The sequence below is a fragment of the Cucumis sativus genome, chromosome 1 (assembly GCF_000004075.3).
Source record: "Cucumis sativus cultivar 9930 chromosome 1, Cucumber_9930_V3, whole genome shotgun sequence".
In the NCBI taxonomy this organism is placed as follows: Eukaryota; Viridiplantae; Streptophyta; class Magnoliopsida; order Cucurbitales; family Cucurbitaceae; genus Cucumis; species Cucumis sativus.
In genome coordinates this window covers 32,150,393-32,208,368 of record NC_026655.2, presented here as the reverse complement: position 1 = coordinate 32,208,368, position 57,976 = coordinate 32,150,393, and the positions used below count along the sequence as shown (strand labels likewise).

The 57,976-nt window shown below is 31.0% G+C and overlaps 3 protein-coding genes, 3 long non-coding RNA genes and 1 other non-coding gene across 26 annotated transcripts; 5 read left to right on the top strand and 2 right to left on the bottom strand.

Annotated features, from left to right (window-relative positions):
- Positions 1–3,344: 3,344 nt before the first annotated feature.
- On the top strand, positions 3,345–4,916 carry LOC105436362. Its single transcript, XR_970244.2, has 2 exons — positions 3,345–3,763; positions 4,418–4,916. It is a non-coding gene; the product is annotated as an uncharacterized LOC105436362 (long non-coding RNA).
- Positions 4,917–10,800: 5,884 nt separating this feature from the next.
- Positions 10,801–10,874, bottom strand: TRNAI-UAU. Its single transcript has one exon. It is a non-coding gene; the product is annotated as a tRNA-Ile (tRNA).
- Positions 10,875–16,128: 5,254 nt separating this feature from the next.
- LOC105434530 (helicase sen1) lies at positions 16,129–21,791 on the top strand. 19 transcript variants are annotated; one of them, XR_004214112.1, is made up of 10 exons: positions 16,129–16,342; positions 16,961–17,130; positions 17,341–17,579; positions 18,154–18,406; positions 18,665–18,922; positions 19,020–19,067; positions 19,415–19,539; positions 19,984–20,093; positions 20,547–20,597; positions 21,544–21,791. XR_004214112.1 is itself a non-coding variant. In XM_031880246.1 (9 exons), exons 2-6 carry the CDS (start codon positions 17,096–17,098, stop codon positions 19,431–19,433), a joined length of 804 nt encoding a protein of 267 aa, XP_031736106.1. In that variant the 5' UTR covers positions 16,129–16,342; positions 16,961–17,095; the 3' UTR covers positions 19,434–19,539; positions 19,984–20,093; positions 20,547–20,597; positions 21,544–21,791. The 19 variants fall into 19 exon arrangements, 7 of the variants coding, with proteins under 7 accessions (XP_031736106.1, XP_031736105.1, XP_031736103.1 ...); XR_004214107.1 differs by having other exon boundaries at positions 18,154–18,272; positions 18,346–18,406; positions 18,665–19,539; XR_004214108.1 differs by having other exon boundaries at positions 18,154–18,272; positions 18,346–18,406; positions 18,660–19,539.
- A 3,176-nt stretch (positions 21,792–24,967) lies between these two features.
- On the top strand, positions 24,968–32,057 carry LOC101219898 (lecithin-cholesterol acyltransferase-like 4). 2 transcript variants are annotated; one of them, XM_004145399.3, is made up of 11 exons: positions 24,968–25,622; positions 26,550–26,641; positions 27,051–27,169; positions 27,364–27,499; positions 27,912–27,963; positions 28,204–28,304; positions 28,940–29,122; positions 29,840–29,997; positions 30,141–30,195; positions 30,391–30,444; positions 31,435–32,057. In XM_004145399.3, the coding sequence occupies exons 1-11, from the start codon at positions 25,382–25,384 to the stop codon at positions 31,855–31,857; spliced, it is 1,614 nt and encodes a 537-aa protein (XP_004145447.1). In that variant the 5' UTR covers positions 24,968–25,381; the 3' UTR covers positions 31,858–32,057. The 2 variants fall into 2 exon arrangements, with proteins under 2 accessions (XP_004145447.1, XP_031743836.1); XM_031887976.1 differs by lacking the exon at positions 27,051–27,169.
- Positions 32,058–34,975: 2,918 nt separating this feature from the next.
- Positions 34,976–37,537, top strand: LOC101219658 (DNA-directed RNA polymerases II and IV subunit 5A). The gene is made up of 5 exons (XM_004145398.3): positions 34,976–35,278; positions 35,651–35,861; positions 36,282–36,458; positions 36,731–36,844; positions 37,145–37,537. The coding sequence occupies exons 2-5, from the start codon at positions 35,661–35,663 to the stop codon at positions 37,268–37,270; spliced, it is 618 nt and encodes a 205-aa protein (XP_004145446.1). The 5' UTR covers positions 34,976–35,278; positions 35,651–35,660; the 3' UTR covers positions 37,271–37,537.
- A 357-nt stretch (positions 37,538–37,894) lies between these two features.
- Positions 37,895–38,503, bottom strand: LOC116403189. Its single transcript, XR_004215814.1, has 2 exons — positions 38,386–38,503; positions 37,895–38,301 (listed from the first exon to the last, which is right to left on the bottom strand). It is a non-coding gene; the product is annotated as an uncharacterized LOC116403189 (long non-coding RNA).
- Positions 38,504–52,236: 13,733 nt separating this feature from the next.
- On the top strand, positions 52,237–54,162 carry LOC105436361. The gene is made up of 2 exons (XR_970243.2): positions 52,237–52,954; positions 53,793–54,162. It is a non-coding gene; the product is annotated as an uncharacterized LOC105436361 (long non-coding RNA).
- Positions 54,163–57,976: the final 3,814 nt, after the last annotated feature.

Sequence of the window (57,976 nt, the reverse complement as noted above, 5' to 3'; positions counted from 1 at the left end):
TCGCTCACTAAGTCTTTTGACTTGCTCTTTCAAATGTTTTCTCTCTTATTAAGTACAAATTGTGACTCTCCTAGTGTTGGACTTACTATTGCTAGACCAATTAGTTTACGATAATGAAAAGAAATTGCCACATTAAAATATGTTATCATGTTAAATTCATAATGAGTTGTGAAAACTTATAATCCTTATGATTTATATGTTTTCCTCTAAAACATTATATTTATAAAAATTCATTTTCGAAAGTGGCCTACACCTCGGTTTTGTCTTCTATAAGTATAAAGACTTCCACTTGCAAATTGTTTTAAGATTTGAGGTTAAGAGTTCAACTAGTATTATTTCAAAGGAGAATGATTTCAGTTGACATTCCGCCACCTTTCGAAACTAGAGAAAGTGATATGGGAGGAGATGTGACAATATATAAACATGCTAAAAAATAAACAATAATATATGTGATAACAATTTCAACCACTAACGTGGTTGATGATGCATTGAGTAAAGTTCTTGGCCCTGATCGTGGTCATGTTAGAGGATTTGGTTTTGGTGTGACTCGTTCAAGACTAACTCTTTTGTCTCAACAAGATCACAAGTACAAGGTTTTGGAAAAAGAATATTTGAAGATGAAGGAATCACTACGACAAAAATTGAATTACTTGACGTTAATAAAGTGTCATGTAAATCTATATTTGACGTTTTAAAAAGCGTCAAGTAATAGACTGTCAAGTATAGTTCTATTACTTGACACTAAAAAAACGTCAAGTACTCTATTGCTTGACATCATTTTTGTGTCAAGTAAGATAGTATATTTGACGTTGTTTACGTGCCAAGAAAGAGAATGTGTTTGACGGTTTTTTAACGTCAAGTTAGATAATATACTTGACAATATTTACACGTCGAGTAAAATATATACTTGACTCTATTTACCTGTCAAGTGAGATAATATACTTGATACTATTTACAAGTCGAGTAAGATATATATTTGACTCTATTTACCTGTCAAGTGAGATAGTATATTTGACATTATGTATATGTCAAGTGACATTTTATAGTTGACACTATATATCCATCAAGCAAATTGGTATATTTGACTCAAATAAGATAGTATATGTGACTGTTATGTATACCATTTATTAATATATTAAATATACTAAATTTTTCTTTTTTCATTTTTCATTTCCTGCATTACATATATTTGTTTCAATAAGACATATCCACAAACAAAACAAATTCTCCAACGAACAATTACACAACAAAAAAAAAGGACAAAAAGTTTAGTATAATATGTAAACCAACAATAATTGTTCGTTGAAACAAATGAAAGCAATGAAAGCAATGAAAGAGAAAATGATAGAAATCAAAGCACTTATGTCATCTTATTTAAAGAAACAAGTTTTTTTTTTTTTACTTAGATTCTTTTTTTTCCTATTAGTAGTTAACTATATTTTTGGTTTCATATGGGATTATTGTAGGCAGAACCAAGTGAGGAACTTTCAAATGCTACTGCAAGTGTGCTAATTAAGCGAATAAATATTCCTCTAACTTGTCCAATGTCTTCTCCATCAGTAAATTTATTTGTAATATTTCTCAAAAGTATTATGATGTCATTATTTTCTTATTCTAGTATCTCATATTTATCTTCTGACAGAGTATCAATAACAAACACTCAAATTAAGTGCAAGTTATTGGATTGGTATGGCTCAGAAGAGATTGTTGGAGAAGAAAGATGGTCTTCTAATGATCAAACTGCTCTGGTTAACCATGTTCCTATTGGTCCACATGCAGGTAGAGTATGGGTTGATGTAGCAAAGAAACCAAATGCATATTTATGGAGGCCAACGTCAGAAATGACATGTATTGAAGAAGCTTTAGAAAGTACAGTTGCATGGCCATATGATAAAGTGACTATTGGTATATTATCTATTTCTAATATTTTTTGTGTACACATTTGTTAAAGATTTTCTATAATTATTTAATTAATATTCACTATTCTTAGTGTCTACATAATCATACATTGATATATGTTTTTATAAATTTATGTAGGTGAATGAAATGGTGTCTTAACCAAAGGACTAAAAAACCAACGATGACAGTTAGTTCATACCTACAATATAACTGTGAACACTTATATTGAATTTTGTTTGTATTAATTTTGTGGGTTAATTTGTGTTGGTATCTTTACAAAATACTTTATTTACCTTCGTGTATCATTTTAAACACAACTTTAGTTAAGAATATTATTAAATACTTTATTTTGTAATTTTATGTGTGTAGATTTAACTAAATTTGATCCTTGAACTAAAATTTATCAAAAGCTAATTAATTGAAAATTTATTTTTGAGAAAAAAATTATCACTCTCGTACCCATAAGTTAAAGTTATAGAAAGATTTATATAGCTAAAAATGAAATGCTATCATAAGGTTATTATAATTATTAAAATAATTGAAAACGATTAAATAGCATTATTATAGCTTGATATTACATCTGCAAGTACTATGTTATAGCTTAATATTACAGTTGTAAATACTATATTATAGCTTAATATTAAAGCTATAAATACTATATTATCGCGTCGAAAACATGCTATTATATGTCAAAGATAGCACATTATTTAAGCTACATAAACTTATTATAACTCTAATAAAAAACGCTATCAAATATTTTTGTAGCAACACATATAAGCTATATCTTCATAATCTACGATAGCACTCGTTATAGCTTCGAAAAAACGCTATAAAAAGTTGTAGACTTTTAATAACATGACTGCCAAGACTTTTAAAAAAGGCTATAAAAAGTCTATTATAGCTTTTTTCGTTAGCTATGATATGTGTTATATACTTTTATAAGTGTATTGTCAGTATATTTGACATATAGTTGACATTTAAGTGGAGAGATAGATTTTTAGCTAGAAAAATTAAATAAATTAATGTAAACAAAATTTCCTAGAACAGAGGAAACATTAACTGGAATATCGTGCACTAAATGAATATCAACTAAAATAAATAATTAACACAAAACAAAGTCAAAATTTCAAAAATAAAGTTGATAAGGAAAGAACTAAATATTTTTATAATTTGTAGAGGAGAGATAATATAATTAATGATATTAAAAAAATATTCCATAATCCATAATAAATTAATAAGTGGTATATTTTTTAAAATTTTAAAATATTCTATGAAATTAAAAGATAAGATAGAATATCAAAAGGTAAAAAGATAAGTCAAAATGTTCCTAAAATCTAATAATAGAATATTGCTAAATGTTAGAATAATTGTGATGTTACATTCCAAAATTTCAAGTAATTTTTGTTTAATTATCTTCGAATTATTTGAATTCAATTTAAAAGTTAAAGAGATTTTATTTTGGATTAATTTTGGATTAATTTGGGAGGATGTAGGTTATCAAAAGGGTGATTTATTTGGTTAAATTAGAAGATAGTGTGGGTGTGTTATTAAGGTTGTATTGGAAAGGAAGAAAAAGAAAAATTACTCTTATTCTTTTTCTCCTTTTTGGCAGTTGCCGCAAGCCCTCCACCTTCAACCAGTCACCCACCGTCGGCTAAAAGTTCTATCCACGCTTCAACTTTGTTCACGTCTGTCGAGTTCAACCATGTGAGTTCTTCAAGTCCCACTTCAGCCGTCGAGTGTCAACCTTGTTTTGGCGCACCGCTCATGTCTGCTGTTTGAACTTTGTGCCCCTCACCGCCACTGATGGTGGCTCTTTAATGTCCTATGTTATTGCGAGCCATCGCGAAAACTGTAATTTGTGGTTAGTTGATACTTTCTGATTAGTTTTATGGCTTCTCTTGGAAGAATTTTATTGCACATCGAGTTTTTATTTCAAATTATTAATACCCATTATGTTGTGGTGTTATATTGAAGGATAGAAGTGTCATGTGTAGTCATTGTGCAGTGAGCCTTTAACGCTTTAAATTGATGTTGTTTATGTTTATATTAGAGGCAAGTTTCATAAGTTGGTTAATTTAAGAGGAGGACCTAGGTCCTTGCTACTTGGACTTATTAGTTGAAGCAAGTAACTCTTACTGTTGAAACCCCAACCCTATCCTTGTTGAAGGAAGACTAAGTTAGAAAGGAAGCTAAGTTTTTAGTAGTAAAGTTTAAGATTGATGCTAAAAGAAAAGTTGATGGAAATTTGCCTAAGTGGTTAGAACTTGGTGTTGGCGGCCATAGAGATGAAAGAAGATGACAATTTATAGAAATACAAGTTATTGTGAGATGAAAGAAGATGACAATTTATAGAAATACAAGTTATTGTGATCCTTTAGGTAAAACAGTGGAGTCAAAAAGTGAGATAAATGATCAAAATGCATAAATTTTAGTGCAAATTTATAATATTAAGATAATGCATCTTACATAAGTCATTACATCAATTAACTATGTTTTTAAGCATTTTTATATGCAGGATGACGAAAAAGAAGAAATGCAGCGAAGATAATGCAAGAACTCCATGATAAGAAGTTGTCTAGTGATTCGTAAGGCAAGATGCGATCAATCATTATGGAAGATAATTCGCTTAAAGACAAGAGTTGTAGTTGAAGAAGTCGATGTGACAAATAACAGCTACTTTATGCGCTAATATTTGTAGGCAAGGACGAATGTGCAAGCAAAGGAAGAATGAATATTCATCATAGTGTAATTAATTTACCGCCTAATTATGTCTATAAGTACCTCCAACAGTACCATGAACAAGTATTAAGAAGAGGTCATCCCTAAAAAAGCTCAGTGAAAGGACAAGTTTTAAATTCCTTCACCATTTGTAGTAGTAGTTCTTCCTCCACCTCTTCTTCGATCAACATCTGAGGGAGAGTTTAGAGAGATTAGAAATACAAGTTATTGTGGTATTTTGAAGGAAAAAAAGTCATTGATAGTGAAAGATTTTCCAGAACCATTTCTCAATTTAATTTGAAAATCCCAAAATACCAATACATTGAAAATATTTAGAATCAAAATTCTAAATAAAAAAAATAAGCATGCTTTTAAACTAAAAGATACAGAGAACTTACTATTGTTGACATCTCTGAATCTACAATCCATCGAATTGGTGACACCACCCGTCAAAGACCTTCCTATCCTCTGAGATGAGATTGGTTTGCGGAAACCAATTGGAATGAAAAATTTGTAGAGAGAAACTATTTTGCATAAAAGTAAAATCATTAATTCAAAAAAAAAAATTGTTTTCTTTGCGTATTTATAACTTTCCACCTTTGCGAATTTAAAGGACAACTCTAACTATCATGATAGTTAGTAGGTCATTGCATACAAACTACTCCTTATGTACCTCTTCATTGCACAATAGCTAAGTACTTGTTGAGTACAAGTTTTTTCTAATGTTTGCCCAAGTATAAGCAAAATCGTAGGTTTTTCTAAGTAATCCAAAGTCGAACACAAGAAATTGATATCAAAGTTTAGTTCTAGGGTATACTCTTAATAAAGTATAAACTTGAATTATTTCTACTTATTTACACTAGAGAATTTGTAAATGTGGTTTGGATTGGATGAAGTGAAGGCATGAACTAACTTGTATATAAGAAAGGGGTAAAGGAAGGTTTTTGCATTATTAGGTGATTAAGCTATACGATATAGCTTACTTAACTAGCTCGTGATTAAGAAGAGCTCATATCAAAGCCTTTAAATGTCACAGTAGCTCTCTTCCTAGGATCCAAATGACTAAGCTTATTTAAACAGGGTATATCTAGAAGTGTTTACTTACAAGACTTATAGAGCTTCACATTTAAGGGTGGCAACCTTTCGGTTCCTAGCATCCACACTTGTTCTCCTTTCAGTACATAAATTATGGAAGTTATCTTGTCAAGGTGGAGTTTATCTCCAAACTCCTCCTTGCGTGTGTCAGCCATATCCTTGCTACTTGCCCTCTCAAGTAGTTGGCAATATACATTGGCTAAGTGATGAAAATAGTTCAGCCAACGCCATAAGAATTATAAGCTAATCTGCTTATCAAGAACTTATCACAAACCTAAACCATGAATAACACATTGATAGATGAAAAGTAAAAGTTGTGATGGATTTAAAAGGTGTAAACATGTAATATATATTAAAGAATGTAGACTTTCAGCCATTGTTTAATATGAACAACATATATTACACAAAAGTACAAAAATGGAAAGAAAGGAGAATGGAAAAGATTACAAGTTAGGGGGAAAGTGGAACATGGACTCTTCTTTATTCTAACTCTAAGCTCTCACTTAAAGTCTAACCGAAGAAGAAGAGCTTTACAGATGGTGGAAAGGCTAATCCATTCCACCTTTCTCTAGGGTTTGACTTATTCAGGCTAGTCATTCTAAATGGTGTAGAAGGAGGCTTTTGATACACAACTTTTGAACGAAAAACTATTTTTTGTACCGTGTCAGTGCCAAAAGTAGCCTTTGTCATTAAGTCACATCAACTTCAACTACCACTTTTGTCTTCTAGCGAACCTCTTATTACGTTCTAATATGGTTTTCTCACCTAGTCTTCTTGCGAGTTCCTCTTCTATTTAATGGCTTCTTCTTTTGTTCATAAACCTATGTTAAGACACTAAAAACACGATAAAATAGACATGGATGCTTATGTAAAGTGTATTTAGAAATATTTATGAATTTTACAACATAAGCTACACGTTTTGACACTTTTACTATGCATTTTGGTCTTATTATTATGCCTAAAAGCCTATAATAACTTGTATTTCTACAAGTTATCAAGAGCTCCATTGGAGCCAACAGAAAGGACTAGCCTTTCCACCGTCTATAAAATTCTTTATCTTCTCCAGTCAATTGCAATTGAGAGCTTGAAGATAATCAGAGAAAGACTTCATCACCTTCTTCCCACAACTAGCTTGTAATATCTTTCACTTCTTTACTTTTCATTTTTCTATTTCGTTGTAATGTATAATATTTATTGTGAAACCCAAAAATTTCTCAATCCTTTGGAACTTGCTAAGATTAGTCAAGAACAAAAGAAAATTAATTTTTTAGAAAAAATAATAAAAGACTTGCAATTTAAGTTGAGGTTTAAGGAAAATAGAAAAATTGAAAATTTTGACTAAGTGTAAAAAGTTAAGTCATTAGGCATTTGAAGGTTGTTTGGGCGGCCCAAGAAAGGAAAGAACCTCTAAAAGAGGTCATTTGGCATTTTGGAGAGGTGTCTAAGCGTTTTGGGATGACTTGGCGAAATGGTTTTAATCATGTATTTAAAGGTTTTTGTTAGCTTGTGGCTAGGCAAGAAGAACCTTGAAGTGGGTGTCATTGAGTGAGAAGACATAGAGGTTAGTAAGGGGGGTTTCGGCATTTAAGGTTAGCAAGAAAGAAGGATCATAGAGGTTAGGCATTTTGTGTTGGTCGGCCAAGGATATGCGAGGTGGTCATGGAGGTTAACTATGTTTTTTGGACATGTATGTGGCAAGATTAAGGCAAGCGCTTTAAAGTAAATCCAAGTGAATTGACCATGTCATCATGCATTTTGTGGTCAAGGAGGATGTGAAGGAGCTGCTGAGGGTGTTAACAAGAGTTTAAGAGGTGAGTATAATCAAGGATTAAGTGTCATCTTAATCTTAATCGCATGCAAGAAACTCTATAAACAGGCCAACTTCAGTATTGAATTTCTCACAACTCACTCATGAAAAATTACTCAAATTAGTCTTAAAATTTCATAAATTTTATGAGTGATGGCTGCTGTACATTTTGGATTCAAGAAAGTTTGTGTTTTAATCAAGAGAAGGCGAGAATGTCATTTCTCGGGTGAATCTGAGCAAGGTGCATTCCAAGTGGGCTATAGGACTCATCATTTTGAATTTGATTATATGTAATTATGAGGTAACATAGTTAATTCATTTTAAAGAAACTTTGTAGAAGGAAGTTGAGTCAAAAGAGTTATGGATTGTAAGTTATGATTTTTCAAAGATGGGTCCTGATTTTGAAAGTTAAACAGTGTCTAAGTAGTGGTTGTGACTCATGCATGTATGGGTGAGATGGGCATGTGTTTTGGGTCATAGAGACTATTTTGGGTCAGGTTACCCGTACATGACACAGTCAAGAAGCAAGGCGTGCGCTCAGGCTAAAAGCATGACCCTACCATACGAGGTTAGCATGACGCATGTGTGTAGAGAGCGCCAATGCACGTGTCATGCATGTGAGGAGCACTAGGTAGGTGGCAAGCACGTGTGTGGCACCCCTTGCGAGAATAGCACGCAGTGAGCGCCCCACCTTAATGAGGTTAGCATGCGGCTGACCCAAAGTCATGCGTGCAACTAGCCCCTACACCATGTCAACAGGCTGTTTTTGAGTTGTTTTGGTTGTCTTGATATTTTTGGAATTTTTAAAGAAACTTTGAATATTTTAATGTTCAAGGAAGTAATTAAAGATAAAATATCAATTTTTGAAGACAATGATGATTAGGAGGAATTTTCGAGACCAATGTTCATCGACTATCCCGTCTTCAGACGAAAGGGTAAATATTGCACGTGGCTATAGAGGACTATCTTCAAAAAGCTATGAAAATGTTTCAAGTTTCATGTTGTGTCTATTTACGAATAAATGTCATCAAGCTCCGGTTTTATACTAAAATGTTGATAAAAATCTGTTTTATAAAATCGTTGCTCACTAAGTTTTTCAACTAACTCTTTCAAAATGTTATCTCATTTTCTAGGTACAAATTGTGGATCTCCGCGCATTGAACATACTACTGCCAGCCCAACTTAGTTTCCATTGTGCAAGGGCATTGTTTTGTTTTAAATTAATAATGTGATTATTCACATATTCATACCTTCATGTTTTGTTCATTTTACATGATAATTTTTATAAAAGATTTCAAATGGACCACACCACGCTTTAAAGTACTTCAAGTTAAAAGACTTTCATTGTTGATTATTTCACATTTCCATGACATGTGTTAGTTGAGGTTGTTCTGTAGGTGAACGACTTCGGCTAACATCATGCTACGTCTCGGGGTGAGCAAGCAAGTGTTCGGGGTGCAAGGTGTGACATTCATATCGTACAGTGGCTGAAAGTCTACATTCTTGAATAAATTGAATATTTATCCCTTTTCAATCCACCATTTCTTCACTGTTCATTTGTCAAAGTGTTATCAATAGCTTAGTCTTGTAATAAGTTCTTGATAAGAAGTCTAGCTTAGTAGGGTTATCACGTTAGTTGAGCTATACTCCATTGCTTGGCCAGTATTTGTCGCCAACTACTCGAGAAAGCAAGTAGCAAGGACATAGCTAACGTACGCATGAGAGAGTTTGGACAAACTCCATCCTGGCAATGAAACCTCCATCATTTGTGTCCCGAAAGGAGAATAAGTGTGGTGACTTGTGCTTGTAATAAATCAACTCAACAACGGCAAAAACTTGATTGAGATGTTTCTTATGTTGGTATTTAATTGTACATGATGAGTCATTGATGAAGATCATTGCATGCAAAATGCTCGCTATGTATCTCTTCATCATATAATTGCTAAGTCTTCGTTGAGTACAAGTTTTTCTATTGATTGCCTAAATGTAAGCAAAATAATAGGTTTTCCTGAATGATCTAGGGTCGTACACAGGAAATTGATATCAAATCTTAGTTCTAGGGTCTACTATTAAATTAGGTGGTATAAAAGAATAAAGTATACAATATGAAAAAGTGTAAGTTTATACTATATCTACTTATCTACACTAGAAAATCTGTAAAGGTGGAATAATGAAGGTAGTTGCGAGAATGAAATGCAAGCGCCACCTAACTTGTATTAAAGAAGAGGGTGAGGGAAAATTCATGCATTACTAGGCGATTATGTCATACGAAAGCCTTGATGCGATATAACTTAGTTAACTAGCTTATAATTAAGGCGAGCATCTCTCGGTGTCTTTAAACACCACAGTTTCTCACCTCTCAGGATCCAAATGACCAAGCCTTGTTAAGCAAGGTATATCTAGAAGGGTTAAGTTACAAGAATTATAGAGCTTCTCATTTAAGGGTGACAACCACTCGGCACCTAGTACCCACACTTGTTCTCCTTTCAGGACAAATAATGGAAGTTATCTCACCAAGGTGGAGTTTGTTTTCAAACTCCTCTTTGCGCGAGTTACCCATATTCTTGCTACCTTGCCTTCTGAGGTAGTTGGTGATATACACTAGCCAAACGATGAAAATAGCTAAGCTAACGCGATAAGAATTATAAGCTTGTCTACATATCAAGAATCTATCATAGATTTTAATCAACAAATAACATAAGGGTCGATGAACAATAAAGATGTGATGGATTGAAAATGTATAAATATACATTGTATTAAAGAATGTATTTAAAGATATGAGGTCATTATCTATGTATTCAAAGACATAACAAAGCGACAAAATACGTACACTATATAGAACATTTTCGAAAATGTTAAAAGCCACAAGTCCACAATGGAAAATACCAAAATTAACTCGTGATTAATTACACCCAGCACTCGTAATATATTTGGTAAGCGATCATTTAGATTTAGCTTTTTATTACTCCACAATTATTTAGATTTGAATAGTCAATTCTAAACGATTTTTTCAAAATCTTTTAGTACACGATCGTTTAAATTTTCAATGTCCCAACGATTTTTTTTACAATCTTTTATATTTGGTACACAATCTTAAGCAAGCAAATAAAAGTTTGAAAAAAATAAAAGAAAAATGACAGAAGAAAAATATTTAGATATAGAAGAAGAAGGGGAAAAGGCAATGGAAAGAAAAAAAATTGCATAAGAGGAAGAAAAAAAATGACAATTTATTTTGTTAAGATATTAAGCAGAAATTGAAAAATAAATTTATACTATTATGGTCCCGGCGGGGCTCGAACCCGCGACCTCCGGCTCATAAGACCAACGCTCTAACCAACTGAGCTACGGGACCTTGGATGTTATGTAATATCATATTTTCATAATTGTTTTAAGTAAATGAAAAACTTGTTTTCTTTCATTTCGTAACCTACGATCTTATTTATTATGGTTTTTGTCCTTTAATCACTATATTCTTTTTTCTTTTAAGCTTAACCAATATTTATTATCGAGTGAAATTCATTTTAGAAGTTTAACAATTATATATATATATATATATATAATAGAAAGGAAAGTCTCTTTGTCATTTTGGCTCACTACATATTTTGATAGTGTGTCCTATGAACTATGTAAAGCTGGGATTCAGAAACTAATTTGAGTAGGATGTGGATACATTAATTTACTGATTATGGCTGAAAAAAATAGTATCTTCATCAAAGTTTTTCTTAGTTTCATAAATAGAACAAACGGGCAAAATATATACGATCTGTATCACAAAATGAAAAAAGGAAAATTGCATCGGGTGACAAAAAAAATTAGAAAAAAAGAGCCTATAATACCTCTTTTTTCATATTGCAAATATGTCAAATATGACAAGTAATTAATGATATCGGACGATTATTAGACGGCTATCAAACAACTAGCTGAAGGCTATTAGAGGACTATCATAGGATTATCCGATTTTAAACTTGTTATTTTTGCAACTTAGAAAATGTAGTGATATCGGTCATATGATCATAAAGTTTTTTTTGCTATTTTTGCAAGTGGCCCTTGGAAAAACCCACAGAGTTTACCATTTTTTTTAAAAAAATTCAGGTTTGCCATTTCTTATCATCGTTTTTCTTCTTTTCTCTTATGCTATCTTTTTTCTTTTTCTCTTCTACGATATTTTTTCTTTCCATCGTCTTTTTCTCATCTTCTATAATTTTTTTTAAAATATTTACATTTGCCGCAATTCTTCGTTTACTTTCCATCGTTTTTTTCTCTTATGTAATTTTTTTCTTTTCCTTTCCATCGTCTTTTTCTTTCTTCCATTATCTTTTATATTTCATTTTAAATTATTATTTGGTTCAACATCGTGTGTCAAATATAATAGATCATAAAAAATAATCGTTGGGATATTGGACTCCCAAATGTAAATGATCGTGCTTCAAATATAAACAATTGTGTATCAAATCTAAATGGTCGTGTAAAAAAATCTTGAAAAAAAGTCGTTGAGATTTGACTACTCTAATTTTAACGATCAAATCTAAACGATCTTGTGTCAAAATTTAAACGATTGTGTGTCAAATCTAAAACGATTGTGCACCAAAAAAATCTTGAAAAAAATCATTTAGATTTGACTATCTAAATCTAAATGATTGTATAGGGAAGAATAAGCAAATCTAAACAATCTTTTTTCAAATATATTACGCACGATGGATGCCAATTAATCACAGGACATTTTGTATATTTTTTATCGTGGACCTATTGGTTTTTTTCGTTTTCAAAATTGTTTTATACGCTGTAATATTTTGCTGCTTTGTCCTATTTTTTTAAAACCCTTTTCTGAAAGCTATCTATGTATTTGTTAAGTCTTCCTTATCCACCATATCCTTATTTAGTTATTAGTTAGAGTAAAACTTAAATTATATAGACGACAATGATTAGTGAACGGTGTATTTGCATCTTTAATATATTGTAATCGGTAAAATTGGTTAAAATATTTATAAAATAGAGCAAAATTTTAGATTCTATCAATAAACACTAATATAAGTCTATTAGTGGCTATCATTAATAAAAAAAAAATTATTTGCTATATTTTGTAATTATTTTGGTTCATTTTGTTATATTTGAAAATTTTCATTTTTTAATCTAGCAAAAGAAATTATTTTTACAAATATTAACGTGTGACATAATTTTATGGGATATATTTTCAAATATAGCAAAATATCTTGGTGATAGATTATGATAAACACATATAGTAGTCTATATTTAATTTGTCATGGTGATAGATGGTGATGTTTTGTCATATTTGTAGATATTTTTAGAAATTTTGCTATTTGAAATAATTTATCATATCTTTTATCACATGTTTGTCTCTTTTTTTTCCTTAAATTATACTTAAACATACATTTAGTTAATTTTATTAAAGAATATTGGGAAATTACTGAAAATAATAATCATGTGAAAAATGAGTTTTTAAAAAATGATTTTTATGACAAATAAGCATGTGAAAAGTCTATATTGCCCTTAAGTTTAAAAAACCCTAAATATCAAACTTCATACGATTCTTCTCATTCTCCCTCACCTTTTCTTGTGTGTGGCTACTCAACTAGGAAATTTGAACAGTGACCACACTTCATATGGCAGCACACGAACTATCAAACGGAGTTGGTAACTTAGACACTGGCAACAATAGTTTTCATGATTTGGATGTTTTATGTTCGATTGCTCCCATTTCTTTTATTTATTTATTTAATTGATTAGTCTTTTTTATTTATTCTAATTAACTAACCTAAAGATTAGTGGTCATGGGTTATTTGGATTTTGCTAGATTTTTTGGGATTGGTTTTACGATTTGTTATGGGTTTTTATGAATAATAGGACTGTTGCTTTTGCTTCAGACGCTTGTTGACCGAACTGGGCTATTGATCTTCGGGAATTGCTAATTGAAACTCAACAGCTGCATCTCTAATCTTTGTGACTTCATCACATGTGATATCTTGTTATTATGATTATAAATTGTTGAGCAAGTAGAAGCCAAGGGATTATAAAGGGTCAAGGGAATGCTTGATAGTGGATGTTACTATATGATATCTCATTTACAGATGCATGCTTCCCATGGGTATGAGACTCCTAAATGTGGATGTTTTGGCATTGAACTGAGTCATCAATTCTCGATTATTATTTGTGCTTTCAGTTACACATGTTGTTACTTGGTTGATTATTAGTTGAACTTAATGATTTCAATTGTGTATAATACGACTGCAATACGTCACAGAGTCAGGTCATTGCGCATAACGCACTCACTCATGGTAAATCTCTGTATTGCATGTTTCAATTCTAGGCAATGCATCGTAGGTCATGATCATAGTTATGTGAAATTCTCACAATATACCACTTCATCACATAATTCCTAAGTCATGATTAAGAACAAATTTCAAGTTTTCTTTATATCTATTTCACGATTTTTTTTAAATATTTCAAGTTTACTATTTCTTTCCATTTTCTTTCTTTCTCTTCTTTCTTATGCAATTTTTTTCCTTTTCATCGTATTTTTCTCATCCTCTTCTCCAATTTTTTTTTTTTTAAAATTGTTATTTGGTTCAAGATCGTGTACCAAATATAAAAGACATATTTTTCTTTTATTTTTTCCAAACAGTTATTCACGATCATGTACCAAATATAAAAATTTAGATTTGGGTCGTACCCAATATAAATGATTATGTAGCAAATAATCTTGAAAAAAAATTGTCTCAAATCTAAATACTTAAATCTAAACGCAATCGTTTGCGAAATCTTGAAAAAAAAATTGTTTAGATTTGGGTACCAAAAAAGATTGTCTCAAATCTAAATACTTAAATCTAAACGCAATCGTTTGCGAAATCTTGAAAAAAAAATTTAAATGATTTTATACAATGGTCAAATCTAAACTACGTACCAAATAATCTTGAAAAAAAGAGTTTAAATTTGGGTAGTCAAATCAAACAATGTTGATAGAAGATCGTGAACAAAATATATTACGTGTGTGACGTGTAACCTTTTTCCATTTTATATATTATACTTATTAATCTTGCATTTTTGTAGTTATTTACGTGTGTACGGACCAAAGATAATATATTTTTGGAGTATGATCGTTTTATTTAAAATTAAAACAACATATACTTTGGTAAAATATATAAGGAAAGAAAATTTAACTATTTTAATCTTTCATTTGATTTAAAACCTTAGCTTCCTTGGATCCACAAGAAAATATAGGCCAACAATTTGTATAATTTCGCACTTTCAAATAAAAGACTTAAAAGCTAAGTCTCTACTCAATGAAAGTCAACCAAAACATTGCGTAATCATCTTGAACAATTGGTAGCCTTATTTCTTGCACTAAAGTTTTAAATTATTTTGACATTAAAACCATATAATATAGTTTTTCTTAATACATCGGCATTAATTTTATTGGACCCTCACGTCCACGTATTTTATTGGAAAATTTTCATTATCTCACACTATAAATTTTGGTGAACCCCTACACCTAATGTATTTATTAAGTTCCATCATAGCATGTTAACCATGATAAGTGGAATAGTTTGCAATTTCTCTAGACTAGTAGAGGAATTTTTTTATACTTTATTAATACATTCAATTATTATGGGTGATAAAACCATTTTCAAATATAACAAAATGTCATTGTTTATTAGTGATAGACAATGAAACTTTACTATATATATATTTGTAAATATTTTGGTTCATGTTGTTATGAATCCCATCTTTTATGGTTATAAACATGAGAATTTATGTTTTAGTATGAGATATTTTTTCTACTTAAATCATGAGTAAGTAGGACTTGTTTTGGCTATTATTAATATTGTAGTTTTAGAACGAAAAGTGTATTCAAATATCTTTAGTAATTCATTTGCATTCAGTTTGTTAGAAAAGAAGGAAACTGTAAGAAGGCAACCATGTCAGCAAATGGTGTTAAGCTAGACCTGACTCAATAGGCTAAAAACTATTTTTTAATTATTTTTCTGAAATATCGCTCACATTTGAAAGATTATTATTAGTAGGGATGTACATAAGTCGGGTTGAGCTGGGTTATAGAAAAATTATAGACCAACCTGAAGTATTCGGATTGGCAAAAAGGAACCCTGTTGGATTCAATATACAAGGGCAACCCAATCCAACCCAAAAAAATCCGGGTTGGGCTAGGTTGGGTTGACAGGTGGGTTGTTTTATGGAAACTAAGGATCTTTGTTATAAAAACATTAAATATGCCGATTTCATATTGATTCTATATGATAAAATTAGACATTTGAGCATTAATTGAATCATAAAATCAGATAAATTTCATCCAATTTTTCTAAGCATATGCACTTTTATTAATAATTACCTCAGTGTTCTAAAGATGTTAAAAGAAGGTAACAATCAAATACAACTAGAAGAAAAACTAGCTTCTATGACAGTTCAATGCAATCCAAATTAAAGAGAGGGAAGAAAAAACTGTCGTAGAATGTCAAAACACGCGTTTTTGGCAGGAAAAAACGTTGTTTTCGGATTCTACCTTTATGTGACAGTTATTTGATGTCATTAAAGTAATTGATTTATTTAAATTTATTAAAATATAACTTAATTTTATATTCCAAAAAAGACAAAACTCACACGCCCTTCTCTAAATCGTCTTCCTCTTCGACCCTCACTCCGCCGACCAGACCATTAGACGAACAACCACCGTCGATCTCTGAAAATGTCGTCGACCGTCTCCCAATGTTGTCTATCACTGCAAATCGTCGCCCAATGTCCATCTTTGGAACCAAACGCCCGCCGTCGACGTTGGAGACATTTACTAAGGTTAGGTTTTGTTACTGTCTCTGATTATTCTTCTTCTTCCTTTTCATTTCTTTCTTTTTGTTTTTTTGTCTCTGTATTAAAACTTATTTGTTGAGGAACACTAGTTTTGATTGAATTTTTTTAAGGTAGATTTTGTTTTCCCAAAGAGAAGAACACCAGTCCATATTAAGCCATGGAATTCTTTGATTGTAAAATCTTCACCAAAATTTTCATAATTATTTTTTATGGTGTCATTCCAATTGTTTGTTAGTGCCGATTTCTTTGCAATCTTCAGAATTCTTTTCTTTGTTTTCAAGAATTTGTGTAGGTTGGTAGAGATTTGCACTTGTGAAACAACACAAGATTTTGTTATAGTTTAAATCTATAAAAATTAGAGAATCTACAAGTGTGATTAACGATAACAATCTGAGGAGCTTGAGAGGGTAATTGCATCCAATGTGTGTGGATCATTATTTAACAAATATGAGGAGCTTTTGATGAGAAGAAATAATTGCATTGTAGTTTTGAAATCTGTTCAACAATCCATGGATTTGCTTGGTCTTCCACAAACTACAAATAAAAGAACCATTGTGAATTTCTGTTTTCAGAATGCTTCATTGTTCTTTTGCACGGTTTCAGGTACGTTTAAGTTGTATTTGAAGTCATTAGAGCCATTGAAGGCTTTGGTGATTGATGAAGCAGCACAGTTGAAAGAGTGTGAGTGTGTTATTCCAATGCAACTGGCTGACATAAAGCATGCAATCCTCATAGGTGATGAGTGCCAATTGCCAGCATTGGTTTAGAGCAATGTAAGAAAGTTTCTCCCTTTATTTAATCATATTTGTTTTAACATATATTGACACTTCGATACACATTTGTTAAACATGATAAATACCTTTTGAACACTCACGTACACATATGGATAACCTAAACATTTCATAGACTTAAAATTCCCATACCCTATTTGAGAGGCTAAGCTCATTGGGGCATCCAAAACATCTTCTCAATGTGCAATACAGAATGCATCCATCCATCAGCCTTTTCCCAAACTCAAAATTCTACTCAAGTCAGATCTCAGATGGTCCTAATGTCAAACCTAAAGCCTATGAAAAGACGTTTATTCTCGGACCGATGTTCGGTTCGTATTCTTTCATAAACATAAATGGTGCACGAGAAGAAAAGGATGAAATTGGACACAGTTTGAAAAACATGGTAGAGGTTGATGTTGTGCTCAAAATTGTTCATTCTTTGTCTCAAGGTATAATATTTTTTCTATTTGATCTTTGTTTTCGGTTTGGTTACTTCTATGTCAGATGAAATTTTTTCAAATTGTTATATACATTATTATTTTGCTATTTTTATGTAAATCTCTTTCGTTTTCTTAGAAGCATGAAAGCATTTCAACTTCGTTAGTGTGTCTTTCACATGTGTGTACCATACATATCGAATACTTTAGTTTTCCTACTGCGTTTGACCCTAAGATACTAAAGCCTAAATGTATAAGACCCTTGTTGGTGGAAAAGATTTTATCTCACAGTAGTTGTAGGAAATCAAAATAGTACTAAAATATGTTAGACATATATTTAATGCTTATTTCGTACTAAATAGACCGTAGATAAAATAGCAAAACTAGAGAGTGAAATACATGGTGTGTCAAAGTAAAATTTGAAATATATTGTTAAATTGCAGAACTCATAGACTATAATTTTTCATCTGTAAAACAGTATGTCTTCTAAAAACATGCATGTCCATGTTGTGCCCATGGCGTGTCATCTTGTCTCATGTCGAATCTTTAATACATATATATTTTTTAATATAATATATGTTTGTAGCATGTGTTGACTCAAAAGGAAAGATGAGCATTGGTGTAGTGTCCCCATATTCAGCTCAAGTCGTTACCATTCAACGCAAAATTGGGAAGAAGTACAATTGTAATGGATTTAATGTGAAGGTGAGTTCAGTTGATGGCTTTCAAGGAGGGGAGGAAGATATCATTATTATTTCCACTGTTCCGTGTAATACAGGATCGTCCATCTGGTTTTTGTTGAGTAATCAAAGAACAAATGTCGCACTTACAAGAGCTAGGTAGCTGCTTTCTAGTTTATGTATGCTTACTCTCTTTTTGTTCCTTTACTTCAACATGTATAATTCAAATTAAATTAAACGCAGGGTGAGTTTCAAGTTGTTTATTTGGAGTGAAAGGAGCTTTTAGCTCATTAACTAAATGAAAACAATTTTTAAAAGTAATCATCATATGATGTTTTTCTGATTTATGATTTTTTCCTTCCGATTGACCATTATAATGTATTTGAAAACTAGTCCTTTTCTTTGACTTAAGAGTAGGTACTGTTTGTGGACATTGGGAAACTTCAAAACACTGTCAAAGAGTAACTCGGTTTGGGAAGAGTTGGTTATGGATGCCAAGAATCGTGGCTGTTTCTTCAATGCTAATGCCAATGCCATAACCAAAGACATCCAACAGATAGTTCCACTACTGGATTATTTCAACTCCAATGATGAAGGAAGAAGCTTGGAGATAATGGAGGGAAAGAACGTAGAAGATCATGAATCCAAGGCCAAGAGGCTGTTGCAGTTGTTGTGGTAAGATTAACTTCATAAAAAATGGAGAAGGAGGTATTCTTAAATGCTTATATCCCTAAAAATGACTTCAACACTTCTATTTATGAATTTCATGAAGCCACTGGGCTGATTTTAAATTGCTAGGATGATCAACCTGCTGGGGAAGGTAACATTAATCTTCTTTTGTTTACATTTGAACTACTCAAATTTCTATCACATAAAAATTATCATTCATGAACATAATAAAGTGGATTTTAAAGATGTAGAAAATGACTTTTGTTTAGTGTTTGATTGAACGGAAAATTTTGGGTAAAGTTCTTTCTTGTAATATTTTTGTACTTTGGTTTTAATTTTTTTTATGTGAGGAATGCTCTTCCTTCCTTATTCTCAATTTTTGTCTATATCATATTTTTGTTTTCCTTAGTATTTGAACATTTTTGTATTCGTAGCAACCTAACTTTGTTGTTTCTCTTAGTTTGGTTGTGATTTGAGTATTTTATATTTGGGGTTCAGGAAAGACAGTATTTGTTGAAGGAATTCCCCGTGAACTGGTTTCTTGTAAGAAGTATTGTAAAGTTTTGAAGGTTGGGTTGTGGTAATGGAAGCACCGTTATTCCAATCTTGTTGTAACCTCCAACGTATTCTACTTTTCCTCTACTTTACTTCTTAGTCATGTTCCTCAGTTTTGTTTGTTTTATTTTTTTTTGGAAATTTAGTTGATAAATACTGTTTGTGTTTGCTTTGTGCTTGCTTATATGAGATATTATTAAAAAATCTTATCGTTGAAATTAATTCGAAAGTAGAGAAAAATCAGTGTCAACTGGAGGAGTCTTTTAGAACAGAAGAATAAAAAGGCAAATGTTATTGAATGGGCTCTTAAAGCTTCCACATTTTCCATCTTGCTCTTTACATTTTACTGTTTAGGTTAGCTTTCATATTCAATAAAAAAAAATATAGAAACAATATGAACGTATTCAACCAAAGTTTCATTATTTCTATTGTTTGTACTTGTATAGTAATATGTGGTTGTGACATTGCTTTCTTTTTTTTTCCTGTTTCTTTTGTATTACTCTATTTTACAGCAAGCTAATTTTAAAGGTGTCAAGTGTATTTTGATTTTGGGGAAGAATTCAGATGACAAAAGCATCAAGAAGTCAATCGTCGGTCTGAAAAGTTAGTGATAAACATCCAGGTTGATTGTTACAATATAAATCTCTTATTTGTTAATGTCTTTTCCTTATCTTATCCATCCTCTTTCAACATATCTTGTTAACTTCATAAGCTAACATTGATTGCGATAGACTATAATGCTAGTGATTCTGATTCAGATGAATTGACTCGTGATTCTTAACCACACCAATGTTGTTGATTTCTCTATGTCATGTCGAAACAACCACTTGTATCTCTTCAACGACATGTCATTTTAGAAATTTAATTAACTTGTAATTCTTTGACTTTATGTGTGGCATCAATTATTCTTTCTTGTACATGTGAGAGTAAAGCATGCATAGTTTATTGTTTGTAGTCATTCCTTCTGTCATCAATATTTTTGCTTATGCTGATTTTTTTTTTTTTTTTTTGTAGTAATTTATGTGTTCTTTAGGTTTTATGATTTAATTGTTATGTTGTTTTCCTGAATTTATAGGTTGGATATGCTTCAGCTAAGTTAAAGTTACGATTCAGATGGTCGTATCAGGTACGATTTTCTCAAATAATCCCTGGATTTTTTTTTTCGCTCATTAACTTGTCTAGTTTGTTACTGAATTCAACCTTCCAATTCTACCAATACTATTCAACTAGGTATTTATTTGGATTAAACTTGCTCTGAGATAAAATTTCTATGGTTGGGCTGGGATGCAGGGGGAGGAATTCATTAGGTTGTTATTAGCAAATACCATTATTTGTTGGGCTGTGATGCATATTGTTGCTTAAAAACTCTTTCTTAACGCAACAAATTTTATCAATGCTTTTAACTCATTCCTCCATTTGTTCATGGAATTATGTAATGATGATTTGATGTAAATCCTTACTAATTAAGAATCTTGGCTACAATCTTCTTGGCTTGACATTCAGCTAAGTTAAAGTTAATTGTGAAATCTTCATTTCTTTCATTTAGAGTTCTCTTGGCCTATCGTTAGTTTAGTTGATATGTTTGTTTGCTACCATTCATTATTGTAGTTTTTCACCATTCTTCACTTGTGGATTATTTGGTAGGAAGTTTTATGAGATAATCCTTTGTGGAATGACTAGGTGATTGTTAGGACAGTTCTTATGCAATTTTTGTATGCATAAGCAACCTTCTTCTCCCCTTCCCCCATGATTCTTTTCAATTCTGAAAACCTGGGGTAGCTTCTATGTTTTCTTTCCTCTTCCCATGATGACTCTTTTATGTTTTCTTTCATCATCGTCCCATGTTTACTCTTCTATGTTTTCTTTTCTCTTTCCATGTATACTCTTGTGTCTTCTTGTGACTATATTTCTATATCTATACCTTTTGTTCTTCTTTTATCACAACTTTTTGGTGCACTTTTCACCTTCCTTGAAAACACATTTGAATCCTAAGTCATATTTAAAAAAAAAAATGAAGCGAGTTGTACTCTCTTGTTCTATGATGGATGCTTATATTCATGTTGTCTTTGTAGGTTCAACTGGAGTCGACAACTTCATGAGTTTACTTTTAAAGAACATTTTTAGAGACGAACGTTCTCGGTTGGTCGTTTATGTTTTAGCAGAAAATCTTGTTATATATATTCTGATGCTATTTAAAATATTTTTTGATTAAGAGCTAGAATTCCGTACTTGTAAATTGTTGGAAGTTGATTGGAAATATACGAATATTATAAATTGTATTATAGCGTATATATATTAAAGTGTCCGCTATTTTTTACTATATGGGTGTCAATATTATAAATTCAAAATTGTCATTGTCGGCTACATTATTGTCATTCCAATGGTTCGTGTAATGGCGGAGTGGCAAAGAGAATAGAAAAAAATTGTAGTAATCGAGTAATTTGCAACAGGAAAAACATGTCGTAATATGTGAATTTGTGACAGTTATTAATTGTTGTGAATACCAAAACAATGACAGTTTTTTTTACAAAATCAATTGTCACGATTGCCCTATCTTTGACAGAAAAAAAAATGCCGTCAATGTCAAAATAATGACATTTCATTAAAAAAAACTGTCGCGATTGACATATCCATGACATTTAAAACATGTCACAATTAACGAATTCGCGACATTTATTTAACTATCGTTAATACATAAATGATGATAGTTATTTATTGTCATAAAATAAAATATGACAGTTATTTGATGTAGTAGAATTCTAACTAACGGCATTTATTTTATGTCATGAAGTTATTGCGACAGTTTTTGAAAAGTGTCATGGAAGGACTTTCCATGACTCCCGCTTCTATGACTGAAAATATTTGTCATGGATTTTGTTTGACTCCCGCTTCTATGACTGAAAATAACTGTCATGGATTTTGTTCGCGACAGTAACTAACTGTCGTCGTAGACCATTTTTCTACTAATGAGGTTGAGAGAAAGAGTGATTAGAGATGTTGCAAAAAAAAAAATTAAATGGGAGGGAGGCCGACGAAAGGGGGGCATCCGACTGCTGACGGAGGGTGCTGGGCAAACGAAAAAAAGAAAAATGAAATAGGAAAGGGCTGACTAACCTTACTGTGAGGCTGAGACAAATAGTGATTAGAGAGGCAGCAAGAAATTTTAAAATGGGAGGGACGTGGATGAAGGAAAAACAAAAGAAAGAGGGAAGGGAGTGGAGAGTGGCGGACGATGGAAAAAAAACGGAAGTGGGTAGGAGTTGAGAGTGGCAGACAAAGGAAAAAAAAAACAAATGAAAGAGGGAGGGAGACCGGATGTTGAAGGCAGATGATTGAAGAAGAACGTGAGGAGAGGAGACGAAAGAAAAAAAAAATAAATGAAAGAGGGAGGGAGACAGGATGTTGTAGGCAGACGATTGAAGAAGAACATGAGGAGGATACAACGCGCGGCTAGGTTGAGGAGCGACAAGCGGCTAGGTTATATAAATATTCTAATTGGGCTGGGTTGGGTCAACCCGACCCCTTATTTTTCCAACCTGACGAACCGGTCCATTTTTTTATTTTATCACTTTCTTAACCCAACTCAACCCAAAATAAAATCTAACCCAACCCAATCCTTACAGTTTGGGTTAGGTAAGCTGGGTTGATCGGGTTAACGATTTTTTTGAACACCCCTAATTATTATGAATATTGGTTGAGCCAATTACTCTTGGCCAACTCTTCCTTTCCATCATCTTCCTTCTCTTCCTCTTTTGCGATTTTTTTTTCTTTCCATGGTCTTTTTTCCTTCTTCTACAGTTTTTTTTTTTCAAACAGTTATTTGGTTGTTCCAAATATAAAAACTCGTGAAAAAAATTGTTGGATAGCCAAATTTAAACGATCATGTTTCAAATATAAACGATCGTGTACTAATAAATCTTGAAAAAAAATCGTTGAGATTTGACTACCTAAATTTAACAATCGTGTTCCAAATATTAATGATCGTGTACCAAATCTAAACGATCGTTTTTCAAATCTAAATGATCATTTTTCAAATCTTGATCGTTTTCTAAATATAAACAATTAATTTTCAAATATAAACAATTGTTTTCCAAATATAAATGATCGTTTTCTAAATATAAACGATCGTTTTCCAAATATGAACGATTGTTTTCCAAATATAAACGGTTATATACCAAAAACTCTTGAAAAAAATCGTTGAGATTTGGCTACGCCCAAATTTAAATGATCGTGTATCAAAAAAATCGTTTAGATTTGACTCCAAATCTAAATGATCAAATCTAAACAATCGTGTAAGAAAAAATAGTCAAATTTAAATGATCGTGGTGGATGTCAATTAATGAGAGCATTTTTTGGTATTTTCCATTGTGGGCTTATGAGTTTTTTCAACTTTTGAAATTGTTCTAGAGCGTGTAAATATTTTTCCGTTTGTTATATTTTTAAAAAGATCTATTTTCTTAAATTGTTTTTGTTGAATAAAAAATTTGGACCAATCACACATTGTCACATCATTTAATAAATTAATGATGAAATAAATTCAAATAATTAAATTTGAGACTAATTAAAAGTTGACAAATTAAGGACATAAATTAGCTAATTATGATGATATCACATGTTTTCATTATGACATAAATTAATTATTTTTGTTCAATTAAATATTATTTCCTTGCACTAAAGTTCAATTGAACCCAAAAATAAGTTTCAATTATTCCAAATGTTAAATATGACATAAATTTATGTGGTTGAGTATAAAGGTTTGGTTTATGGACTAACCGAGCCCAAACTCATAAAGTCTACCAAAGAACTCTATAAATAGAGAGTTCCTTTAATTTGTGTGGTTGAGGATTTTTTACTCCAAAGATCTATAGAGAATTCTCCCACTCCCTAACTTAAAGAAATCAACTTTCTCAAATCAAGAGAGAATTAGAGGATCATATACTTAGAGGTTCAATACTATAGATCGAACAGAGAGAGAATTAGAGGATTAAATAGTAGAGATCGAATCACATTGCATTAAATCAACATAAACACAAGTTCAACTCCATAAATTAAATTTATCCTAAAATCTTGTGTAAACAATTTTACATCTTTTTAATTAAAGAGTTGAATTCTGAGTTAATTTTTTATAAAGAAAAACAAAACTTATTTAAATTTTGAAAATGTTAGTAAAAAATAAACAAGACAATTAATAAATATTGATATATTATTATTATCTATCAATAATAAGTTTATGGTCGATAGATTTGATACCCAAGCATATTTAAAAATAATTTTAGCAATTTTGTTATTCAAAAGACGAAAAGAAAAATATCAAATTAGATTATGAATTTTTTAAGTGTGTGAATCTCAAACTAATATTTGTATCAATTTAAACACAAACGTACGTGATTTTATCAATTTAAACCTGGAATTATGTCTTATTTGGATAGGATTGTAAAAGTTGATATTTGCCCAAAATCAAAATAGAAAACATTAGATCTGTTTGTTGAGGGAGGAAAGAAAGAAAGAAAGAACGCAAGAAAAGAGATAAACATTGGAGGAGAAAGAGAAAATGGGTCAAACTATGTTAATTGATTGACTGGATTTCCTGTTTTAAGACCTTGTAAATAGAGACAATGGAGAAGGAGAAGGAGAAGGAGATGAGAAGAGAAGAGAAGGTGGAGCCGTGTTGCCCATCCACCCACATCCTTCATTCAATCATTTGCGAATCAGGACAAACCCTTAATCCCACCTTTTAGATTACCATCGAAGATTTCACACTGCTTCGCTTCTAACATCCCCAATTCCTTATCCCATCCTCTTCCTTCTCCTCTCCCTCCCCCTCTTCCTCCGCTTTCCTTGACCGGATTTCTCCCCTCCGATCATCCTTCTTCGCCTCCACTTCCACGTACCCAAGGACCTTCGACTCCCATGGCTGTGCTATTGGAGGAGATTGTGAAGTCCGTTGAGTTATGGTTGAAGCTTATCAACAAGCCTGACCCCTTCATCGATCCGAATCTCGATCCTGTTCTTTTAGTGCCGGGGGTTGGTGGTTCCATCTTGAATGCGGTTAATAATGATACCGGCAAACAGGAGCGAGTTTGGGTCAGGATATTCGGGGCTGATTCTAAATTACAAACCGAGTTATGGTCTTTTTACGATCCCACTTCTGGTAATCTTATTCAACTAATTTTCTCCATATATTGTTGAACTGATTTTCTTTGTAAATTTTAGGTAGCTTTGGTGATTGATTTTTAGGCCTTGGGTTTCCTTGGAATTTGAGGGAAAACGATGAGATGGAAGTCATCAATGTAGTTGTAGTAGTTTATCATAGTGTTCAAACTTTGCTCACACTCTCTAGCTTTAGCCTATTTTAGACGGCCATATAATATCCGGAATTTGTTATAATTCCACCATGATCAATTTCGTTGTGAGTACATCTTTAATAAATAACACAAATGTATTCCATGCTGGGTTTGAGGAGAAATGGATTCTGGTCAAGCTCATTCTAATATGTTTTTTAGAGATCTTGCAAGGATGTACTGCTAACTAGTCGCTATCTGAAATGAAAATGTGGTTATTATTCGGTACTGGCTTTATTCAGTTTTACTCAAACTGATTTGGGTGGACTTGTCAAGCAGTTTGCTGGGAAAGGATTTAGTTTTGCTAGGCTTGGCTAGTCTGCTGTTGTTGACATTGGGAGCAACTGGATGTGGATATCACATTAATAAACAGCTAGCAAAACTGAGTGATGGTTAATTGTGACTATGGTGAAATGTTTATTGTGCATTAAGAAACGTGCAACATGAAGATTTAAGCCGCATCCTTTCATTTATCTTAATTACGTTCACGACACACTTCTGATTTGAAATTTCTTAAAACAATTTTTTCCTGTGTACCCTGATGCTTGTGATGTGGTATGAGAAAATGCTTTCAATTGTCAACCCAACGTATCCCATTTCAATTATGATGTATAGTGTTAGTTCTGAAATCTGACATTCTCTGTCTGTTATAAAATTTTCCATCTTCTATTGAAGAGAAAAGTTTGGTGTTGTTCCATTTCTGTTTCCAGTGCAACTAACATGATCTAGTGAAACAGGTGAGTCTGTATGTTTTGATCCAAAGATCAAAATTAGAGTTCCCGATGAGAGAAACGGATTGTATGCAATTGATACTTTGGACCCTGACATGGTATACTCTTAAGTCTTATTTATTTGCAGATTTCTGTTTAAAAATATTTTACTCTGAATTTGTTTGCAATTGGGATGAAGTTATTAACTGGAAAATCTAATAATTTTCTCTTGTTCTTCACTTGCATTTCCACACTAAGACATGTACATTATTTATTTTTAACAGTCTGTTTGTTTATGATTATGTTCAAGCATGGGTAAATGTTTGTTTTGTAAATATAGTATCAATGAATAGATACATGTATGTGGTTATATTTTATCCCAAAACTTTGAACTATTCAAATTCTTAAAATTATTCACTTCAGGATTGAAATATTTTTCTGATTGTTTTGTTCAATTTACAGACTAAGATAGTTGAAAGTTGTACGTAATGGACTGAACAAGATTTTTATTTTTTATTTGCACCATAGATCATTGGATGCGATTCTATTTACTATTACCATGACATGATTGTTGAAATGACCAAGTGGGGTTTTCAAGAAGGAAAAACACTTTTTGGATTTGGATATGATTTTCGCCAAAGTAACAGGTATCAACTAAAATTTAGATTATTTTATTAATACATCATTTATTCCTGCTTTGAAAGTACAGGAAAAATGTAAATGATGAAGATGTTTTTATGAATTTCCTTATTCAGATCTTGTTATAGATTGTTTGCCATTATATTTCATTTTAGGTTTGTGGTTTTGGGTCTTTACACTTGTGCTTGGCCTGTTTTTCTAGGTTGCCAGAAACATTGGATCTCTTAGCTGCAAAACTGGAGGCAGTATATAATGCTTCGGGAGGAAAAAAGATTAATCTCATAAGTCACTCAATGGGTGGTCTTTTAGTGAAATGCTTCATGGGCTTGCGCAGCAAAGTAAAAATTCTCATTCTCCACATTATTGTGTACAATCATCTGTCCTAGGGGCGGGTCATCCTCTTTTTCTTTTTTTTTTTTTTTTGGTGGGGGAGGGCGGGCATTCAAAAATCTTACAAAGATAATTCTAATAGAGCGAAGGGGCAGACTAGTGGAAAATATTAGCCACTCAATATGTACCCATAAATTATTTTACAAAATCTGAGTAGCAGGGAAGGAGCGGCAAGCCCTCTGCTCAAGTTTGTCACCTCTTGATTTACATCAAACACTTCTCAAGTTTATTTTGCTTATTTAGTTCCTTTTATTGTTTTCTTAGGAGAAGGGTGGAGTATATAATTTCTGCTTGCACGTATTCAGATTCTTTGCACATCTTAAGTGTCTTATTTTAATAGATTCTTTCATTTTCTTGCAGATTTTTGAGAAGTATGTGCAGAATTGGATTGCAATTGCTGCACCATTCCAGGGTGAGACTTCAGAAGTATTTAAGATCGCTTAATATCTTCCTATAATGTACTTTTCTCTAATGTTGATTGCCTGAGTGAATAGGTTATAAAGTGGTTTGAATGTCCTCCAATCTTCCTTTTTTATTTTTAAAATTTTTTTATCGGTGGTAGTTGGCATATGCAATTGCTAGTCTGAATATGGATCCTAAAAGTGATGTTAGAGATGCACTCAATTTAATGATTGAAGTATGGGTTTAACAGGTGCACCTGGATATGTTACATCAACCTTTGTGAGTGGTATGTCATTTGTTAATGGATGGAGACAGAACTTCTTCATATCGAAGTGGAGCATGCACCAATTGGTATGAGGCAAAATGATAGTATTCATTATATGTTTTCACGTTGGTTGAATAGTTACATAATTTTGTAGGAGGAATATGAAACTGGATGACATTCAATTTATTGCATTTTTTACAATTTATTCACGTGGTCATATTTTTTTCATAATTTTCATTTTAAAGATGGAGAAATTTAGTCTTGTAATTGATGTGTCAGTGTCAAGCATATGTTTTCTCTGGTTTCTACCTTCTGACTCTTCAGCTGAGCTTGGTTCTTCTAGTAAAATACAATTGAAGAGAGTTCCTTCTAGGATTAGGTGGCTCTGTAGATATTAGCTTTGGAGTGGTTTAATGCTTATGGTAGATTGAACAGGAGAAGGTTGTTTAGGTTTCTTTTCTTTAATTGCGTGGTGTCTGATGCATCTCATTAAAGAAATTTAAGGGTCAATCTTCTTTCTTTCTTTCTTCTTCTTCTTTTTCCTTTTTTTTTTTTGGCGGAATATTTTTCAACATTTGTTGTTCTTTATGCAGATTTTGTATATTTTAGTTGTTAAATTGTATTAAAACTCATTATGGATACTCTTGTGGCTTAGGTAGTTTGGTTAACTCATCCTGTTTTTAGTTTCTCTATAACTAAGACTGTTTTTTCCACTCCTCAGCTTATCGAATGCCCATCAATTTACGAACTAATGGGCGCTCCAGACTTTAATTGGCAGCACATTCCTCTTCTAGAAGTTTGGAGAGAGAAACATGACAAGGATGGGAACCCTCATAATGTGTTGGAATCTTACCCACTTCAAGAAAGTGTTGAAATACTGACAGAATCCCTTTCTACAAACAAGGTGAGTTCCAACCGCTCTGTGGTTTTTTCTTATTTTTTCTATTAATTGTTTCTTGTGCCCATCTCTCGTTTCCCATTGTCAAGAAATGTTCTCAAAATTATACCCAAATTTTATAAATAACACTCTTTTTCAGGTTCCAGGTTTTAAAAAATATGAAGAAAAATATTATTTTTGAAATTTTTTACCTATATAATTCTTTATACATATTAAATTAATAAATAAATATGACAACCATTTTTTAAAGTTTGATTAAAAAATTAACTTTCATGTTCATTTTTAATGTTTGTAATCTAATATTTGATGGAACGACAAATACCAACGGTTATCAAGATTACTTTTGTTTTTTTAAATAAAAAAAAGAAAAGGAAACAAGAAGCAATATTATGCGTACTTAAGTTTTTCTTTCTATAAATGTGGAAACAAGAAATGTGTTACAAGAAACGAGAAAGTTATCATCAAACATGTCTTTATGAGAACATTATTTCTCGATGATTCTTAGGAAGTTCCCAAAATGAATTGATCTATAATCCAGTAGTCTGTAAAGCTAGTGGTTTTTGGCACCATTAGGTGTGTTATGAGTGAGTTTAGATTAATTACATACGCCTCTTGGCTATGAGAGGTTACTATTTGACGTAGGGAGATAAAAAACATTCCAATTTTTGGTCTCTGATTTTGGTCTGCATTTTCAAACCATTGAGTTCTATGTGCTTGAACCAGATTCTTCATAATGGAGTAGATATTCCCCTCCCATTTAATTTGGATATTTTGAAATGGGCAAACGAGACGAGGGAAATTTTGAAGGATGCTAAACTACCTCCTCAGGTCAAGTTTTACAATATATATGCAACTGGTCTTGAGACTCCACATACTGTTTGGTAAGCCTTCATTTTGCTAAATGATGCTTGACGGAATTCAGTGAAATTATTATAAGCAAAACCTTTTGATTGTTTTGATGTTTGCTTGACCATGTTATTTTAAGATATGTCAAATTTTGCTTGGCTGATGTATTATTCTACAGCTATGGAGATGCAGAAAATCCTGTCGCTGATTTACATAAACTGCGATACATTGAGGTAACTGTTGTCTTTCTATAGCATCTTTTCAACTATAATCTTACATACTCAAGGTGTGGAACCCTGAAAAGTGTTGCCATATAACTTTTTGCTACTTAATTCCATTTTATGTCATACGATTCTCTTTTTCCTATCTTTGAGTTGTGAAGATGAATATGGAAAGCTGACTTGAAATTTTCATAATATAATTTTCAGCCCAAGTATGTTTATGTTGATGGTGATGGGACAGTTCCGGTGGAATCGGCAATGGTTTGTTCTGTTACTCCTTTTTTCTTTTTTGTTTTTAAAAGTAATAATAATGAAGCAGATTGAGATTCCGCTCTTTGCACTATCCATCTCTTGGAGGTCTATTCCTGTTTCATTTCTCTTGTGAGATGATGATTGGATGTTTGCTAATTGTTAAAGGCTTTGTTTGGCAACCATTTCCATTCTGGTTTTTGAAAGTTGCCTATTTCTTCTGTTTCTTATAATGATTTGCATCTTTTTAAGTATAATTGTTGAATTCTTAGCCAAATTTAAAAAACAAATCAAGTTTTTAAAACTACTTCTTTTTTTCTTAGTTTTCAAATTTTGGCAAGGTCTTTTAAACCATTGATAAAAATTAGATAGCAAAGGAAGGAATTTGAAGGTTGAAGTAGTGTTTATTGGTTTAATTTTAAAAACCAGAAACCAAAAATCAAATGGTTACATAACATAGTTTAAGTTATCAAGTTTTTGTCCTGGACGTAGATTTAGTATTCTGAATTGATGTGTTAGATCCCCAATCCTGCATACATATAAAAGAAAGGTATAGAGGGAAACTCATGGAATATGCCAAGATAGAGCTGAGGAGAGAGGGAAAGAAACACCTGAGGGCCCACTAGAGTCATGGATATAAATAAGGGATGTTTTGGGTATGGAAAACTAGGTCTGAATTTTGGGGTGAAAGCTGTGTTAAGCTTTTAGGAGAAGTTGCCGGCTATTCTGGAAGGAGCTGGAATCTTTCTTTCTTTTACTATTCTTGTCATCTGGTTACTTGTTATTTTGTTTCAGGTTTAGAGTCTTAACATGATGATTGGATGTATTTTTTGCCAATGGTTTATACATTCTCCTACAATGTGACCTATGATCCATTTTCTAGTCATGTCACCTTCTTAGACATTGTGTTGCCGCTTTCCTTTGCGCATTTTTGTCATGTTTGCTAAAGTGGTTAAATGAGTAAGATAAACTCTCAGAACCATCGATGCCTTTTCTTTTCAGGCCGATGGACTCGATGCAGTAGCAAGGGTTGGCGTCCCTGGTGAGCACCAGAGCGTTCTTAGAGACCACCGTTTGTTCCGAAGCCTCAAGCATTGGCTCAAAGCAGGCGATCCCGACCCCTTCTATGACCCACTGAATGACTACGTGATCTTGCCAACAGGTTTTGAGATTGAAAGTCATGTGGAGAAGGGTCTGGAAGTAGCAGCTTTGAAAGAGGAATGGGAGATCATCTCCAATGACCAAAATAAACCATACGAGTTGTGTAATGGGAAGCCAATGGTGAGTTCGATAACATTATCTCAAGTTGTCGGGGACTGTCCATCCTCTAGGGCCGAGGCTTGCGCAACTGTTATAGTTCATCCCCAGCAAGACGGTAAGCAACACATTGAGCTGAATGCTCTTAGCGTGTCAGTTGATGCATAAAATTAATTGTCATGTAATTGTGTTGCAATCAGCCTTACAAGGTGTGCAATTCATGAACAATCTGTACAGCCATTTGTGTGATGAAAATTATGTATTTAAATTTAGATAATTTTTTTTCCTTATGTATATAGCAAATGAAATGTATCCGAATAATTGTTTCACAAAGTGTTATTATTATAATAATTTATTTATGTAAATAAGTATCACTGATTTAGTTTTATTTTATAGCTTAATTTTGTTGAATAGAATGTACCATGAAATGTTTTACTTAACAAATTTGAAATTTTGTTAAAATTTAATTTAATTTTTTGTTAGGAAGTTACTTTCTATTCAAATTTTAAGTTTCAACGTATAGGTGTGTTTGGTTTCCAAGCTGTGGAAGAAAAAATTATAAAAAATGACAAATTTGATAAAGTATTTACAAAATATAGAAAATTTTAGATTCTAGATATATTTATTAGTCATATTTATAGATAGTCCATCAAGAATACAAGAATTAATAGTCAGTCTAGCGGTGAAATTGTGGAACTTTCAACCACTTCTAAACAATTCATTTCTTGTTCTTTACATTTTTCTCAAACTTATTATTACTAAACTATACTGTCCCATCAACAAGATTTGTGAATCTCTGGATAGATCTATTTAATAATTGAGTTTAAATTGTTGGTTACAATATCTCTTCACTTCACCTGACCCACTTTATATTTGATTTTGAGTTGGTTTGTGTTTGTACAACCACATTCATGTTGGGTTGGATTGTGCATGCATATCGACTCAACTCCATTTACACACCTATAAAAATGATACATTTTGTAAACTTTAAGACAATGAGTTCATTCATATAAACTCAAGATTAAAAAGATACATTTTGAAAATTTAGAAATCAAACATATACATTAATCAAAATTGGGTGCGTAAAAAGTAATTTTCCCAAAAAGATAAATATGAGTATCTATTATAGAGGATTTGTATATTTATTTTTAATGTTCATTTTGTTTAATTTGATGATTTTTTTTAGAGATAACTACTTGAAAAATGACAAAAAGGAGGCACGAATAAGAAAAATAGCAAAAGCTAGATGCGTCTATTTATTTAATTATATTAATTCCAAATATATCCCTTGTAATAGGATAATTCATAGATTTCAACATAAGACTGCATATCATAGATTTCACAAACACAATATATTTTACAAACAATCTTCAACTTTAGTAAATCCTAACTAAATCTTTGAATCTTAAATTTTACAAACAATCTTCAACTTTAGTAAATTCTAACTAAAATTTTGAATCTAGGATTTTGTTGTTGGACGAGATGGGAGAAACCTCACCTATAATACTCCAAAATATATCTACCATTTATTAAAAATATCAATAATTATAATTAAATAATATATAATATATATTTTTAATAACCCTTTGAAATTATATTTTAGGATAGATTTCTTAAATTCAGTCCAACTTATATTTCTTAATATTTTTTATTTAAAAAATTATATTTTGGTGGCAGTTATAGGTATTAAATATATATATACATATATACACATATATTAAATATATTAAAGTCTATATGCATAATATGTTCATTATTTTAAAATGTATGTTATTTATATCTATTTTTAAAAAATATTCTGAAAATGTGTATTTTTTATATTAATTACAATCTTTACCGTACTTCATTTAGCATTAGGTTTTGAAGACAATAGTGTTTAACATATTTTGTCAATTAATTACAATTTTTATAGTACATCTTATCTTTTTAGTATTAGTTTTCCAAGACAATAGTAGAATTATAACAAATATGTTTTTGTTATGGCTTTACAACGAGTAAAAATTATTTTGGATGGTAGATGAATTGGATCTTTCAATATCTTGATTATCGTGTTGTTTCACTTTCACCTTCGTTTCAAGAATTTATAGAATGTATTCAAGATAGACTTTTTTTGTCTTCAAATCTTTTCATGTCTCGTTTGATCGTTTATTGGGATGGTTGCAACAATTCAAATCTTTCCATATCTCGTTTGAATTCTATTAGGGGTACTTCGAAGGCCGTATATGGCATGTTGTCATTCTTAGATGCACTGATCCAAAACACCTTAGGTATACTTAATTATAAATACAATGTAATTCCTTCTTTAAAAAAATTACAATTGGTCAATATATAGAAATACACTATAATATAGATGTACTTCAGTTAAATTTTAACGGTATCTTATTTTTTATTTAACTGTTTGTAGAAATTTTTTATCTACATTTGTACACTCATTAGAAACCCCTGTAAAATGACTCAGCTGTCCAAGTAGAAGCCATAGGTTCAAACCTACCTTCTAGAATTATAAACATTTTCACGCATTATTTGATATGTTGTTGATACACTTGATGTGTTTTTGATACAATTGTTATTCTTGCTGATACACTCGATGAATTAAATAACACTTGATACACATAATTGGTTTGATACACTTGATCTGTTGTCCATACATTTGTTAAACTTTGCAAATACATTCAATCAATTAAATACATTGATGCACTAAGCATAATATGTTTGTTGCATTATTGATACATTTGTTATGATTTGTTCATACACTTACTGTGTTTTGTTCATACACTTAATGAGTTTAATACACTCCCTATAAGTCTGATACACCAAATACACTATAATATAGATGTACCAAATACACCAAATTTATACACGTGATGCTCTAATAAACCAAAGACAACCATCTTCATTACATCCCAACTCAATAGATCTTAAATTAGATCTCAATGTCTTAAACTCAAAATTGTTGTTGAAAGCAGAATGACTTCAACAAAATTTCTTTACTACGTACAAAACAAATCTTTCTCCTTAAAAGCCAACTCATTCTTAATAGTGGTAATGTCAACATCTTTAAAAGTTGTTAATTCACCTCTCTCAACTATGGAGAAGAAGCTGAAGAATCAATTAAATATCCAAAACTGTATATATAAAATGAGTAAATAAAGGACATTGCGTAGATTGATCCATAATTAATGTAAAAAACTAAGTCACATTTGAAAAGGTTAGTGCTAATATTGCTAAATGATATTTGTATTGTGTCGCCTAATACAATTATTCTAAAAATAAAATTTAAAAATAGAAAAGAATAGGAAATTAAAAACAAATTACGTTAATAAAATATTTTAAAAAAATAGTTCTTCAAATTCCCACACCCCAAACCTATTTAAGAAAAAAATTGGGTCCTCCAGTGGTTCATGCGCAGCCAACCTCTTCATCTTCTTCAGCTATTCCTTCACCAGAAAATCACCACGGCACCATCCCTTCCGCCCACCTGCGCTTCCACACTTTCCTCTCCCACGTCTTCACAGTTGACGGTCGATTGGCTTCCTTCATAGACTTGGGCAAACCAAGATTTCTTTCTTCCACTTTCCTTCTTAATCAGGTTCTTTCAGTACTTTTTCCTCCTGGAAACAATCTAGTTCAACTCTTGCTTTGCAGTCTGTGATTTTGTTTGTATTTCAATCATGATGCTGGTTTTTTTTTTCCTGTTGCTGTCTGGATTATTGTTTACGTGGATTTTCCCAATCCTACCAATAGTAAATCAATACCCTTTGGAATGATTAATATATTTCAACTTGATTATGTTTATGTGTTGAATGTCTGTGATTTGATGATTCCCTTTTATTTGGATAGATTTTATTTTCTTTCTCCCCCTATTTTTGATTGGGGAATTAAGTTTTATACTCTTCCATGTGCATCTTGTTGTGAAACTAGAATAATAATTGAGTACTGAATTTCTTGAAAGTGTTTTTAGGCTGAAAGAGATGGTGTTGTCAGAGGAAGAAATCACCAAACTCTTTAGAGCACGCAAAACCGTGTTACAGATGTTGAGAGACAGAGGATTCGTTGTTGGAGACTTCGAGCTTGCTATGTCAAGAGAACAATTTAAAAATCAGTATGGTGAGACCATGAAAAAAGAAGATCTTGTTATCAATAAATCCATGAGAAATAATAGCTCTGACCAGGTAGAGTTTCATGCTAGTTCGTACCTCCAAACTTGTTTACCATGATTTCTGCCGAGGAACTTCATCTCGGCTCCTAAACACAGGATTCCTAATTCAATTCTAACATATTAACTCAAAATTTCCAACTCAATTTAGTGCCTCAAACACCTCTTAATTGTATAAAACAAGGTCTCAGTGACTCAGGCAGTTTGAACATGTTTAAACTTTACCTTGGTAAATTCCCTTAGGAGAAGTTTGTATTTGAGTCATTCTCAAGTATTTTGACATGGAAATTACTTAGCTATCTAACATCAAGTAATATATAATATTATTTGATAAATATTTACCAATTTTATGTTAAGTTTGGTTATAGGGATGTACAGGCTATTTGTTAATCCTTTTATTTGTTCCCCTCCGTTAATTTGTGACTCTTTTACGCAGATATATGTTTTCTTTCCTGAAGAGCCAAAGGTTAGTGTCAAGACAGTGCGAACATATATAAATCGTATGAAATCAGATAATGTTTTTAGAGCAATATTGGTTGTTCAAGAAAAATTGTCCTCCTTTGCTCGTTCTAGTATCTGCGAAGCACCTAAATTCCATTTGGAGGTTTTCCAGGTAAAAATTAATTAATCTCTGAATAATTTCTGGAGCCTTTTAATGTCAGATATATTATAAATATCTTCTATGCTCCTATCCTAAAACTAGTTCTCATACTTTTGTCGACTCTCACATCGACAGTATGAATGAAGGGGTTTAGGGGGTAAATAATGGTAAGTTAGTTTGTAATTACTTATGTGATTTCCGTTTTTCCATATAATAATGCTTTTGCATACACTCTTTTTTTTTACTGAAGTTAATGTTTACCTCTTTGTCACTTTTTGATGCAGGAAGCAGAATTGCTGGTTAACATTAAAGATCACGTTCTCATTCCGGAGCACCAGTTGTTGACAAATGAAGATAAGAAGACGTTGCTGGAGAGGTATACGGTGAAAGATACACAAGTGAGTTTGTTTTATTTGATCTATTTTCTTGAAATACAAGAACATTGTGAGAATTGTTTCCATAAACATGTTGAAATGACATTGGTAGATTGGGCCTTGGTGAAGAAGGGCTTTGTAAATAATAAAACTTTTATGAAAGATTTAATATTCTCGGAGTTACATTGACTATCAAATATAGTAGGGTTAGGCAGTTTTGTTAGAACAGTACTGGAGGTGCATGCAACTTGGCTTTGACACTCTTGGATACATGTTGAAATGTGTGTAGGTTAGTTCCTAATGTGATTTCGTATTTTGTCTTAGCTACCTCGCATGCAGGTTACTGATCCAATTGCTAGATATTATGGAATGAAGCGTGGACAGGTAGTGAAGATCATCCGACCAAGCGAAACTGCAGGAAGATATGTGACATACAGATATGTTGTTTGAGATCAATACGATATGAGCAATTGAAGTCATGGTACTCGCCTACATGGAAGCGTGGAAGTGGATTTAGATTTAGGCAATTCTCCTGTATGAGCTCAAACTAGGGAATTCTTTTATTTAGTACATTCTTTTACTTAGTAGCTTCTCTGTGTTCTTTCATCTTTCTCACAAGCATGTAGCATTAAAAAATGGGTTGATTTTGCTGCATTTGAAAATAATTCAAGCAGTTTTGATAAAAATAAATAAATAAATAAAAACTTATTGGTTTCATATATTGAGGTTATTGGTGACAAAGAAAGGTCAATGAACTATGCGGTTTATGGCTTGGATCTTTTTGGTCGACCTTTCATTGCTAAAATATTTTCTTGTGCGGTTGATGAACATTTTAGAAGCTTGCTTTTTTAAGAGCTTTTCTCTTGGCATCTTGGACTGTTTGGAAGTTTTAGGTTTGAGATGCGAATGCTGCATTAACATTGCACCATAGTATTCCATGCTAACCAAAATTTCGTTTAATTAATTAATACATACACAATCTCATTAAATTTACACAAACCAAGAAGTTGGGTATGATAAATTATTCCATGCTTGTCAATTAGCTACATTAAGCTAAGAAGAGGATTAAGACAATTAAATTATAATATTTTACTCTTTGCTTTTCTAAATCTTTTGCTAAGATTTGTCATACACCAACTCACACAAGTTAAGTTTGACGACTTTCCCCACCACTTGGGAATGGGGTACTATAGACCTAAGGCTTCATGTTCTAATCTACTCTTTCGGACAATTTCTAGATGACAACTTGAAGTGTTGTGCTAAAAGAGTAGACACAACTTTATACTCATTCTAATAGAATTTCTCAAGGGCTTTTTCTCAATAACTATGTTGGTTGATATACATCTTATTTGATTTGTTGCTTCTTACCATTTCAACCCAAGGATTCTTTTTTTGACCCATCCAAGTCTTGTGTCAAACTCCTGTAACATAGTTTGTACTTGAGTAATTATACCTAACAATACCTGCAAGAGACATATCATCTGCATACAAAAGTAAATAAGACTTCATCATCGAACCACTTAGCATTAACCTAAATACAAAATTAGAATGTAAAGGGTGCATACAAAAGTAAATAGACTTCATCAGTTAACTGTCAAAATTGCTTCTTAAAATCCCAACTCTTGAAAAAAACCATAAAATATTTGATACTAATGTGTGTGCTATGTTGTATTTGAAAATGCACTGAAGATAATGTGTTTACAACCTTTCAAGTGTCATTCGAATATAAAGGCTGCATTTCATCATTTTCATAGCATCTATCTATTTCATAGTATTAGGACAAGCACAATCAACTTCTCTAAAAGAAAAAAACAACTTGGCTTTGTTTAGCCGGAAGAGTGACAGTTCACGTCTCCCTTCCTTGTCCCCTACCATAGAGTGCTTTTGACAAGATTTACTTTGTTCATTTACTCATATATTTTCTTTATTCTCATTTGGACTGATTTGATTACCAAATTAATTTCAAATGTTCATTTAAACCACTACTATTTATTATTTATTTTTTCTATCCTATTCAGTTTCAAATAATTAAAAAATAGAAAAATTATTGAAAGTAAAAACATCCCAAAATATTTACATAATATAACAAATACCAAATTCTATCAATCATATATATATATACTCATAAAAGTTAGTCGAAAGTAAGTGTGTTTTCTTTTACATATTGCTAATAATCTTTCTTGGTATTAATAATCATAAGTTATTACTCATGTATTTAATAAAAGTAAATTTTAAAATCACTCCTTCATTTTCACGTGATAAACACAAGGACAAAAACAATCTCCAAATTAAACCGCAATTACCATGAGTAGCAATTAATTAACATCATCGTGACAAATATACTTTGCTCACTATTTGTCGAATAGAAATTTTTAAATAAACTATTATTTATATTCCTCTAATGACTATTGTGTATAATTACCTTAATCAACAATACTCCAATACGAAAATCTCTATTAATTTTGCTATGTAGTGACTCTTGCTGCCTCATTCCTCTATTTTGGTTTTTATTTTATTTAAATGGATTGACTTGTACGTGATTTGATGCACTCTAATGACGTGACTTCAAACATTCTCATATTTCTATATTATCGTTGCCCATCATCGTAGGCTTGAAAAAATAATATTTTTCATTTAGCGTATTGGGGTTATGTATATTGAATTTGTAGAAAGTGAAGAAAATCATTTTCTAAAAGAATGGAAATCAGAAAAGCTTAAAAGGTTTTTGGAATGAAAAAGAATAAAGTGTGATTAATATCTATAAATAAAAAAACATTTGATAATTCGTTAGGATTGTTTTAAATATAATTAATATTTAGGTATTAATTGTTAATTAATTTAACAAATTACAATTTTCTCTTAAATTTTCATTGGATTTGTTTTAAATGTAATTAATATTTAGATGTTAATTGTTAATTAATTTAACAAATCATGTAGCTTTACAATTTTCTTTTGATTTTTTTAACAAGTTTTTAAAGCTGACAAATTACCACTAATGTTATATAGTTAATTACTATAATGAAAGGGAAAAAATGTGGAGTTTTTGTAAAACTAACCATTTTATTCTTTTTTATAATGATAATAGAGTTCATGTCACTACATTTTCTAAATTATAAAAATAGTAAATTTAAAAGTCGATAACCCTTTAATTACTGTCTAATAGATCTATGGTTACTATCTAATATCTGTTTGATATCACTAATTTTGTCATATTCGCAATATGCAAAAAAAACAAGTGTCATGAACTGTTTTTTTCTAAATGTTTTTCTCGTTTGATGCATAGTTTCCCTTTTATATATAGTATAGATGGCTAAACTTCCAACTTGAAAAACCAATGCATTTCATTTTCTTTTAAAAAAAGAAATCAAATGCTATGAACATGTGGTTGACATATGCAAGACATCACCCTGATTTTTCTTTACAAACATTTAAATAAAATTCAAAATTGTTTTATATTAATTTAGTGTAAAAAATGGTATTAGAATTAGAATAGGTTAGAAGTAACCAACAACTTACAATAGTTTGTTTACCATATATATAATTAATTAATAAATCTTTGAAATTGATGTTGTCAATTGTTAGTTGGAAAATATAATCAAAAGTGACAATGCATGTCTTTGTGTTTCTTGTTTGTGATTAATTAATCAAAGAAGATTATGATGTTTGCCATGATCCAATGTTTAAACATATATATATTAGTGATCTTAACATGGTTACCATAGGAAACATATCACATTAGTTGGTTCACTAAAGTCATTGTTAGGATGGAGAAAACTCCATTAACCTTACCTGCCCATTAATTAATTGTACTTTCCCTAATTAACACCCATACTCTTTAATTTGCTTCAACATCACTCCATCTCTCTCACATGAACAAAAGGATGGGAGTTGGGGGGGGGACGACGTTCATATGAAAAGTAATACATTTTAATAATATTCAAAGAAACGAAACCTTGAGTAGAAGCATAAGAGCGAAAACCCTCTTTTACAACCGAGGTTAACCAACCAGGAAATCTATCAACCGAAGAAAACTCTCCATCCTTCCTGTTAGAAGACTCACTCACATCAAAGCTGCTCATCCCCAACCTCAGCAAAAATCCGAGCAAGACTATGCCCAACACCTTCCCTAGACAACAACTCGAAATGAGAAATACATTGAAGATATACTGTGTATGCAAAGATATCAAAATTTCATCTACAATAATAATGTTGTTGGTTTCTATGAGATCAACAACTTCAAAGTTGAATAGCATCAGCACTTTAAGGGCATCAGATTCTACATGGAGAGCCTTCAACTTGGAGTGCATCGATCCTAGAACAACATTTTCTCATCCCATAAAAAAGCCTCCAACTGTTTATACAATTTTCATTTTATTCCTCTCATAAATATTAGTTTTGTAGATATGTGACAGAATATGGAATAAGGCCATGGAGTGATATTTTAATTTGATTAACATGAGTACGTGTTTGAAAATTATGTATATTAAATAAGAATCTTCATTTATACTAAAAGAAAATGATTTTTGAAAGCAAATTATTTTGGTGTAACAATATCCTTGAAATAAATTTATAATTATTTATTATATCTTTGTGTTGTAAAGATGGAGAAAATAATAATGAAATTGTTGTTGTTTTTTTTATTATTATTAAAGCTATATAAATATAACCTATAAACTATACAATTAATTTTTATTATTGGATTGATTGGCCAAATGTTAGTCTAACTTTTAGGATGCCCCAACTTTTAAAAACACAAGACATTGAAAGATCCTATAATTATTGGACCAATGTGATTGAAGGAGATGGGATTCCATTAATTTAAAACCATATTTTTTTTAAGAAAAGAAAAAGAAATATGAATGCCAAAATAGGAAGCTTTCCCCGTTTGCTAATATTATTGCATGGTGTAACTTTTGATTTGACCTTTGAATTTTATTTCATGGAAAGTTGATTTAGAAATAATAAACATATCACAGATAACACCCACAAATGCATTTTATTACTGTTGAAATTTATGTCCTAAAACTTATAGATATTTGAGACAATACAGGAATCAATGTTTTAGATTAGCTTAAAGGGTCTATAATATAGGGATAAGACATGATACCTTATCTTGAAACACTATGGATATGACTCACTTTGTATTTGATACAAACGCAATGATCCAACGCGTTCGTGTAGTTGACATGCGAGTGAGGGTATCCTATGCAATGAGTTTGCATAAGATCGAACCGTGAAATAGTAGCAATTAGATGTAACTCCATTAATTAGTTAGGTTTCTATTTTATTAGGATGATCTAAGTAACTTAGTCATAATTCTGAGTGTATTATGAACTCCTGTTCGCGAGGATTTTCCTTTGATTTGTACGGGTGAGAGTGGCGGCCAAATCGTCGACTCAATGAGCTTATCATTTTTGTTTGTTCAATTTTCAAACTTTCAATATAATATAAGAGTTTCTAATGAAAGTAAAGGTATACACATAGTTTAAATTCTGATTTTGATTGACATTTGATTTCTATCTAATTGGAGTTTGATTTATGTCTGTATGACATCTGATTTTTATATGATTGTCATATGATTTCTATTAGATCATTACTATTTTAGGTATAACTTAATTTAAGTTTTTAAATTTTCGTACCATTTTGTAGTTACACTTCAACTTTCAATAGCTCTTTTCTTTACCATGGAACCTTACAAATTATGAATTTGAACTTATTTGCAAAAATGACATTGATTTTAATTTAAATAAATGCCTTTAATGTTTAAAAACTCAATCATATAGGAATCACATGGTAATAAGATATCAATGTAAGACCCTAATCGCATCCCACCAATGCGATGAAGGTCCTACAGTAGGGATTCTGAGAGGAGACTCCTGTTAATAAATTCCTTTTCGCGAAATGATTATGAAATGGAAAATCCCTATATGAGGAAGGCTATTCGGAAAATCGCTAGGCAATTTGAGCTACTTCACCAATAAACAGTGATGTTACCCTGATGTCAGTAGGTCGGCGATTGCTTAAACCTCACCTTCCAATCAAAATTCAAGATAAGGGTTGGATAGAGACGCTTGACATTTTAAGATTGGACCACTCCTCGCCGTCCACAAGGGTAATCATTTCGTAATGGAAAAATTCATTGGAGAAAGAACTATAAATGGAGTATTTCAGGCCAGTTTGAAGTTACTTTTTACCCTGAGCTCGTTTAAGAAAGAGTTGTAGGAGTATCCAAGATGCAAAACAAACTCCCTGTAAATATTTTGATGAAGCTAGGCTAAGGAATTGGTTAACAGTGAACTATGAGTAGTTTTCCCTCTTAGAAATATTTTCAAATAAAAAAAAATTCTAAAATTTGTTGAATAGTTAAATCTATCTCTTTTGAGACCATGATTGTGTGAGTTTCTTTATTCTTTATGATTCCCAAAACACATGTAATTTTATGACTGAATTGGATTTCTTGTGAAAATGAAAAGAACAGATAAACTATACAAGGATATCCTATAGGTGAACTTTTAAATGAAAGAATGTTTTGAATACGATTCCTTTACACCTTGAGGTAGGTGTGTTAAAACACATGACGTGTATCTTGATGAAGTTGGCATTATGTGGAAAAATGGTGAATACATGTTTCATGAAATAAGATCATCTTTGTATCCTATGCGATTTAATGTATTATCCTTTGTTGTGTGCTCTGGGATAAGATGTCTTATCCTTGCTATGTGATCTGGGATAAGATACTCTATTCTTGTTGTGTAATATGGAATAGAACGCCCTATTCATGTTGAGTGATCTTGAATGGGATGCTTCATACTTACTATGTGGTATGATATGAGATGTCATTTGCTTGTTGTGTGATCTGGCATTGGAGGGTGTGTTAAGCAATAATAGAATTGATGGTATTTGCTAAAAGAGGTTAGCAAACGCTTGAGTCGAGGAAAGGGTACAAAGACGTATAATAGATTGAGCATAATAATTTTGCGGGATTGAAATGAAGTGTGTGAGAAGCATATGATGTGACATGAATTGTGTTGACTAATAAACAACGTATCTTTTATGATTTATGAGTTGTTGATAAATTGAGATGTTGAAAAATGTTTGACATTATGAATAAATGTTAAACCTAAAGTGTAATAGTTGGCTCACATTTGCTTTAACACCTATTTTAGAAATGATTTTGTTCGATAAGACAAACTTGATTTATTTAAGTCATTTGATAAAAGATCTCACTCACTAGACGATTTAATTTAGTCCAACGTTGAACTGCAGTCTTAATGTCGTACCCCACTCGAACACCTGCTTGCTTGGCCCAAGATATGGTGTGATGTCAGCTGAAGCCATTCACCTTCAAAACAACCTCAACTGACCCTTTACATGAATACATGAAATATTTTAACAGCGGAAGTCTTTAAACTTTGAAATGCTTTTTAAAGTATAGTGTAACCCATCTTAAAATTTCGTTTAAGAATACCAAGTAAAAAATATACCAAACACGAAAGTAGAAACTCTTGAGTAAATATAGTAATAATTTTAGCAAAACAATTTCTTTTATGACAAAAAACTAAGTTGGCCTGACAGCAGTAAGTTTAGCATGCGGAGAGTCCACAATCTGTACCTAGAAAGTGGAAAAACGTTTTGAAAGGGTAAGTCAAAAGACTAGTGAGCAACGGTTTTAAAAAACAAGTTTTCATAAAATTTTTATATAAAAATGAAGCTTGAAATAAATTTATAGATAAACATTCATTTCGAAACATGATACTTGAAATATTTGTATAGATTTTCGAAAACAATCTTCCATAGCTAGGGGCAGTATGTACCCCTTCATCCGAAGATGGAACAGTCGTTGGGGAGTTATCCCCCTCCTTTAAGGCATAAATATATACCCTTCCTGATGGCCCATAAATTATAGACTCGTCATCCTATCATCAGTATGGAGTTAACCACATGTATACAATAGGTCTCATGATATATTTGGCCATGGAGAAAACATTTGAATACATTTTCATTATTGAAATATTTTCCTTGAACTTGATTATGAAATCATTCAAAAATTGAACATCAGTTCATAAAAATTTATAAGTTATAACTTGAAAATCATGCTTGGTAAATCATTTCATAAGTTATTGCTTGTAAAGCTTGAAACCATGTTTAATTAATAGCATTTAAAACATTTTGTTACTTACAATACTTGTATGTATCCTTCGTCGTAAATTCCTCCTAAGCCTCCTTGATCTAAAATATTCATATTTAATCCTTAATTAATCCTTTGATCATGAAAATATCCAAAACATTCCTATAACATGAAAACTTCACCCATTTCACCTAATTTTTCATCTAAAATACATGACCCAAATTTAAAAAATCATAACTTACAATACATAACTTGTTTCAAAAATCTTCCTTCTATAAAGTTGCTATAAATTGTTTTAACTATCTTATCTCCAAATTTTATAACCAAATTTCAAAATATGAGCTCTATAGTTTTCTAGGAGTGCACCTTGCTCAGATTCACTCGAAAACTGACCTTCTCGTCTTCTCTTTACCAAAATGTCAACCTTCTCGTATCCAAAACGCATAGCAGCCCTCCTTAACAAACTAGACATGGTATTTTGAGACTAATTTGAGTGAAATTGCTTCAGTGAGTTGTGAGAAATCCTTTGTTCAAATTGCCTATTTATAGGAAGCCTTCTATAAAAATATGTTGACACTTGATCCTTGATTAGACTCACCTCTTAAGCTCCTAATTACACCTCATACTTCACCTCCACATCATAGAATTCATGAAAATTTATTAAGACACTTGGGTTTAGTCTTAAATTGAATGCCTTAATCATGTCATATTATTGTCCAAAACGCCAAACTATCTCATGATCATCTCGCATAGCCTTGGCCACCTAACCAAAACACCCAAACTCATCTCATCTCGCCTACTAACCTCTTTAATCCATCATTTCGTCTAGCATCCTTTGCTTGGAGGTTATATTTTCCATGCTTAACTACTTGCCTTAACTACCTGTCTTATCTACTTGCCTTAACTACTTGCCTTACCTACTTGCCTTAACTACTTGCCTTACCTTAATAACCTTTTTGGAGGTTATTTACTCCTTTTTTGGCTACCCACCAAGTCCAAAACGCCTAAAGGTAGCCAATTTTTCTTATGTTCAACTTAACTTCTCTTTAACTCAAACATATAACCTTAATGACTTTTTCCAAAAAAAAAAAAATTACCTTCTTTTCCTACAAATTTCATTCTCTCTTCTAAAACTTAACAAGTTCCAAAGATCTAAAAACTTTGGAGTTTCACACTTGATCACCTACTGTGCCCCTTGTCGCATATCATTTTTGTAATGGACACTGTCTACTCGCATAGCATATAGTAGCTAGGCGGAGAAAGCCCCAGTATTGTTTGAATCATATGTAATGACTTTGTACTGAATGTTGTAAATAATACTTGTTGGGATTTATGTTCTAAAACTCGTAGATTGTAAATATAAGTCATTAACCGTTATTAATAAAGTGTTTCTATTATAATTTTAGTAAATGTTATTGATTATATTTTTAGTTTTATCTTAATAACCCAAATCCAATAATCTAACATCCTAAGTTGTTTGATGAGTCTTGAACAATATGAGAGACAATAAGGATCAATGTTCGATATCAGCTTAAAAAGTATATAATATAGGGATAAGGTTGGGTACCTTATCCTGGTAACACTATGGATATGACTAACTTTATATTTGATACAAATGCAATGATCCAACGCGTTTGTGTATGTGACATGCGAGTGAGGATATCTTATGCAATGAGTTTGCATAAGACTGGACCACGAAATAGTAACCAATATAAGGAACTTCGTTAACTAGTTAAGTTTCTATTTCATTAGGATGACCTAGGTAACTTAGTTTTAATCCTAAGTGTATTATTAACTCCTGTTCGTGAGGGTTTGTTCTTTGATTTGTACTAGTGAGAATGACTAAATTGTCGACTCAATATGCTTATCATTTTGGGGATAAGTTCTAGTGGGTAGTTGGAAACATAATTATACAAGATGAAACTCACTCATTCCATAATCTATAAATGAAGCTCTAATGTATAATAAGAAAATTAGTTTTAGTATTATTTCGTCATCGCACAGGGAATTTGGGATTCTCAAATTAAATTGAGAAATGGTTTTGTAAAATCTTCCGCTACCATGGACTTTTTTTCCTTTGGTACTGACTTTGGCTTGAAATATAAATGAAGCTCTTGCAATCCATCTAAGTCCAAAATTCCTCATTAAATTTTCTTCTAATTACATTTTAATTTGGCTTAGTAGGCATCTGGCGCGTTAGTTTGCAGAGAATATCACGCAGACTGCTTGGGCAATCACACTCCATTCATTTTAGAATATCACGCGAAATGATAATAAAATGATTATGTAATTAAAGTTGAAAAAAAAATATAAGATAATCAAATAACAATCGAAAGCTAATCAAATAACTATCTTACGAGACTAAGGGTCCTTTTGGATTGCCTATAAAGAAAATACTTTTTTAAGCATATATTTTTTAAAAAACATTTTTTGTAAAGTGAGTTTAAAATCTAAACACTTACCTATTTGGTTTGATCTTTTCATACATGTTTATATCCAAAATTATGTTTAGTTTATCCTATACTAACCATTGTTTATACTTAAATCAAATTACCATAAAAGACTATTAAACATTATGAACTACTTTCATAAAGAAATACACACATTTTGAATTTTTTTTCATAAATATATTTTTAAATTAATAGCACGTTAACCTGAAATTATTAATTTTTTAGTTACTTAAAACAAAATAATAATTTTTTTGTATTAATTTTTTTGGACAATTTAATTTTAGAAGCACAAATATCTTAAAATGTAAATATATAACCATAAAAAAATAATGAATTTCCAATAACAAAATATAAATAAGATAAATACATTTTTCGATACAATATAATATCAACTAGACAAAATGATGTGCAATTTCATCACGTTCTTCATTCATCTTAATTTCACAAACCAAACGATCATGTTCTTCATTGACAACCTCATGATTTCTTTCACAGATGTTAAGACTAAGTAGATTTGGCTGAGAGTGAAACATTTGCAAATCCTTATATTTAAATGTATATCAACACCCATTGAAAAAATATTCAGAGTATTTAAAAAGAAAAACAAAAACAAAAACAAGAAGAACGGTAGAGTTAAAAATAGTTAGCAAAAAAGGAATAGAAGAAAAATAAATATTTGAAAAAGATTAGTCAACAAATATCAAATAAACATTTATTCTAAAATTTGGTTGCATGTGTTTTCCCTAAAATGATTTATTTCATAATCTCATTTTTCTAAAAATTATTTTAAACTAATTCAAACATCTTCATCTATCTTAAAATGAATTATTTTAAAAATTAAACACTTCAAAAATCAATCAAAACACACCCTAACTAAAATTGAAAAATTGAAAAAATAAAAAGTAAAAGACATATACTAAATTAAATAATAATCAGATGGTTAATGAGTATCATCAACAATAGATAACAATGAACATCAAATAACAATTAGACAGTAATCATACAACAATCAAATATAATTGATATTTAGTGGTAATTAAACTACAATCTGATAACAATTATACAGTAATCAAATGCAATTTCACATTTTTAACTAGGAAGGCATAGACCTAATTTTTATTTTATATTTTTTCATGAGTGCAAGTGTCCCTTCCAATTTTATAAAAGTAGACTAATTTGATCCTCAAATTTTCAAAATGTATTTTTTTTAATCGTTAAGGTTTTAAAAATTGTTTCAAGGCCTTTCAAATAACTTTATATATATTTTATTTGATATAGTTATATGACATTTTAAATACAAAAAAAAAGTTAAAAATGAAAAAAAAATATTTTGCCTAAACTATTACCTCACTTTAAATGAATAATTTTTTCATTTTTTTGTACTCAAACAAAATTTATATTTTTTTTATTTGAAAAACATTTTTTTACATAGCCATCCACCCTAAAGATATATGTATGTGTGTATATATATTTCAACACATTTTTTAAGCACATCCTTGGTTCAAAACGAACCTCAATAATATGTTTAGCACTATAGAATAAAATCAAAACACAAGTATAACAAATAATAATTATAACAAGTGATAAAACAAATGATAGTTTAGATAGAAAAAAGTAATCTAAAATTGAAGATAATATAGATAATCCATTTATAAAAATTAAGTGAGACCTTCAAATTAAAAAGGGATATATAACACCACAAGAGACAACCAAAAGATCCACAGACCCACTCACGATCACATCTGTGAAGATAAATACATATCTAAATAAACAAAATGGCATGTGGGTCAAATAAAAAATTAGGGTAAAATTATGAATTTGGTTGGTTATTATTCAAAAATAATTTATCCAATTTGGTTCTGTATTATAAGCTTTTAGTTTCAAAATAACACTTATTATTATATTATTAATTAGCGAATTTACACATAACTCATATAGAAATTTGTAGAGGAGGACGTATAGTTTTCTCATCGTTTCCACTTCATTAGATATACATGCAAAATGTTCACGAAGCAATTGAAGTAGGGTTGTAGTTAGAGTAGAACTTTGAATCTAGTAGAGCATCACCCAACAAGAGAGTAGACATCCGATCCTGATGACACTCGAATGTTTGTCAAGGTTTTGTTATCGAGCTCAAGCCAAATGTATTATTAGATATTTAATATTAGTGTAAATTACCATCAACTTTCATTTCCAAGGTCTAAAATTCAATTTTTGTTCCAAAAAAGATTAATTATAAGGAAACAAGAGTTGGCTCATATTGATAACACCAAATTTAGGAACCACTTGTAGACTTTATTTAAACCAGGCTAGTGATAATTGAGCAAAACCAAGACCATGTTTGACTCATTTGTAACTAATATGAGTGTAATCAGTGTGCGATTTCATTTATAGATCAGTCTTTTATGAGTAAACTCAATCACAAACATAATTTCATTGGTTTTTTTTACCATGTTTACTTAATTAAACGTGTTACAAACGTAATTTGATTAAGATTGAAGTTGTTTACTTTTTGCATTGTTTGTTATCATATTGTTTATTTCTTACTATTATTCTTATCATTACAATTAGTGTCAATTATTACAAAAGAAATAACTATGGTAGATATATTCATATTTCTCTTACTGAAACAATATCAACATTTGTAACAGTAGTAACATTTATAACGATAATGATAACGACATCAACAATATCTCTTAGTGGGTTCAACATAATTTTGGAACATGCAACCAAATGGAACAATTAAATGACATTTGTTGATTTACATATTTAGTTGTGGATCTCACATTTTATTACGTGTGTATACCAAACAAATAAACGAAAGGAGTCCGCGTTTTAGATTAATTTGATGGATTACATTTTTTGCGAACTAAACATGCACAGTCCAAATTTCAACTAATAGAACTTGATAACATATAGTTGAATGTAATTTTGAAAGGGTGAAAATTAGTTTAGAAAACACACCTTTGAAACTAAAAAGTCAATCAAAATTCAACTCATAACCACTAAATTGTTTATATCCAATCAACAAAAACAATTAGTAAAGTCTATAGACTGGAACAAACAAAATATATAAAATTTTGGATTAGTTGAAATTATTGAGAACCACACATGCAGCTTTCTGTTAATCAAATCAAGATGATACAAAAACTCTTTAGGAGATAAAGTTAAGAAAAAAAGGCAAAAGCATGTGACAATGTAATCAAAACTAATCAAATTGATAACTTAAAGAAATAAAGAAAGAAAAGAAAGGAAAAGTAAAATTGGAAGGGTGTGGTCCTTTCCAAAGAGAAATTTGTCCATATGCCATTGTGTTTGTCAACAAAATCAAAGGGCAGTAACCTAAAAGACAGAAGATCCTCCCAAAGCTAAGGACAAAAATGTAGCCCTCTCAACTCATTCCACCAACTTGCCCAATTCAAAATCATTTACAATTCATATATCATTTATCAATTACTACTTTTCATTTTGTTATAGTTCAAATAATATTTTAGAATCTAATTCGTTCAATTTTAATCACTCTCTAACAGGAATGGATAAAATGACAATTTAACAACTTTATTATTAAAAATGTTATTTTAAAAAAATTTATTTAAGGAAATAGACTTAAAAGGAATCTGGGTCAATCACTTGGAATAATTCTTAAGTGATTTTTAGTTAAACTATGAATTATAAGGAGATTATTTTTATAATGAATAATATTTAAATTCCAAAATTATATCCTATTAGTCATTCAATTTCTTAGGAAAGCTATTGATTGATTACACAAGTCCTATGATTTTCAGTTGTTATATACTTTTCATATGGTTGTTCAATTTTGAAAAAGAAAGAAAAAAAAAACCAATAATTGTGTTATCTCTAAACCATATTTTAATCAATTAAATTATATGGAAACCCCATATTATTGACTTAAAACTAAATTTAAAAGGATTGAGGTGTAAGTTGGTTATAATTGGTAAAAATTAGTTGAATAAAATTCAAAAGATATATGAATTAGGGTTTTATTATCATATAAATTAGGGGTTTTTGTTTTTGGATATTAATACCTTTCTATAGGGAAATAATTATTCACCAACCAGTCTTCAAAAAAGTAAAATTGTGAAAAAGAAATATATAGGGAGGGAAATTAAAGACAATATTGGTGTATTATTGATTTGTTTAGCTCATGCATTTGACTATCAAAACCTACGTAGCTAGGCCTGCTGTTTAGAAAGGTCATACTCACAACAGCTTTTTCCTTTCTTTCTTTCTTTCTTTCTTTCTTTCTTTCTTTCTTTCTTTCTTTGTTTTTTGTCAAGCTAAATATATCATCATAAATATATTGAAATAATTAATAAGGTAGCTAAGGGGAATTTATAAATTGTATTATTTTGAGTAATAACTATAAAACATTTATGGTTCATCAACGACATAGAAGAGATCGAGCGTTGTAAATTCTCAATATTTTCTTACTTACACAATAATTTATAAAAGGAAAAAGTAACATTTTTTTTTAATTTTAAAAGAGAATTAAAAATTTTGACTACAGAATTAAAAGATTGAGACTTTGGGGGTGGGTATGGAAGAAAGTTAGGTATATTTGAGGAAGAAATTGGGTTGAATTAAAGAAATTAATGGACCTCTTTTGATTTGAAATTTAATTAATTAATGAGAGAAATTAAAGCATCTTTTACTAACCAAATTTAAAAACAATACTCATCAAAGACTTTGATATTGAAAGAGGAGCAATGAGTCAGTATCATAGCTGTAAAAGGACCAAAACCACACCGTTTCATCTCTCTCTCTCTCTCTCCCTCCCTCCAAGTGCAATAAGAAAATAACTGCAACAAATGTTTTTTTAATTTTAAAAAATAGTATTATTTAATTAAAAAATATTAAATTATAACAAATACCCTTTAATCACTTTGCGGGTTTGTTTTTGCCATTTAAACCTTGTAAAATCATATTAGATGATATATAATTAAATCTATAGAAAGAAGTGTGGATCAATTGATAATTTAAGAAGCCACTTGACTTAAAATTATGTAACGAAAGTTAAAATTGAGTATTATTATTGCTACTTTAGAAAGGAAAGTTGTATGTAGGGTATTTATCATAATTTAATTATGATAAAAAAGTGCCAAAAAGTTTAATTAAATTGAAACATGCAATATGGGATACCTCTATCCTTTCTTTGCCAAATATCCTTAAAAGGGTTAGCCTTTTGGATCTCAAACTCTACCTTTTTTCTTAACAAACAAATCTCTCTCTCTCTCTATCTCTCTCTCTTGATGGTTGAGATTTTGGGGATTATATGTGTTGGTTTGAGAGGTTGAAGCTGCCAGCATGATCTGATTTAATTTGCTGAATTCTCTTTTAATTTAGAGGTTTTTATAAAGCAATATTATTGAAATTAATAAGGCAAAAATGGGCTCTCTTTTTTTTTTTTTAATGGATTTTGATATTATGGTTTTCAAGGGTTTTTTTATATTTGAAAATCAGGTCATTCTAGCAGCTTCAATCACTCATTCACCAACAATTTTCATTTTACAATGCCCTCCAGTTTCTTCATTTCAGGTACACATATCCCCCCTTTTTTTCTCCTTTTCATTTGTCTATTGAAACTACCTGTTTGTGGTCTTCTTTATTCATTGATTATTTATTGTCTTTGCCTTTTATATGAACCTGAATTTAATGTTGTCTTATAGATTTTTTTTCTCCAAGAGGTGGGTTGTGGATTTTGCTTATTTGGAAAGGGTTGTTAAATTGCAAGGTAGTTTTTTTCTTTTTGTGTGTGATTTCAACCAAATAACATGGGAAGGTCATTAAGATTTGAAGGGGAAATGATATTCAGATGTGGATATGGGAATTCAATAATTAATCTTCTTTCTCTCTCCTTAAGTTTTCTCTCTCTAAAAAGTTTAATTTCATTGTAAAGGAACATCAAAGATATGAAAGAAATTTAAGTGTTGATGTCCTTTCTCTCAAATTTTCATCTTTAAAGCAACCCAAGAATTGGAATATATGGGCAGTCAATACCCTTATCCTCCCCAAGTTTTTATCTTGTTTTTGTCTTCAGAACAAAATTTGAATTCAAATGTTTTCTCATTTCAATGTTAATTTCATCTCTTTTAATTATATTTCTTGAGTTTTTTTTTTTTTTCACATTCAAAGCAAAGCAAAGACAATAGAATTGGAATTCAAATAATGCTGTTTCATAGTTTCAAGTTTTAATTTTGTTATACATTTATTGATATATATATAGGCCCTCTCTTTGCTCTTCCTTTCATTTTAAAGCAAACCAAAACATGGAATGGAAGTCAATCCCCTCCCCTCACTCTCCATAAGCTTTCAATTTTGTTATATTGTCAATGCTTTTAAGAGTCTTTTTGACCTGTGTGCTTGAATATTGTAGAAGATCAATAACAAATGGAAATCAATATTACAATGGGAAAAGGAAAGGATGTTAAACAGTAATCAAAGTTGGTGAGTTGGTAGGTTTTAACACTTTTTTTAGTCGATCAAGCCTTTGTATATGATCTTTAATTCCCTGATCAAGAAGAAATCAGTTGTTGTTTCAAATGTGAATTGGGTCTTTCTCATGTTATGTTTTTTTTTATAATTATGGTGCTAATTCTACCATATAAATTGTTTCCACTGGCGTCCATATGAGTATGTACAACTTTTGTTACTAAATTCAAGTTTAAGTTGTTTGAACATACGCACAAAACACTTTGTACGTCAAGGAAGATAAGAGAAAATAGAAGAAAAGTCAATTTATGGTCTCTGTATAGAAGTTTTTTCACACATTACATCAGGTGTGTCTGTTCTGAATTGTCTCAACTTTAAAACAGCATCCATACACACTCCAGAAATCAAAATATAGCAGCAGAGAGAGACAAATCTGTAAAAGAAACCACAGAAAAAATATGTCTAATACGTACAAAAACTGACAAAAATTAAACTTAACATGTGCCTCTCTCATTTAGAATTATTTACAACTTAAATTACAAGTCTACATCCTAACCTTTAACCCTATTTAATTTTATATATATTTAATGGGTTTTGCAGATTTTCAATTTTTTTAACTCTAGTAAGTCCCTAACCTATTATATATTTTGATACTTACAAAACTTGTATTTAAGAGGTTTTTAAGCTTTCAAATTTACACCATGTTTGGATTATCTTTCTAAATGTGTCTATATATACTTCTGTTTTTGTACTTATAAAACTTATTTAAACAATTACAAAACCAATTTAATCCCAATCCACTTTACGTCTTCCAAATCTTGAAGTTTTAGCTAACGGTGAAATTTTTTATATCATAAATGCATAATCGAAAGTCAATAAATCTTTCAAGCAGTACAACCCTGAGAGTTCCACAGGAGCAGAAATAGTTGAAGAAGGAATAAATGATAGAATATATAAAAATATATTCACAAACACACACAAATCATATTAATATTAATCCCTCTGATCTCTAATTGCTTTTCTTCTCCCTTTTTATTAATTTGTATGTATTCTTAGCATTTGGACAACGTTTTCTGTTTCCTTTACTTTTCTTTTATTATAATATTATTGTATCAAACTTTTAAAGTTGAATTAGGATTGAAAATGGTGTGAGATGAATGTTAAAATAGATAACTCTCTTGTATTTATGAAAATGTAGATACATATAAAGGTTTGGTTACATGTATGAAACTTTTCACATGGGTTGATCAACATATGAAAATGAGATGCATTTTAGTTGTAGAAGTGAAACTTCAATTTGAAATCCAATTTAAAGAATTTCTAAAAAAACACACAAATTAAAAAACAAGCAACAACCATGAGAGCACCTAAACCTAGCATACCTCAACATTGAAATTCAGGTAGAAAATAGTATTATTGTATATAAGGTACCTAATTAACTAATTTGAATTTAGGGTTTGTTTTGATGAAATGACTAAAATAGGTTGATTCAACCAAGGTTTTTAAGTTTTAGGGATGTAAAAGATGCCAAAAGTAAAGAGCGTTGGGATTCATAATCTTAAGGCAGCATTTGGGCACATAAGTTTAGAATCAAAGGTTTATTAAGTGGATTCTAAAACCTTGAGAATCACACAAATTTCTGTGCATGTTTACTAAATTTGGGTGCGTTTGGGTAATCTTTTTTTTTTTTTCCTTGTATTTTACAATTGTTTTGTTAACTGGACAACCTCTGGTGTACATATAGAACAATTTTTATGGTAATTTTTGGATTCATGGGGTCGATTTCTGAACCCAAGTTTATGCTTTTTTTTTTCTTTCTTTCTTTTTTTGTGAATTGGGTAGAGATGAATTATATCAATCTTTTCTTGGGACTTTTGAGAAAAGTTTTAAATTTAAATTATAATCTAAAAATATGAAAATTATTTCTAACAATCAAAACAATATATAACTTGGCAATATTTACAAGTCATGAGTTAGAATGGGAAGATAGAAAGTTTATGAAGAAAGATAAAAAGCACGAGAACATAGTTAAAGATACACAACATGATAATCAATCCCTCATAAAATGGTCATCCAAAGGATCAAACAAAATTTAATGAAGCATTATAGTTTATAGTATGAGGGTCAACCTATATATAGAAAGGAAATTCCATTTAAAGATAGTATATATTGACGTTATTGTAATGAATAGAATAACCTAGCTCAGATAAGGTCATGACGAGCCACGAGATGAAGAAGTTGGACCTTTAATTTGAGCCAAACACTTCTAGTTGGTTATAACCTTAGTGGCCAAGGTTGAGGAGCCTACTTGGTCATTGGGCTTGTGTGTCTATTGTCCTCGAACGTCGTCGAGGGGCCCAACTTCCACATAGGCACATCTCCAAGCTAAAATTATCCCACAGTACGAGATTTAATTAGGTTATTAGATAATTTGATTTTGAAAGGAAATTGGGGTACTAGACACCAAGTTCAACCTTCTCTATAATTGTATATTATTATACTGTCATACAGGATATCTTGAATATTCTTACTCTCAAACTTCCTAGCTTCCACTCCTTTGACTTAAAGTATTAGAATGTGTGTTGCAAAAACCACTTGTTCGACTATAGAGTCACAAAGATAACATTGATCTTGCAAGAAAAACAAACAAAAATTTTACTTATATATCTCTCATAACATTTTTATATTCAATAATAATTTAAGAAAATGATCAACTTACATCAAGTCGGCTTTGAACAAGCTTTATCACATTGGTTGGTACATCCTTCCAATTGGTGCAACTTACAGAAAAAGCTTCTATCATATCGGTTTCAATAGCATTGCTAAATTTTGTAGCTTAAAGACCAACAGGCTTCATTGATAAACTCAGTAGTAATTTCGATAGGAATTCTTCCATGCTTATGGACGTAATTGTCCAACTCAATGTTACGAGAGTTTCCACGTGTTGGTCTAACATTAGAACTACCATCTAAATAACGAAAAAATATTCATATGAACATTACTAGCCAAGTTAACTAGAATAATATTCATATGAAAAAAATAAATGGAGTGTAGACTAAACCTAAAGCCTCCCTTATGGAAGATGTTCACCCGAGAGTGTTGACACCATTGTACTCATCTTCGGCCTCATGATTTCTGTCAAGTGGACCAACTGTCATACCTATAAATTCACAAGAAGGGTTTAAGATTAATGATAAATAAAAAAAATTGATTAAAAAATGAAAAAAGAGTTATAATTACGCTGTCATTTATAAAACAATCATCATCATGATCAAAAGATAGTCCAACATCCACTTCTTCGTCATTTATGAAACCATCACCATTTTTCTGGACTGTGACCCGTTCCAAGGGTATAGGATCAACATCAGTTCAACAAAATGTGTTATCCTCGATGTTTTTTTTTTTTTTAATGAAATCACCACTATTGTTGTTTTATATATTTTGCATAAGTTTTGATATTCAATATTTTAGAGGTTATAATTTATCATTATTCACAAATATTGGGTTTGTTTGTTTTCTATCATCAAGTTTGTTATATATAGTTACTCCTACTTTTTACATCTTTACTAAATGCTAATGTTCAAAGAGAAAAATATTCATAATCATAATTATAACAAAAATCAAACTGTTTTCTCATATACCTAAATTTAAATTATTTAGAAATCTAAATAGTTTCACTAATTTAAAAGAACAAAAACAAGATAAAATTGTAAGGACCTGATCGTGTGCCACCAACGTAATTGAAGGCCATGCGAAGGGGTTAATGCACCAAGAGACTTATGTTTGTAAAACGCGTTTGTGAAAGGATTGTGTGATGGACGTTCTCCAACGAGAAAAGGGGTTATGCGGTGAATAACAAAGAAGTCTGAGCTACTTCACTAAGAAACATGTGATGTGACACTGATGTCAGTAGGTCGACGATTGGTTGGACTCTACCACCAAATCAAAAGCTCAAAATCTTATGTAAAATGTATTTACAACATAAACTATACGTTTTGTTATCATTGTTCTACCTAAAATATCATAATAACTTGTATTTCTACAAGTTATCAAGATCCAAATCGTAAGGGATCGTAAGAACAAAATGCTACCACTGTCTCAAGCAACCTATATCCACAAAATATTGGT

What these genes read in the sequence shown, in the direction of transcription:
- LOC105434530 (XM_031880241.1), top strand. Translation starts at nt 17,096, where the DNA reads ATGAGTGCCAATTGCCAGCATTGGTTTAGAGCAAT. An exon ending in CAGCATTGGTTTAGAGCAAT is followed by an intron (nt 17,131 to 17,340) that starts GTAAGAAAGTTT and finishes TGTGCAATACAG; the next exon opens with AATGCATCCATCCATCAGCC. An exon ending in AGGCTGTTGCAGTTGTTGTG is followed by an intron (nt 18,923 to 19,983) that starts GTAAGATTAACT and finishes TCTATTTTACAG; the next exon opens with CAAGCTAATTTTAAAGGTGT.
- LOC101219898 (XM_004145399.3), top strand. Translation starts at nt 25,382, where the DNA reads ATGGCTGTGCTATTGGAGGAGATTGTGAAGTCCGTTGAGTTATGGTTG. An exon ending in AATTGCTGCACCATTCCAGG is followed by an intron (nt 27,964 to 28,203) that starts GTGAGACTTCAG and finishes TGGGTTTAACAG; the next exon opens with GTGCACCTGGATATGTTACA. An exon ending in AATCCCTTTCTACAAACAAG is followed by an intron (nt 29,123 to 29,839) that starts GTGAGTTCCAAC and finishes TGCTTGAACCAG; the next exon opens with ATTCTTCATAATGGAGTAGA.
- LOC101219658 (XM_004145398.3), top strand. Translation starts at nt 35,661, where the DNA reads ATGGTGTTGTCAGAGGAAGAAATCACCAAACTCTTTAGAGCACGCAAA. An exon ending in GAAATAATAGCTCTGACCAG is followed by an intron (nt 35,862 to 36,281) that starts GTAGAGTTTCAT and finishes TCTTTTACGCAG; the next exon opens with ATATATGTTTTCTTTCCTGA. An exon ending in TCCATTTGGAGGTTTTCCAG is followed by an intron (nt 36,459 to 36,730) that starts GTAAAAATTAAT and finishes TTTTTGATGCAG; the next exon opens with GAAGCAGAATTGCTGGTTAA.